We start from the raw sequence: 72089 nt of genomic DNA on the forward strand, positions 1-72089 counted from the left end.
GGGGTAGCTGCTAATTTAACTCATGATGGAATATTAGAGGGTTTCCTCTGAGTGCTCCGGTTTCCTCCCCTGTTACAAAGGCATGCGTCTGGAGTGTTTCTCCCCAAGCCTGCACTGAAAATTAGCTCTGTTCCAAGTCAGACTTTCCCAGTTAACAAATGTTAAATAAATAAAAAAAAAAATAGAGAAAGATTACACCATTTTAAAGAGGGAGAATCCATAGACATAGTGAAGCAAAGTGATAAAACCATTTAGTATAAGAATGGATTTGGAAAAGCAAGACTGTGGTACTCGTACAAAAACTCATAATCAAAACCTTTAGAAGAGCAATTGCATAGAAACTACAAGGCATGCATCATGTGGTTGTGGTCAGAGACTGAAAAGGATACTGTCTTCTGTTTGAAGCATGACCCACAGCTGAGAAACAAAAATTCAAACTTATAAGGGATATCTGTAAATAAATTGAATATGGTCAGATAGGAAACTGAAGCAAGCATTAATATGCAATTGAAGTCAGCAGACACACTTATAAGAAACATTAGCATAGAAAATGATGCAAAAATAGGAAAGCATTCGAATAAGGACCCTCATGTCAGTGTCAGCACAGAAAGTGAGATAAGCAGCAGAAAGTAAGATACGCATCAGAATGCAGGGTTCTGACCCAATTTCTGCTAGTGAAAATCAAAGAATGTTAATAGATGTGGACTGCAGCAGAAATATGCAAACCAAGAAAATAGTAAAGGTATTCATAATTTTTTCTGGTCTTTCACTTGTAGTTGGGGAGAAGCACAAAAGGAAGTAAAAGAATGTGATATGGAATAATCCACCTCCATGAAGGTAGGAGAAGAGTAGCGTATAAGAAAATAAAACTCAAGCTGGTTCTGATACCTCAAAAAATAAAGCAAAGCCAGTTTTAATAGATTCAGACAACTGATCAAGGTTATGGCATTAATAGGAGGAAGCACCTACTACCAGCATGCCAGTTCTGGGAAGGAGTGCATTTCTAGATCACCATGTGCATGATTCTTAGTGACAGCAGTAAGAATTGCACACATGGAACAGAACCTTATGATCATAAGCTTCCATCAAGCATAGGAACATCGATGAGTGACCATTCAGAGGCATATTCCCTTAGTCATTCAGCATTAGATGGAGGTCTGAGAACCACTGTGACGAAGGGGCTCGCACAGCCATAACGTGATAGTTCCTAAACCTGATGGAAGTATCAGATTCTGCAATGACTTTAAGAAACTGAACAGCATTTCAGAGTTTTATAACTTTTCCATCCCAAAAATTGATGATTTGATAGAGAATTGAGGCAGGGCCAGATACTTGACAGCAGTTGACTTGATGAAGTAATATTGGTAGTTACCACTTAACAGTCTGGCAAAGAAAAAGCAGCTTTTGAAATCCCTGATAGTCTATTCTGTTAAACTGTATTACTGTTTTGCTTGCATGGAGCTTCAGCTGCCTTTTAGAGACTGATAGATAAAATTCTGTAGCAGATGCAGCTGTGTTAGACCACATATGGTAGACATGCTTAACTGTAAAGGCTATGGTAAGTAAACTGGGTATGTTGGAAGCCAAGTACCCACAGAACATTTTGCAAAGAGGGAGTGAAAAGACCATAACTAGAAAATACAGATGCCATAAAAACTATCCTGTACCCTCTAAAAAGCTGATACAGAAAGTCTGTACCTAATTTTATGATTACTGCTTGTTCTATTATGGGACTTACAAAAGAGAAAGCAGCAGCCAAGGAGAGATCAGGTATTTCAAGAGTATTTATCTTCTCCATCAGTATATGTGGGAAAATGTTGCTTAGTCTGCAATAAGAGATCATACAGTGATTTGACAGGCACTCATTAGTGGTCATAACAACCTTTGTTTATGAGCATACAATGTAAATGTCAATCTTTTTTTAAAAAAACTTTATACATTTTTCTTTATCCTTACAGAAATATTTGATACCGTTATGCTACATTGCTTAACAGTTTAAGGTTTTTCAGTAACTTTTATGTGTCCCATGAGAAGTGGTTTTATACATAACCACTGTAACATAAACATATGTTTTCTCTTATTCTTTTGTTTGCCATGTACATTTGTTATGATATGTTCTGTTTATATTCAGTATAAGTGAATTACTTATCCACTTGGAGCAAGAATAATGTTTGCATCCCCAGTTCCTGTTTGAATATTTTGATAAAAGTATCTGCAGATCTGAATTTAGAGATAAACGGAATCAAGCAGCATTGTATTGAAGATCGGTATGTCATACAGACAGAAAATCCTTTAAACCAATTATCATTAACAGGGTCTATATTATATCGGCAAACGCTTAACTTAGCGAATGCTGTATAATCGACCCAAATATGTCAAAACAACAAAAGGCCAAACACACAGAACAGCAACTTTTTTTCCCAGGGAAATAAATCGCTGTTCCATTAAAAAAATAAATGAATAAATACATAAATTCCCAAACACAAAATAAAGTGGGGGGCTTTGCCCCCCACACCACACCTACTTAAATATACCAACTCCGAGATCGCACCACAGTGGAGGAAGTGGCAAAGTCCAGAAAACGGCCCACTGATTTTTTTTCCCTGGGAAAAAAAAGCTGTTCCATGCTTTCAGGATTTCATGAATTTGAATAAAAAGGGTCGATTAAATAGCATTTGCTAAGTTAAGCATTTGCTGATTTAATAGGAACCCTCATTTGCAATGACACTCAGTCATTTCTAACAAAGAAATAAAAAAAAGATTTCTCCTCCAGGGTCATGTCAACATGCATGTAGAGGTCCATATAAAACTGTGGAAAAGCAAGATAAAGACATTATATTTTCAATTTTCTACATAACAAACAATGCAGAAAACATGTATACCTATACTTTATTGCAATAGACTACGTGTCTTTACTGTACATGATATTAGTGAATGGCTGCTAGACAGATAAAACTTTTTTGACAAGAAGAATACATCAACAAGTAATTTATTCTTTCACTGTTTTTCCTATATTTTTTTAGGCATCCTTCAAAAGCATAGAGATTGCATGCCTTCTTTTGATAGACCAAGTCCTGTAATCCTACTAAACCAATACTTGAGATAATGTTTGTTTATTACGACATGTCTAGTTTGCAGAATTATTTTGTCAAACCTCTCAACTGTCCAGATTTTTGCAAAATGTTCACATTTTTGCTTTGTATTTTGATCTGTTCCTCAAAAAAATTGTGGTTTTCTGGCAAATCACTGAGGATTGAAATTGCTAAATCATGACATTCAGTTGCGTTTCAGACTTCATATCCTTCAGAAAATGCATGCTAATGCAAAACATGTTGTTCTAGCAACAGTTTATTAAGAGCGATATTTAAAATGTGTCCCTATTTTGGGGGCTTTGCCCCATTATTTTAGACTTTATCCAGATTTCCTGGGCTAAGAGGTTGACAGGTATGTACTTAGTATTCTTGGTTTTATGATAGTCACATCAGTCTGTACATTTGTTATTTTCAGTTGGTCCTGAGAAATGGAATCTTCCAGAAGGGAGGCACTGCAGCAGTAAGAACAGAAAACAAGGTGTAAACTACTTTTACACATCTGTGGTGAGCTGCATTTTTTCCTTTTTCTTTTATCGTTCAGTGTAAGGAATTTGGAATAAATCAAGTACACTTAGTATCCATTATTTCCACACCTGGGGTCCCACAAATACCTTTATAGCGATACTGATTGCCTCTAGAAATCTGTATGGATGCATAATGTTCAATGGTCAGTTTTTAAAATTAACTGTAACTTTTACCTAGCAAAGGTAACAAAGATGAGTATCCTTCGTTTATATCATCACCGAAGGGATGGGGTGCAGAGATGGTTATTGCACAGATTTTTTGGAAGGCTGTGTTAGAATTCAGCATTTAGTTTAATAGAAAACTTAGACCAACAGAGATCAGACAAGTGCACAGGAAATAAAGCTATTACACTTTCAGTTCTATACATCATGCAGAAGCAGTACAAGCAGAGTCAACGAATGATCCCTCAACTCAAGAAAAGTGATTGCCTCCAAAAGTGTATAATGAATAAATCAACAAAATAGTAAAGAAAAATGTACCTCTCTGTCTCCCAATAAGACTGCACTCCTGGTGAATGCCTATTTCACTTATCCTTAAAGCAGCTTAAACATTACTGGTCCTGCAAATGAGAATAAATGTCATGGCTATATACATAGATTAATAGATTGTTATTATGGTAATGACCACTAGTTCCCTTACAACAGCGCACCCCAAATCCATTTGAATCCTGAGTATCATGGGTGCCTATAAGGTGTGGCACATTAGCAGGGACATAATTAAAGAAAGTCTTGGGGTGGTTAGCTAGGATAGTACTTTTCTTATTGATGGCCTCTGTCCATAAGAGACATGGGGGGCAGACTGCAGGTAAATTTATGATTTCCCATCCAAATGTCAAAGTTTTCTTTGAAAGGGTCTGGGATGAACTCTGTTTTACATGAATGGGGAGCCAATTCCATAGCATGAGGATCCTTTGGGACATATAGCTGTCGCACCAGCATATACTGTTTACATCACAAGGGAAGTTCAGATCCCTGGATCTAGTGTTTTTGATACTGTTTGTTTTGTGGATGTACAACAGGTCCATCAGGGTTGGGTCTGAAGAAGCCATGCACACCAGCCAAAGATCTCCTCTCAGTAGCCTTAAGAAGACTGAATACAGAGACAGAGCTTTTAGCTGATTAGTGTAGGATGGGGTATTCATGCCATGAACTCTCCTGGTGAGAAACCTTGTAGATGATCCAACAGCTGCAAATGTCTGGTTAGGTGCATGCCAAAAGGAGCATTGTACTCAGTTATGTGTCTGCTAAGGGTTAAATAGAGTGCTTTTGTAACTTTCTTGGACCTGGATGCCGTAACCTTACCAATGAGTCGAGTGATATAGAATGATGTTCCTATTATCTTAGATATGTGCTGGTCAAAGGCCAGATTGCTGCCTGTGTATGATCCCAGATCTCTTACTACTAGGTCAACTCTTACGAGTGTTATCAATGGAGTATTTAACTTGGGTTGAGAGTTTCTCTAAGGGCATTATAATCCATTTTTTGGGATTGAGTTTTAGGCCAAGACTTTGGCACCAGTCATTTGTCTGTGTTAAACCATCTTGCAAGATGTTGATGTCTTGGGGGAAATTTATAACATCTCCCAATTTACAGTCATCTGCAACCTTGGTAAGCCAGAGGCCTTAAATGTTTGACTTGACTTCCAAGAAGTAGATGTCAAACAGGAGTGGTCTCATTGCAGAGCACTGGTGGAACTCCTTTGGTAACTGGTCTCTTGGTAGAGGTGGTTGCACCGATCCTGACTTCTTGGGTTCTGTTTGTTATCCAGACAGTGGTCCAGATTGTTATGTAGAGATTTATACCTAGTGCAGAGAGCGTTTTAACAATGCCTGAGTGATGATAATTCATTCCATGGTTTTGCATGATAGGCTGTTAGACTAATGGGTCTATAGTTCCATGGGTCTGTTGATGTTTCACCTTTGTGGAGAGAAATGATTGTTGCTATCCTCCTTTCACTTGACATGTAACCTGTTTTGAGTGTCTTAAGTGGTCTTAATAGGTCATGCTTTAGACTATTCCCGGCGATGTTGCCGGGGCCATAGAGGTGGTGTTCTTGATTGTAGTGAGTGCTGCCAGCATCTGGTCCCTGCTATTAGTTGGGGAGATTATGTTGGAGGGTATTTCTCCCCGAGGAGCTATGGGGGGGGGGGGGTTGAGCTGAATGAATCACCTGGTAGATTTAGTATGTCAACTTGATCAGTAAAGGCGGTACCATTTACCAGCAGTTCAGCACATTGCTGTGTGTTACCTTTAAGGTTGTGGATATATTAAAGAAGGCCTTGTAATTGTCCTCAGCCTATGAGGCTGTTCTGATGTCATGGTTCTCCTTGTTGGACTTAATTAGGCCTCTTAGATTTCTGTTTATTTATGTAAGAGAACACTTGTCTTTAAGGGACTTGCACTGCCTCATTTTGTCCATGAGTCTTTTTTTTTCTTTTATTACATACCCTGTTTGGTAGAGGATTCCATCAGTCGGGCTTGTTTTTAGTGTTTATTTTGGGTTGACTTCTGGTATGTATGGCAGCCTCTATGCAGCCATTCACATGTTTGTAATGAGACCCTGCAAATAATTTTGCATCAGTATGCATGGCCATGAAGTTAGAGTGAGCTCTGAATTCTGTTTGTCTTAGAATGGTTCCTAAATGTTACTGGTTTAGCTGAGTTTTCTGGGTTGATTTTAACTTCAATGGAGACAGCTTTATGCTCTGACTTCATTAGTGAGGATGAGAAACAGGGGAGGGGGGATGTTCTTCCATGTTGGTGAGTATAAAGATCCTGTACAGTGAGGTACATCTCAGATCATTTACATGCACATGGATTATGACAGAATCATACTGGTACCTAGGATGCAGTGACTTGAGTGTGTGCATGATTCTGAAGATCCTGGCTCCAGACAGGCAACGATATGCCATCTTTGCCTTGTCTAACCTGGTGAGTAGAGCATCTGTGTGTCATGCAATTGAGTCCCTGATGGCAAGAATATTAGGTAAAGTATACGCTTGCATTATTGGCTTTGCTCTTGGGGGACCATTGAGTGTAGGCTTATGTAAGATATTTGCTGTTGCTTTTGGTGTCTATTTTAGCATATGACAATCTATGTGTGTGATGAGCAGCACGTGAGAGGGATGTAGTGTGGATCCTTTTGACAACCTCATTTGTATGCAAGGGTTTTTGCCTCCAAATGAGTTGTGTATTTTCATCTCTTACATGCTGTGCTATTTTCTTTAATGATTAACTGATTGTCTGTGAACATGAGGCAATTGCTACATTGCCTTTGGATCCCCAAATCTACCAAGCTGGCTACAGAGATACTGAGAAACTACCTATCCTTGTTGTTCAATCCTCTAATACAGTGAGCTGTTTAAGATTAAGGATTGGATTTTTAACAGGGGTCTCCTATAGTAGTGTCTTGGTTCAGAGAGCTCAGACACATCCTTCATATTTATTCCATCAGTTATCCTGCACTACTACCCATCTATGATCCACATATTTCAATCACATTTTTCTACCTGGTGTATTATACCCTTTCACTTAGTGATAATTTATAAGCAGAAGCATGGGTTTCATTTGTAATTTTCTGTCTTCATATTAGTTTGAGTCATTTCTTCTTGATACAACTTTCTTGCTATCTGTTCTGCAGTTTGTTGTCATTCTTGAGTTGTCTTGCTTATTTATTTTCCATAATGTGTTTTTGCACAGCTTTTAATTTTTCATGTCTAAATTTAAGAATTCAAGATCTAAACTCTGCTCTTAAATGAAAAAGGTAATTTAGCATAACTAGAAATGTTATTAGCCTTAAGAACATTCGCATTAACTGGCATTATGTATTCCATCTATCACTGAAAGTATTTTATTTTACACTTTTTCTCTCAAAGTTTGAATATTATCAAGGTCAGCTATTAAAAAACAGGTTCAAAACAACACTGAAATTGATGTTACATACCATTCAAGTGATGGTTGGTTTAAAAAATGCTTTTATCTGATTAATTGCAGTGATTTCATGTTATGAGTTATGTTCTGTATCTGTAGCTCTGTTATAAGATACCAGTGTGGGCACAGCAAGCACGTGCTCTTGGTAATACATTGCATGTAGATATAGGGGGTGCATGTCAGCAGCACACCTGTATAAAGGCATGTAAGTGTGTGCATATATGCATCTGTCAGTGAGTGTATGTGCATGTGTGTGTGTGTGTGTGCGTGTGTGTGTGTGCGCATGCATGCATGTGTGCATGTGCATGTGTGTGTGTGTGTGTGTGTGTGTGTGTGTGTGTGTGTGTGTGTGTGTGTGTGTGTGTGTTTATGTGTGTTTATGTGTGTGGGTATGTGGGTATTTGTATAAAATCTAGTGCTGCCACTAGACTGGATGTGTCTCAGTTACAGAGAAGTATATGAAACAACTTAAGTATCCTATAACCTTCATTGAAAGTAATGCTGTTATTCATAGCCAAGCAAAGCAATACTTACATTTACATGCTTGTGAGCTTTCATTTTACCCTGTCAATACTATTTACACTATTCCTTTTTTTGTAGTACATTGAGCATGTTGATTTCTCTCTGGATCTGACAAAGTAATAAACTTAGAGTTGCCACCTTTTCAAATTACCATGGTGGTACATATTTTTACTGAAATATGTGGCTTTGCACTGCAAATTATATATACAACCACAGCAAAAGCCTATGTATTACTTTTTGCCAAAATAAAAGATCAGTCTTGTAGAATTTGAGCTACCTATGCTATTGCAAATTGATATTTTTTTCAAATGTAAACTTATTGTTTAATGCAACTATTAAGTGGATATTGATATAGTTTTTTTAAATGCAAACTATTTGTTTAATACAACTGTTAAATAAAATTTAGAAATTTTTTTGTCCTAAAAATCTTAGAACATTTGTCTTTTTATGGGACGTTTTTAGATTTTTTTTTAATTAATTTAACATATTTACAAGAAAGGAAGAAACAACTTCACATATTGTTATACAATCATAGGAATACATTGAATTATCAAGGTAATCTCATACAGTTAACACATTAAGAATCTTGGTATTTCAATAGCAACATTTCAGAGTAATCCCAACCACTAAAAGTCTTAGTATGATTTATATATCTTATTTTGATCACTTTTTTCAGTTTTAAATAATATTGCTGTTAAATTTAAAATTTCTTTGAATGTATAAACTGAGTTTGATCTCCAGTTTTTTATAATAACTTTTCTAGTGACTGCCAACAGAGCTCAAAATATTTTTTCTCTTTGGGTTTTACAAATACAGGAAGCGGACCATGCATTAGCATTACTGATCGTTAATGAACAATTATCAGACCATAACCCATTATAAACATATTTATCTCTTACCTATATAAATGTAATTTTTCATAGTCTAGAAACATGTGTATACAATCAGCTTTTGCAACTTTACTCTATCTACAACAAACTGAAAAAGTCATTTTGCTAAACTTAGACATTTTGTAAGGAATAATAAACATTCTGTGTATATATTTTCACATAACATATTTCCAGAATAAACATGAAGAAGTTTGACTAACTGATTTAATTAACAAAAGTTTTATTCTTACCATCTATTGAGTCACTCAATCCACTACTATCTAAAAAGTTCCATAATTTTTCATCAAATATTATTTATAATTAACTTATATAGTTTTGCATATCATTCTGCCTTTGATAACAGCATTCATATATAGTCATATAATGGAAAATAGTGTTCTGTTTCCCTTCACTCATATTATCCACAAATGCATTTAATTTCTTACTGATGGATAACATTAACTGATTACCAGTTTCATCTATCTTATATTCCTTCATTAAATTTTGTGGGCCTTAGTGTTTCCTTTTCAAAGCAATCAGACCATAACACTAATCCACTCATTTTTAATAAATTAATTTTAACATTGTTTTGAGCTTCCTTAAATCTAGATGTATGTGCAATGGGAAAGCAGAACATTTTCCATTTTGATATTAATAGAGTGTTAAACCATATTTCTTAACTGTTTTAAGAATTTATATTATATATGCAGAGTCTAAAGACTGAAATGAAATTCCATCTAAGGTAAATTTTGTTAACCAGATGAAAGGATTATTCTATATTTCTAATTTATAATCTTTAATAAACTTATAAGAATTTAGTATAATTTGATCCTTTCCACTAACTAGTGTAATATGAGTCTATCCAGAGTATAATAGAGCGAAACATTGCAGCAACAGAATAAGATTCTACATCTGGGGAAGCTAATGCCACCACATTCCCATAATCTTTTATGATTTCTATAAGCAATTGTAGGCTTTTTAGGATACCATAAGAATGAAGTTAATGGTTTTTTTTTTCCATTTTTGTAAGGTATTAAAGCTATCGAATGCAATATATATATATATATATATATATATATATATATATATATATATATAAAAAATTCTGTGTAATATAATCATTTTAATAAGTACTGACCTATACTCAAAAGTAAAAAAAAATTCCATTTTTAATACGAAGTAACACTTCCTCAATTACTTTTTCAAAACTATTATTAATAATCTTATTCATATCTTTATATATTTTTATTCCTAAATATTTTTGTTCTTTTCCTACCCAATTATATACATATTTATCTTTAAACTTACTCTCTGGTAATTGGATTAACACTAAAGTTTCAATTTTATTATTATTAATTTTCAGCAGTGATACTTCTTGAAACATTTCGATTTTCACATTTTTTTCTTTGATTGAATAATTTAAATCTTCTATAGTTACTAAAATATTGTCTGCAAAAAGCCATATTTTAGATTCACAATGTCTATGATTTGAGAATTCCAAATTTTTTCATTGTTTCTTTTAGTATCAGCTAAGGGCTCAATAACTAATGCAAATGGTAAAGGGGACAAGGCACACACTTATTTTCTGACTGTGTTTAAAGTACATCCCTGAGAAATGTAAGATCCAATTGTAACATATGCTTTGGAGTCTCTATATAGTTTTTTTTTTTTTTGATAATCTAATAAACTGGTCTGGAAATGCAAATGCTTCTAAAGTTTAAATGAGTAGCTGCAATCTACAGATTCAAAAGCTATCTCAATATCCACACTAATTAGGGCCAATGTTTTGTTCATTCCTTTTGCTAAATCTAAGGTAGTTGCTACTCTTTTCATATTATCATACATTAATCCACTGACTATGAATCTTGTTTGATCTTTATTACTATATCTCTTAATCTTGTGACAAAAATGGAAGTAAATATTTTATTGTCTACCTTTAAAATTAAATAGCACTATATTTTATAAAATGTGACTTATTATCCTTTTCGTGTTTAAGTAAACATGGCATTACAAAAATGTCTATGAGGAAATTATTTTGTCACTAGGAATTATTCTGAAAACATCACTCAGTAATTCTAAAATATTTAAGGTAAACATATTATGTATTTCCATACTTAAATCATCTAAACCTAAAACTTTGCCATTTTTACCTTTTTAAAGCTTCTTTAACTTCTATCAGAGTAATAGGCTTATTCAACAAAGTTATTTGTTGGTCATTAAGTTTATTAGTAATTTTTTTTCTTTAAATCATTGTCAATTTTGTAATCATCAGGATTATTATTTTTATCTTTATTAAGATGCCCATTTTTTAATATTAAACATTTCCTCTATATCTGAAATAAACTTATTAGTGTGATGATTTCAGATATTACTGATTTGTAATAGTCCAAAACCAGTTAGTGGTGCAGGTAAATGGGTCATTCAGCAAAATGAAGTATAAAATAAGCAAAAATAGAAGAAGGCTCCAGACTACGGCATTTAAAAACATAAACTCTTTAATAACAAAGTAATGGGTGAGCGCTTTCGCAGCAACAAGCTGCTTCATCAGACAACAAATGCACAAAATCATCCTCTATTTAAATCAAGTGCAACCAATAGGCAGCTCAATTCAATTAAACTCACACAAAATCTTAAAGTGCTGCAACATCATGCTCTCATATCAAGGTCTATATAGATTGCATATAAATATATATATATATATATATATATATATATATATATATATATATATATATATATATATATATATATAAATTGCATATAAAAATATAAAAATACAAAGATAAAACTGTGCAGATAAATAAATAAAAACCATGAATAAATAATAGCACAATAATGCATACAGAATAATAACAACACAAGTTACTTAGGAAGAGGTCTACTAAGAAGTATAAATCTAATGGATACTTTTTCATTAAGCCCTTTACCCATATTTGCACACATACAGACTAATAACAGCACAAGTTACCTAGGAAGAGGTCTATTAAGAAGTATAGGTCTAATGGATACTTTTTCATTATGCCCTTTACACATATTTGCACACATTCTGATAATCCAGTCCAGCTCTTTGGTTTCTACCCTGTTTCTGTTGTCTCCCCCTCTGTGTCCTAATGCTACAATCTCAATAACCATAAATTTTAATTCATGTCCATTCCCATTCTCTATGACATGTCTCACCAGTGCATTATTTCCAACTTGCTTGGAAGTATTGTACATATATTCTCTGATACAATCTCTTAACCTACGTGTAGTCATACCCACATAAAAAGACTGGCATGCAACACAGTAGCTAAGTATACCAAACTAGTGGTATTACAATCAGCTACTAATCTAAAACATAAACATATTTTTCACATCCGGATGTATAAAGCTACCACTTCTACCTAAACATTTACAGAAATTACATCTATTACAGAGAAAGGTGTCATAGTTATGATGGGAGAATTCAGTAATGTTCTCGTGCATACTTAGGGCTACATGATAATCTCTTTAAAAATGTTTTATTTTTGAAAGCATATAGAGGGATATCCACCACTAGCCCCTTGACCTGTTTGCCAGCACAAAGAATGTTCCAGTTCCTTTGATAAACATCTAGTAATAACTTGACATTGCTAGCATAAGTAACTAGTATTCTTATAAACTTGTTGGTGGGTGCTATTCATCACTCATCTTCCCTAAAATTAGAGAAGCAAGGCCGCCCCTTCCCTTTTCTGCCACTAAATACATCCGTCATTACTTTCTGTACTTCCTTCTGGGCATACCCTCTCTCCCCAAAATTACTTTCTAAACTAAGCAGTTCATCTCTGAATCTATGTTCATTAGCTGTTAATTGTGATACCCTTAAGGCTGTCCCCTCATAACATTTCTAAAAACATGTGATGGGTGCATACTATTTCTTTGAACAAAAGTATTTCTATAACATTACCTTCCTAGGTAACTTGTGCTGTTATTATTCTATATGCATTCTTATGCTATTATTTATTCATGGTTTTTATTTATTTATCTGCACAGTTTTATCTTTGTATTTTTATATGCACTTTATATATCAATTTATATGCACTCTATATAGACCTTGATATGAGAGCATGATGTTGCAGCACTTTAAGATTTTGTGTGAGTTTAATTGAATTGAGCTGCCTTTTGGTTGAACGTGATTTAAATAGAGGATGATTTTATGCATTTGTTGTCTGATGAAGCAGCTTGTTGCTGCAAAAGCGCTCACCCATTACTTTGTTATTAAAGAGTTTATGTTTTTAAGTGCCATGGTTTGGAGCATTCTTCTATTTTTGCTTATTTTATACTTCGTTTTGCTCTAGGACCCGTTTACCTGCACCACTAACTGGTTTAGGACTATTAGCATTTTTGTTTGTTTGTGGTGCAGTGACATGGCTGAATGTACTACCTTGATTTCTGAACTGGATTATGTGCCTGAAGTGAACAATTCCAAGAGGCTGGAACAGAGGGACATTATTTCTTGTATTGTGTGTAAAGAAAATTCTCTACTAGACTTTGTATCTGTTAATTCTACTGCATCTACAGAGACAGTACATGAGTATGATGCAGCAGCTCTCAGAAACGATTTTTTAAACTGGAGGATGATGGATGTAAATTAAAACTTCTCCAGATACAAAGATTTTACTTTGAAGCCTGTATTAGCTTGAATATTGTCCCTCGTGGGTTAAGGGTGCTCAATATGCCCACCTATGGCACTACTTACAAAGAACTGCTGACTAGGTGACAATATCATGCCACCCAACCTTAGTTCTCAGTGCCTCTGTTGAGTAGAGCCACTGGAGTTATCCTGAGGTGCAAAGGCAGGCTTACCATTCTTGGGGAGTCTGTTTGGTTATCCACTGCACATTACTTCTGTGAACAACTCACAACTGGTTGTTATAACTGACAACTGACTACTGAAAACTCTAACTGACAACTGATGTCAATTGTCTTCAGCAGGGTCTTTTATAGATTAGCCTAACTATCAACTGTTCCAGTTCTAATTTTCATTTTATATTTTGAAAATCAAGCTACAGCTGTTTACTAAAGTTCCATCATGTCTTTCAGCTTCTGATAGTAATGTTTTTAAAACATTCTTTACAAACAGATCATAAATCAACATGCAAGAACGTATTTACAATATCATAGCTAGTCATGTTGGCATATAATACACAAGTTAAACTGAAATTATGTACAAAAACGTCATCTATACATGCCAGCACAAATGATAGCATCCAATTTCTTCACAATCAGAAACATGATCATAATCTTCCATGCTCTACACATTTGGTAGCTGTTATGACTCAGTCTTAATGTATGGCACACACAGCAGTCATAATTCAACAGTTTTGAACAGTTTTGATAGCTTTAGAATCTGTTAGATATTTTAAGCTGATCCTATTTTTTTTACTTTTTTGGGGGGAAGGGGTAATGTGAACTATCTTACAGATTTAAAAGCTACTCAATGATCAGAGGTATATTTCTGCCCACTGTCTGTTTGGCAGCATTAACTGTGTTGCTGTCAGATTTTTGAACCTGTAAAGCACTTCATGCTTCTAAACATTTCCCTCCTCTCTGTGTTAGTTTGTAGTATATCAAGACAGTCATGTATTTCAAAGAATTATGATTAGGACTCTGATCAAAGCTATTTATTAAGGTGTTCTTGAAATGAATTCAAATGATTCACCTCTTCACTGTCAAACTTCTTGAATCCATTTGTTGAGCACAGCAACAAATTGGTTACGATCACCAACCTGATCACAGTTCTTTGTTATATTATAATGTCTGCTTACTATTAATAGTAAATCTTCAAAATGAGATGTTCTGCATCTTAGAATTGTTCTGCATCATAGGATTGTGCAAAACCTTACCAAGTGACACTGCATCCTTACATAGAGAAGTGCAATTAATATCTGCATATAAAATACATAGTATTACAAATGAATATTGTTTCCTCCAGACATTCAAATATATGTGATGTCTAAGTGAATGCAGATGTACAAATGATCAATATTTTGTCTGTCCTGATCACATACAGATTTATACATAAGTTGTATATGTTTGCCATCTAAGGCAATATCATTCACTGGTGGACCATTACAGTTAAAGCCACAGGTAATTTTTTTCTTTCATTTCTTTCCAAACTACCAACCATCCATAAACTCAAAGCAACAAATACATTTCAGTGGCTTCTAATGAAAATCACTTCAATAAAAAAAGCACTTATTTTCTGACAGCATGGTGCTGAGCATGGAATATGGGGTTGGGAAGATGGCTTAATGGCTAAGGTGTTTGCCTTACAAACACAAGGTGCAAGGTTTGAGTCTCACAAGGGATAATTGGCTAGGCTTAAAATGGCTCACAAGGGCAGTTAGCTTAGTCCTAAACTATGAAATTATGAACATTTGTTAGCATAGTAATAACAGTCATAACAAAAATGCTTATTATAAATCCTGCTGTAGCATACTATACCAGTGGTGTAAGCTGCAGAAACATTTGCTATATACCATGACATGCTTATTTTTCTATTACTTCAAAATGCTAAAAAAGGGTAATGCATGTTATATATGAGGCCTTTTCATAATGTCAATTTAGAAAAAAGAAAATACAGAGGAAAATGAGATAGCATTTTTTGTATGCTGCAAATTATCACAATGAAAATCTTTGTATTCAAATGCAAAGTGAGATGAACGCATGTTCCAGGGCTAAAAACGTTGGTCTCACGTTTTGCATTTTTGTTAATTTTGAACTGTTGAGTGGACTATTTACCTTTGGAGTCGTATTTTTTTTTTTTTTTTTTTTTTTATATTTAAATTTTAGTTTACCTCACAGCTAAATGAGTTGTAAAATTTAGTCCGATAGGCAACTGATTTCAGTCTTCCAATGTAAAATAAAATATGCATAGTATGCACATTATTCAGAATTAGTGTGCCTATGGAGTAACTGATTTTTACTTTGAGCAGTAAAAAGAAAGCATAAGTGCATACTTAAAAGTAACATCCTTGAGCTATTTTTATGCATTCTGTGTGTTTGAATGTAACACTGAGTAAGGAATACAATGACACATTCCTGTATGTATGCATTTTTGTATTTACAGAGTTTGCAAAGAAAACAAATATGCAAGAAAAAATGTATATGCTCTTGCAGACTTCATTAATGTATCTGAGCTGTAGGCCTGCATTTGCCAGATTAATGAAGTTACTGAACTTTATGTCTCAGATTAGTATACAGTTAGGTAGTAAAGGCTGCACAAGACTTTTTTTCAACAGTAGTAGTAGTAGTATTAGTTTATTACTTGTTTCTATTTTGTAGATGGAGATTCTCATGCTCTATATGGCCTGATACAACACATTGGGTTTGTGTCAGCCTCTTCTGTTGCCAATCACAGGGTAGAATTACAATGGCTCCCTATAGGAAGATTGAGATAAAACAATGAGAGTCCCAACACTTCAAATGTTATAGTGCAAGTCTGATATAATAACAATGAACTGTGATTCTCTGTTATACTCTTTTAGTATTTCTGCACACCCTGACTGTAGGATCTGGACCCCCAAAATTTTTCTACATGCATCTTCTAACTCGGAGTTATGTATAATGACTATTATTATTATTTATTTATTTATTTACATATATTTCTTCACAGGGGGAGTGGGCAGATCTCAATGGACGATATGCAGGGCAGCTTGGTGAATAAGAATCACATGAGAAATGAACAAAATATATGAATATAAAATATACAAGGATATGCTAAAAACAAATCTATATTCATATTCACAGATGCAAGAATATGCTACAACATTTAGTTCAAGAAGCAGTTAACAATGCCAAAACATAGATGGAAAATGGAATTATGGTTAGTGTTTACTATACATCAGAGATGGAGGAATAATCTGAGATACAAGAATCATGCAATTATTTAAGTCTGTATTTTAGATCTGTCTATCTAAATATCTATCTATTCATTTATTAATGTATTTAAATATGTAAGTACCAAGCCATGCATGTGTATTTTGTTGACCATAATAGTCACACTATGGGAATGTAATTAGTGTGTATTCTTATGGTTTGCACTTAAACATTCACTATTCCAAAGATTACAATCATAACACTGATAAGTTCAGTGGAAAACAAACATTATTTGGCAGTAAATATTGCAATTTATCATGCAAGCTATGCTGCACTAATTTACATCTGCACAAAGCCACAGGCAAAATCCAAGGTATCCTAGTTGATAGCAGGCCTTGCTATTCTGCTGGTTATAACTTCAAATAACCCCAGGCTAAGGGATATTTTAATATTCATGGTAAAAAAATGCATATTACATAGAAATGTAAAATGCATCATGACCTGTAGTGCAAAACACAAAGGGGTAATTTGGTAACAAATAGCACACAATGTTACATGAAATATCATTTTGAGTGGCAACATTCAAGAAAGGAGTGATATAGCGACACACAAAGCACATTCATATTTTTGGATAAATAGTACAGTATGTAAAATATGCAAATGACTACACAGTGGCATGTAAATGTCTATCAGCATTTTAATGCGAGCTATAGAAAGTGCAAGTGATACAACTGAACATGCCAGTTTCCAGAACATATAAAATTAACATGATTAGCTGAGACAATTGTGTATTCTGAATGATAGCCTTTTCTGTTGTACTGAAGCTTTACTCATTACTATGTCAGAATCAGCATTGGCATTCGCTAAGCAGCAGATGTTTGTGGCCACCTTTGGAGCCAGTATCCATTAAGTTGTACATTTTTATATTCAGAGACTTAGATGGATTCACTAGCAGCTAATCTGCCATCACACTCATGGCCAGGACATTGTTGACAGTAAGAAATTTGCTGTCTCAGCATTGTTACACAGCATGATGCTATAAAAGCAATCAGAATGTGAGGATAATATTATCTTGGCTGGCAGTCCTGTGGCAGCACAGGAGGAAGAGTCAAATGAGGAGCCACTATAGGAACCAAGACTAGTGGGAGCAATGTCTAGTGGTACTGGTAAATATACAGCATCTGGTAGATAACTGTGGGCCATGATATAGACAACAAAGAATACAATTAATGCATGCATTAATACACCCAGGTTATGCATTATAGTGTATTGACTGGCCACCCTGTGCTTCAAGCATTACCATAACTATGTAGACTAGAAGGGTGTGCAAGCCCAGTCATCATAATTTGCACAAGTGGAGTGGAATACAGTCAGAGCAAGGTTACCAGAGTTGTAAGATTATGGGAGGTGAATGTTATAGCTATGCAAGTGTTAAGTTACACATTACCTTGAGAATGAAGACAAATACAATTCTTTCTCTCTTTCAGTGGTATTTATTAACTACAGTACACACGTGTGGGAGCCTCATAGAAAAGCACCAGAGATACTCCCAGAACAAAGGAATGCACTAGCTTATATACTATGAATATTGCTGACAGTACAAAAATATAAAATGAACCAATTGGATCATTATACAAAACAATTAACCAATCAATGATTTACCCATAAGCATAAAGCAGTTCACATCATTATATCTCTGGGCAGAGAAAGAAAATCGGATATACTTCTATATAAGGAACATTTCCTGCTTTCTTGTTTTTCAGTAATTTTCCACTAATCACAGTTCATTCAAAGTTCATAGTACACAGTACATCTTAATACATGCAGACTGTCACATACTCAATTCCTTCAAACACATGCTTTGGCTGTTTATATTCTAAACAAGTGAATAGGAGGTAGCGAGAATCAGGGATCACATCACCAGGGTTATAGTAGAAACTCAATGTTGTGAACACTGGCAGTATGCACAAATGGATCCAGCATTATCAGGACTGGAGACTGATGAAGTACCTTGTCAGCATGTACAGGAACCATGCTGTTCCCCCGTGTTAGGAGTAGTAGAAGAGTATCATCCACAGTACCCAGAACATTTCAGTCATTAGGCCATCAACAGAGTGTGATGAAGTGCAACTGCAGGACTCAGAATGACCTAGTCAATTGTTCCTGTGATAGAGACAGAAGAGTATTAGGTATGACCATAGGAGTGTCCTCACCTACGTTTGGAGGCAGACATGAACAAAGGTGACAATTATGCAGTCCACAGATCTACTAGCTTACTACTGAGCACTGTTCCTGTCGTTCCCAGCAAGGCTGTAGTGGGCATTTGTTAGTATACTCATAGCTGTACCAATGGATGGCAAATGATCACCACTGGTCTTAGCATCCATATCAGCACCAGGTCCTTTTGGAATGCTCCACACTCAGATTAGTGGTTGTATTTCCTCAGCAGGCCACACAGTGCTCTCTTTATCTCTGAAATGGTGTCATCTGGCCTCATGTGTATGAATAATTAACCTGGGCATGAACTGATTGATGCTAAGAGTGACACCCTGGATGTAGAATTCCTGGAGCCTGGGAAGCAATGGCCACCTGGATATCTCTGGGGCTCATGCATGGTGTCTTGCAGGGAAAACTCCTATGTAGCTAGACTGGAGTTAATGCATCCAGAACATCAAGTGCTGAACATAAGGGTGGCTGCAAGTGCTATTTGCCCCTCCACCATTATCTCATTGACGGGGGATGTATACATGCCCTCGCATATTAGTGTTGCCAACAATGATACTGTGTTTTTGAACTATACCATGTATATTGTGCCATTATTGTCAGCCAAAGGAGACCCACCAACCTGTTGTGCTGAACCCTCTACAAAAAGAACCTGTGAAAGCATCAATATAACATAGCTGTGTCAATGATGATACATACCTGTCACATCTGTTACTTCTACCATGAGTGACACATACTTCTACATTAATTGTTTGCCTTCACTGTCAAGGATTATATACCTTGTAGTAGCACTTGTCACACCACTGTTTTATACAACTTACTTTTCTGCTTCTTTGTCATTTTCCTGTGATAATCTGCCTCTGATAGTCTTTGCTAGTTGACCCCTTTGATTCTATATTTGACTTGCTTATTCAGACTTACCTAGTTCTCAGCCTCCCCTCCCAGGTACTTGAAATTGTTAATCTGTTCCACTATCTCAATTCCCAGCTTCTTCTGATATCTCACATTTGCTGCAATTACAACTGTCTTATCTGTACTCAGTTTTACCCCATGTGCCTTCATCTTTGTATTCCATTCCCCTATAATTCTACCATTTCTGGGACTTTGAACCATTACAGGTCAGCTCAAATCAGCATTTTTCCGACCTTGTCATATGCTTTCTCCAAGTCAAGGAATGCAAAGTTGGATTCTTTCCTGATCTCTAGCTTCTTCTCAAACATGTGTCTGATCGCAAACATCAGGTTGCTTGTGCTATATCTTAATCTGAAGTCAAACTGCTCATCTCCAATCTTACTTACTATTACTGTGTGTATCCGTTTATCTATCACCCTCTTTCATGCAGTGTGACAGGACTTTGATACCTCTATACTGCCCAACGTTGTGAAGATCCTCTCTGTTCTTGGACACTGTCACTGGTATGCTCATTCTCCAGTCATCTGGAATACACCTTTAACTCATATCATATGATTGCCCTCAGGAGCTATTTCTCCCCTAACTCACCCAACATCTAGATCATATCTGGCATGACCTGGTCAGAGCCTGCTGCTTTCCCAGCCTTAATTTTTTTAGCACTGTTCTTACTTCCTCTTAGATGGGCTCTTCTTCTTCTATCATAGTAGGTTGTGTCTGTGGCAGTATAGCTTCTGCTGGGATTTCTTTTTTCAAACACATCTGTAAGTACTCCTTCCATCCATTAGCATTGCCAGGACAGGATGAGAGGGGCAACTACCCTGGGAGCAAAGTGTTAGCGGGGAAGATCAGTCATCCTTCATCCCGATTGCTCTTTAGTGTAATACCAGCTTTGGTATTGCATTTGCAGTCAAACGTGATGACTGTAACACACCATGCATGGTCTAAGTTTGTTACAGTTTAAAAGAAGAAATGTATGTATTTATTTATTTATTTTCAACTCAACATGAGTGCCATAGCACTCTGTGAAGGCAGGGCATAAACTCTAGCAAGCAGTTTTGTGCAGTTTAAAAGAAGAATTTTTTTTTATTGCTCATGTAAATGTCAGGAAGGAAGAGCAGGACACAGAAACAGGACCGGAGTGGCTGTAGCCAGGGTGGTGGGGGATGATTCATGCATCTGGCCACCTGGTTGCTGTGCCAGTAGCCGGAACAGACATTTTTTTTTGCTCTTCACTTGAAGGACTGGAAAGACATGTGGATCAAGTACAGCTTGCTCTTTACAGAGCTGAGAGTAAAAAGCACTGCTTTGTGGGACCTGTTTAAGCTGGTTAAGTAGGTATGCTTCAGCTTCCATCTCCATCTGACCTCCTCCTGTGGACTGGCGAGCAGCTTGTTGTCAGCATTTCTTATGAACGATGTCTGATGATTATCTTCTTCATCTTCCTATTGTTGCCTTGCAACCTGCTAGAGTTTTTTTTTTTTATATGCCAGCTACTGACTCATTGGTAGAGTGCCTCTGATGTTTTGTCCTTCACTATTACACTTGGTCTCTTAGCCTCTTTGTTAGCCAGTGAGTATTCCTTCTTAGCCTGGTCCATCATGTCTATCTCCCATTTTTTCCTGCACTCCTTTTTTCTTTGGATGATTTCCTGAACTTCTACATTCTACTACCATCTTTCCTTTTGCACCTTATTTCCATACCTGGCTTGGCCACATAACTGTTATATAGTCCTAAAATCTGCTGTACTCAGGTATTGCCATTCTTCTTCAACTTTGCTTATTTTTTTTCTATCTGAGGTGCCAGAGCCCTGAATATTTCCTTGAACTCTTGCACTTTCTCTCCAGTCAGCTTCCTGGCCTTCAGCCTAATTTCTGTTGACCTTATAGCCTTCTCAGACTACTGCTTGCAGCTGATTGTGACAATCAGTAGTTTATGCTGTGGACCACCTGCTTAGCTGGGATGACTTTACAATCATTGATTCTGCCCTAATACCCTTTTCTTGCTGGAAAAAGTCTACCTGATTAGCATGTTGGTCACATTTGTATGTGACTTTCTGACTGCCTCTCTTGCTGAACATTGTGTTGACCATTTCCAGTTTAAAATCCCCATCTGGCATCTCCTTATTGGTGGACTTATCACTAGCAATATTTTCTGCCTTGGTCTTGGCATGCAAAATCATACTGGTGACTCTGCGATGCTCCTGTCATAATGTACTAGTATGACTAACCACTGCATAGATGTCCTACCCTTCCACATCTAGTCCTGGAAAATCATGTTGTCTTAACATCCTCACTGTTACCCATGCTATGTGTGTATAGGGTGTGTAGCTATAGATCTGTCTCTGCTGTGGTGACCATCTGAAGTCTTTGCTAGTGTTTCAGTTCCAAAAAATGACATGTAAACCTTTGAGTTACACATGCAGATCACTGTGTGAGCTTGGCAGATGTGCATGCATGTGTGTATGTGCATGTATGTATGTGTCTCTATGCATGCCCATCCTTACCAGTTATTTCTGTCTAGGTAGTCACCTTGCTGCCATTTGTTGGACACAGACCTGCCCCCTAATATGCTACCACCATTCAAACTCTGTTCCACACTGACAGCAGCAATGACCTCCTATCACTCTATCACCGCTGTGTGATGACCTATGCACATGAAACCTCATATGCCTTGTAGCATGTGTTGCAGACTGTGTGCATATGGTACACTGTTCTCCACCTACACATCAAACCAGTAGACTGTCCAGGCTCTGCGTCTTCTTCCCTGTCAGGTTGAGCCTCTCATTAGGACTGAAACCTGTCATAACCTTCTCTGCTATTTTTCAGGATAATCCTACCTCCACAGCAGGAATGTAATCTATCTAGATCCTTTATTTTGTTTCCTCTCATAGCAAGACTGTAAGCTATTCTGCCAATTTTCTGTGTTCCTTGTCAGGGTGAGCCTCCATAGCATAACAATCTCTTCTTGTGTCTTGTGGTATGTTACCACACACATTTTTCTTCTCAATATCTGTTTCTCCTGTTAACTTCATTTTTGTTTTGCATGCACACAGAAGTCCAGTGGTCAATTACCACTTGTCCAGTCTGCTGTCATTATGCCTGTACGTACTATGCTCACACCACTACGTTGCTCATCATACTGTAACCTTCTGCAATATGGAAACAGCTCTTTTCTGTCATGGTAAAATAGTGTACACAGAACAGTAATTATACCAAATAGGATTTACTATGACCAGTTCTTAAATGTAGTGATAACATGATGCATTACCGACCATAATCAGTGTTACCATGCTCATCCCTCTCCATGCCCAGGCTAGGAGGACATGTGCACAGTGTGTGCATATACAGACATAAGGGAACTCATAGACAACCTGGCCATGCTGCTGGTACTTTATATTGTGCAGCCATGCTGCCTACCAATAAATATCATGTGGTGTCCTGTAAGTGTACTGGTGAACACTAACCTATCACTTTTTTCTCTTGCAGCTAACCCGCTGAGCAATATGAACTTTTCGTGTACTGAATCCAGCAGGAATCCCATCTGGTGCAGACGAAAATCTAAAATTTTCATCTGTCTGCTCCACAAAGACTATATGGATCAACTGACAAGTATAATGGCACCTTCTATAAGATTCATGCTTGCCACCAGCTTGCCAAGGCACTGAAGGATTCCACTGGCATCGCATACAGTGGCAAGCATGGCAAGCACAAGTAACGTGACCTGCAGCGGTGCCACCTAGACCTAGTCTTCCACTGAAGGTTAGGAAAGAGTCAACTTTCTGTTGTAAGCATTTCATACTTTATGTGGCTCTGTTCTGTGACTTTCTCCTATAGTTGCACATGCCTTATATTGTCAAGCAGAACTAGCAAAGATTACTGTCCATTTTATGCTTTATAGTGGACTTGGAAATAGAAGTCAGTTGGGTTACCTGTGTACATAGACATGGCAGGCTGCATCAGGGTTCTTGAAGTTGATAACTGTATGTACTGCAATATTTGAATAAACTGTCATAAAGCTGTACTAATCTGTTCCATTTGCCTCTGGTATTATTATTCTTTTCTCTTTTGTTGGGGTCAACTGTGATGCAAGCTGAGTTAGGCCCACTTCCACAGCAGTCCCCACATCTGCCTCTCTGAAGGTCGATGAAAGGTAAGTTCTGTGGCCACCTCCCATAAGATGTAGATTATACCTGTTATCTAACAACAAATGTGTTAGCCAGTAATAAACAAGGTGGACCAGAAGCTGGTCATGTACATTGACACACACAATAGTTTCCTTGTGTAGCTGATTGAGTAACTTTGCCAGCTATTCCCATCAGTAGGGTCACCAGAGGTGGAACCTTCCCATGATTCATGCCATTTTTATAATTCATTCATCCACAACATCATTTGTCCACCTTCTATCTCTTCTGTCAGTTTGCATGCCTGCATTGCTACCCTCTCTTGTGTCAGAACCCCCATCAGTCCCTGTCTGCATTTTATGTTGGTTTGTCCAACCCTGATTATTTCCCTTAAATCACTATATCCTTCTTTCTTCCCACACTTGCTGATTTCTACCTTTCCATTCAACCCTTCATAAAAAGATTAAACACAGGTACACGCCCTACCAAAAACGCTGCCATTCTTCATCATATCACATATCTTCACCTCATGACAACCATCTGTATGTTCCTTTGCTATTTCCCAATCATTTATTTATTTGTTATTTTGTAACCTATATTAACTGAGTAAGTAAATTGGTGGGAATCATTTTCAGCCACGACCTGAACCATCAGATAATAGTCAAAAATATAGAAATGTTTGATTTGAACATTATTCCAATGAGTTGCAATTCAGTCAATAATAACCCAATAGTTTGAGTAGCATTGCATATCTCTCAAATTTCTGACATAAACAGAAAGTACCTTTACAAAGATTGCAGTTAAAGTTGTCATTTTCACAAGAACTGTGGCAGTAATCCAAAAAAGTAACCTGCTGGAAGCATCAGAAGCAAACCCCAATTCAAAGGACAGGAACATATACAGCAAGTACAGTTTTTGCTACCAAGCAGTTGTGTGCATAATGAACAGCATTTTAAGAAAAGTTTTCACGAGTATCAATAATTATGGATATGCCTTACCTGTAGAATTAACCTATATCTCTGAAATGTTTGCATTTATTTTCTTCGGTAAGGAAGTTTTTCAGCTTTTTCCTAAACTTCTGTCAAACAGTTTTAAGCTGTCTGGTAATTTGAACCTACAAGCCAGGGTAATTTTCATGATTTTTTTTAGCTATAGATTATTTAAATAGTGATCTAATACTTTGCAGCACACTGCTGTTTCAAAGTGAGTGAGCTTTTTCCTAATACATGCCATATTTGTTAACAGAGTGCAATACCCTTAATGAAGCAAATTGTACATTAAGGAGCTCAACAAGATGACACACTGTTATTCCTTGTTTTATTTATTTAATAACTCACTCACTTATTTTTATTATTTATCCTTTTTGACCAAGTTAGTCCCATTAAACTAGAGAGACCTCTTTTCAAGAGAAACCTGAGGTGTCATTTATACAATGAGTTGAAATTTGGCCAGTGCATCAGGAAACTGCCCCTTCTTTTTTCTGGTTAGAATTGCCATAGAGCTGTTTCTAGAAGAGAAGAGAATGGTGGAAGAAATAAGGATTGAAACTGAATAAGATACGAAAGATATTGCGACATGTTTGAATCAGGATGGAATTCAGAATACATAAAATGGATACAGGTACTGAAGGTTGCAGAGCATTGCAATTTTATGTTACAGAGATACAGCATGGAGGGCTAGATATCAATGGTGTATGGAGAATTATTAATGAAGGGGAATCTAGGAAGGATACAACAGTTTTGTGGTTGGACATTCTGCCACAGTGTTTTCCTAATAATTCAATGATCTAGGCAGATGTAGATAGGGAACAAAATGGATGCAGTACACATTCACAGATAAGTGAAATAAGAGACAAGCCGACTTGGAGAAAACATTCATACAATATTGATAACAGTAATTCAAACAAAATTGAGGAATCTAATGAAATATTCTATGCTTCCATGGTAGCTAAAGGGAAAAAAAAGATAGTGTTAAAATAAACAGCACAGCTAGCGTAGAAAGGAAGAAGCCTGTGGTTAAAACTGAAACTAAAGAAGGTGAAGCAATTGACAGATATGGGACAATGTGATTGGAGTATTAGGTTTTATGCTGGAAGATGTTAGAGCTTTCATACATATTAGAAAGAAAAGTTTTTGTAAAATTACTTTTGAATCATTTGAAAAAGCAGAACGATTTTTGGCTTTATTGGATACAAAATCTTTTTTTTACATTGGAACTGTATTTTGAAAGGCTGTAACAGAATGCTCAGAAGAAAGGTACAGTTGCAGTTTAGAACGGCTGACATGACTAAAAATTATGTAAGAATGTTTCTTGGTGGAAAGTGTAAATATGTTTATGGCATTAAATGTATTAATAAAAGTAAGTTTTGGAACAGAGAAGGAGATGCAATAAGTTTGTTCAGAAAGCAATGAAAAAATGTCAAATGGTCTAAAAATTATGGGAAAAAAAGGAATGATTGAATATTAGGGTCAACCCAAATTTTGTTTTCATTGTAAGTCAGGGGAACACTTAGTGAATGAATGTTCTAAATGTAAATGTGTTCACTAGGGGCTGGGCACGGTGAAAATAATTATAAAATGTTATACAAAAAATGTTGTAGTAATGAACGTTATTGGTTTTACTATAATGGATGATACTGAAGAGAGCAGAAGAAATAATCAAGTTGAAAATGCAGATTTGTTGGATAGTGAAAAGGAAGAAAGTATGGAAATATCTAATGATGACCAAGAAATAGTTGCTGGGGAAGTTGTGGAAAAACAAACAGAAGGGTATTATACCAAGGTGCAAAATCTCTAGAAAATTTTAAGGCATGATGAGGACAATAAAGATGAGGGAGGGAAGGAGGGTGAAGAGTGATCTATTGAAGAGTGTATGGAAAAGGAAAATAAAGTTATTACAAAAAATATGTAAATAAGGGGGAAGGCTATTCTGAGGGTTATTTCAGTAACTGTTGACAGTATAATTAATGAGAAAAGAATATTAAATCTTACTACATGATGCAACAAACAGCAATGTGACATGATAATATTATTGAATACAAGGCTGTTAAATAATTTACAAAAGAAGCAAACTGAAGTAGAATGTGATGGAAAATTAAATGGAGTTTTGCAGAAGGTATATTTCCTGGATTTGCTGTCTTGGTAAAGAAAAATTGTATACATGTTTTAGATTTTATTATTGTGAAATCAGGAAGATACATAATGGGTCTTACATGAAATATTAAAGTAGTATGGGAAATTATTGCACTCTTTGCTCCTGCTGCATGCAAAAAAAAGAGACTGGTTATTTAATGAACTAAAAATACTGTGCCTAATACTGACATTATTGTAATATGGATGTTTAATGGCAAATTATGAAAAGTTCTTACAAAGATAAGTAAAGATGTACAGTATTGTAGGCAGATGATAACACTAGAAAATTAGCATGCTGGGAAAAAGTAATTTTACTTAGAGGAAAAAATAAGGACAGATATACATTAGATTTGGAGAAGAAAAAAAAGAAGAAACATATAAGGTATCTTTTATGGATACCTGTGTTATTAAATCCGAGATTACAAACATAGCGAATTACATTTCTCATACAAAAAACAATAAAGGCTTAGAGGACAGATAAGTAAATGTGATTTTTTAAAAAAAGGAAATGGATCAGTTATGACAGGATCATGTTACAAATGTGCCCTTTTTATGCATCAGTTGAACATTGCTAGATCTCTTTTAAAGAAAAATACAAAAAGAAAAAAAGAAAGGCGTAAGATTTTTGGAATAAAGCAAAAAGGTAAGTATTCTGAACTATTCAAAGAACATAAAGAATGTATTGGAGAGAGTGAAAATGAAAGAATAAATAAGAGAATCTAAGTAAAAATGAAAAAAATGAAGAAGGTAAGCTTTTTGTTATATCAGCAAAAGCATTTGCAACTTGAAAAAAGGTGAAAAGATTAAAAAAGATGAAGGGAGCAAGGACTCACACTAAAGATCATAGTATCATAGCAGGATATTAGGCTGTCAGCCCAAAGGGTGTTTTTAATCCTAGCCATTTTTTCCAATAAAATGTGATAGGTGTTGGTTCCTACAGGTTTTTTTGGTTTCTATATATACACTTGGGCATGGATGATAAAACATTTACAAGCTTCCTCTCTCTCTAATAGAGACATAGGTAACAGACCAGGGATATGTTTATGGTTCTGCATGCACTGATTCAAGTGCTGGGATGATCTCTGCTTCATGTGTATGAGAAGCTTGTTCCAGAGAAGGAAGGAGCCTCAGAAACATACACCTGTCCTCCAGCCTGTCTTGTTTATGTTGCAGGCAAGGTTTAGGTCCCTGGATCATGTGTTTCTGATGCTTTTTATTTTATAGGTGTGCAACAGGTCCATTAGAGCTGGAAGATATCATGCTTTGTAAGTCAGACATAGGTCATCTCTCACTAGTGAGTAGGAGACCAAAGACAGGAGCAAAGATTTGGGCAGTCTGTATTTGACTTGTTTTCCACACCTGTATTATTTTTGTGGGAAATTGCAGAGAATGCTCCCATCATTACATATGCCTGGCCAGAAACACTCTGCAGGGGGTTTTGTACTCGATGATTAGTCTTATGAGAGCAGAGTATAATAGAACAGTGACATGTTAGATCTGGATGTCAACCTCTGCTTGTAAGTTGTGCAATAGAAAAGGATTTCCTCCCTGCAGAAGACACATAATAGTCAAATACCAAATCAATGTCTACGTGTGTGCCCTAATCCCTGACTACAGAGACTACTGCTAGGGGTGTATTGTCAAGGCAGTAGTTTGCTGGGGTGACTGTCTTTCAAAAAGATACTATGATGCACTTTTGGATATTGAGTTTTAGATCATGACTCTGGCACCAGTTATTAGTCTGCGTCAGGCATTCTTGGAGGATATTTGTGTCTTGGGAGGTTTCGGTGACCAAAGCAAATTTTCTATCATATGTAAGCATGGTCAGCCAGAGGCCCTTGATGTTAGTTTTGACCTTACAGGCATAGATGTCAAACAGGAGGAGCTCCAGCATCGAACCCTGAGGCACCCCAACAGTAAATGGCCTTTTTGTGAAGGAAAACACTATTTTAACTTCTTCTGTCCTGTCTGTATATCTACTGGCTAGCCATTGGGTGATACTGGGGTTTATACATAGTTTAGCAAGCTTTTCTACAATGCCTGCATGGGGTATTATGTGAAATATCTTGGACAGGCCGAGGTAGGCAGTATACACCATTTTGCCCTTAACAGTTGCTTTGATGGCCTTTTCAAAAAAGCCCTCCAAGTTTAGTAGGCAAGAATTGCCCTTGACAAACCCAAACTAATTTGTGTCCAATGTTTGTAGGTCACCTATGTCACCATTTAGGATATCCATGATTATTTTCTCCATAACTTTGAATATAAGGCTAGTCAGGCTTATTGGTTGATAAATCCAGGTCTGTGAATGTCCCACCTTTAAGCAGTAGGGTAACTGTTGCAGTCTTCCTTTTGTTTGGTATGAAGCCTGTTTGATGGATGTGGTTAAACAGTGTTTCAAGTGGTGTCAGTAGTTCATAGGTTCATAGGTAGGTACTAGGCTATCAGCCCTAGGGCCTATACAAGCCTAGCCAAAAAGGTACCCTGGCTTTCCCTACCCAAGAAAATTATTTTCCTGTACCCTGTTAAGCAGAGCCACAGAGGTGATCCCCAGGGTGAATTTCCTATTTCTCATCCAATCATCAAGATTTTTCTTGAAGAGTGCTAATGAGGAGCTTTGTTTGATATAGATAGATAGGTAGTTTGTTCAAGAGTATGGGAAGTCTCTGGGACAAGAACCTATCCCTCCAAAATGTTCTGTTTATTGTGGTGACAAGGTTTAGGTCCCTAGAGCATGTAGCTCAGAGGGATTGGGATTTCTTTAAGTGGAGCATGTCCAATAGCTCTGGGTTTGACATAGCTTTATGTTAGGCAGAGATCACCTCTGAGTAGGTGATATGTGACGGAGTAAAGCTGGAGTTTTCTGCGTAGGTCATCTGTCTGAGGCCAGTAATCCTCTTTGCAAGGTATTCCTAAGGCCTTTTCAGTTATTGTAGATGTCTTGTGAGGCACATACCAAAAGGGGCATTGTACTCTATAATGGGTCTAATGAGTGACGAGTAGAGGGGAACAATGACCTCTTTTTTTCCTGGATGAGAAACCTTTTGTAATGAGGTGTGCCACAAAGAAGGATTTCCTGACTACTGTGGCGATGTGATTATCAAAGGAGAGACTACTGTCCACCTGTGTCCCAAGGTCGCTTATCACACTTTCAGTGTTAAGTAGACTACTACCTATGTGGTAGCTCATGGATGCAGAGTTTTTACCAAAGGGGATGACAATGCACTTTTCGGCATTGAGATTGAGGCCATGGCTTTGACACCAGGCATCTGTCTCAGTGAGGCCCTTTTGTAGGATGTCCACATCATTAAGGAGTTTCAATTATGGCTCCTAGTTTGCAGTCATCTGTGAATTTCATTAGCTAAAAACCTTCTGTGTTAGCCTGTACTTCAGAAAAGTAGATACCAAACAAGAGAGGACCCAGGACTGAACCCTATGGTACTCCACTTGTCACTGGTATGAAGTCAGATTTGGAGTCTGCTACTTTCACACTGTGGGTTCTGTCAGTGAGCCAGCTGTCAACCCATCTTGTGACGTAGGGATTTATACCTAGTTTAGTGAGTTTATCTATAATTCCAGATTGGGGGATGGTGTCAAAAGCCTTGGCGAGATCTAGATAGGTTGTGTGAACCATCCTACCCTCATCTACGGCTTTGGTGACTGCTTCAAAGAAGTCTGTCAGGTCTAGGAGACATGATCTGCCTTTTACAAACCCGAACTGTATGGAGTCCAGAGTTTGGAGATTGCCAATGTCTTTGCTTATAAGTTCCATGATGATACTTTCCATGGACTTGCAGACCAGGCTCATTAGGCTAATGGGGGTGATAATTCCCAGGATCCGTGGTGGCTTCCCCTTTGTGGAGTGGGATAACTGTAACTATGTGCCATTCAGTGGACACAAAGCCTGAGCTGAAGCTATGATTGAACACGGTGCTTAAGAGTGGTGCCAGGTCATTCTGTAGTTCATGTAGAATTAGCCTGGGATGTTGTCAGCTCTCATGGATGCTGTGTTCTTGGCTTTGGAGAGTGTGTGGTTTTTACCCATGCAGCCGTGATTGCAGGAACTTTGCATTCTTACAGTATAGAGATGGCCCCTTTAGGAGTTGAGGGGGAGATAAAATTAGCACTGAACCTATCTGCCAGGATGTTGGCAATATCAGTTGGTTCTGTATATTTAGTGCCATTGTGCTGCAACTCAGAGAGGATCTGAGTGTTGCCATTGAGATTCTTGACATAGCTATAGAATGCTTTGTGGTTGTCTTAGAATCAGTGGCGATTTTGTTTTCATATCTAGCTTTGGAGGATTTTATGAGGGATCTCAGCTTCTTACTGAGGCTGACCAGGGAGTTCTTCCAGTCATGGGATTTTACTCTTGCAACAGTTTCTTTCTTCTGTTGCAGAGTTTGATTATGGCAGGGACAACCAGATTGGCTTAATTTTTTTGGGAGGATAGCATCTTGGTTCTGTTAGGGATAGCAAGATCCATGCACTCATGTAAGTGCTTATAAAGTGCATTTGCTTAGGATTCAGCAGTCATACTTCTATTGTCAATCTCCATGGGTGTCATAAAGTTTGCCACTTCTGTCTGTGAAGTTGGCTTTGGAGAATTTTTTTACGGTGGTTTCCCTAATGGGGAGGTGGGAGCAGGATGTGGATATTTAGGCTGATTAGCTTGTGGTCGGATCTGACCAATGAGGAATTGACCTCTGGTATGGAACACTGGTTGCCCATGTTGGTGATGACCGGGGTCTAGGATATTGCTGCCACTGGTAGGGGTGTGGATAAGCTGATCCAAGGCATTGGAATTTATGAATTCCAGAAAATGTTGAGCAAAATAGTTGGTACATGAGTAGTTTTCCCAGTTACTGGTGGGGTAATTGAAATCGCCCATTATTAGGGTGTTGGGTTGTACCCTAATATTTTCCAGTGTATCAAGAAATGAAGAGTGGGAATCCTGGGGCATGGTGGGGGATCTGTAGCAAGTTACAATTTGGATTGCGGTCTTGTCCAGAGTTAGTTTCTCTTGGATAATCTCGGATGCATTATGCTGAGCAACTAGCCTGGAGATGTGGATATCCTTAACGAATGATTTTGCTGATTTTTCTGCATTCTTCAGGATTTTTAATTTTGGTCCCTAAAATATGATCCACACAAAACACTGCCATTTCTAGAATGTGTGACTCCTAGACTAGAAACAAACATCTGAATTTATCAAGTTTACTTCAAGATAATGTCAGTGGACGATATCAAGCTTCCAGGCTGCCAAACTACTGAAACATTTCCCTAGTGGAAGCTGAAGATACTGTAAAGTAGAATATATTTGCAAGGAAAAAGAAGGAAGTCTCGGGCTGCATTTGACTTTCTTCCTTCTGCATACTTGAAATAGATATATTTTTCAAATAAAACTGCTAGCACAGAAAAAGAAGGGGGGAACAGTTAAGTGGAGGGATAAATATAAGTCTGAAATAGTACACCACTTTTATCTGAAAATGTGAAATACAACAGGTGGCCAAAGAAGAAACTCACTTTTTACCCATATGTGGATGTACATGTTTCATACTATTAAGGAGGCACCCTTGAATATTATTTAGACACATCAGTGCAGAGCTCTTGGTTTTGGAGAGTGACTTGAGCACCTGATGTCTAGTGCTAGTTGGGGGAGTTATGGATGTGGATCATTTCAGGAGGGGCATCTGGAGGGGAGGGGGGAATTGGAGTTAGATTTGTTGACCAGTGGGTTAGCTATATCTTTACAAATAATTTGGTGCATTGCTGTATATTGCTTTTGAGGTTATGGTCATTGCAGAATAAATCCTTGTCATTTTTCTTGACTTAGAAGGCTAACAAAACTGCAAATTTGTCTTTGTAGGACTTCATTATCCCTATCAGTTGCTTATTTACATTGATGAGGGATTTTTATACCTTACTCAGCATTGCACCTCCTAAGTTTTGCTTTAAATTTTCCCCTTTTCTTACACAACCTATGAAGGCTGGGATTCCACATGGATGATTTGTTCTTTAAGTTGGGCCTGTGCTTATTCTCGGCAGGTACAACTGTCTGTACATGGCTGTTAATATGATTTCTATGAATGATTCAGCATAGGGTGTAATGTTCTCAGGGTTTGGGGAGGGTTGACATTTTGTCTGGTGTCACAGATTAGTAGGACAATCTCCACAGAATAATTCCTAAAAATTCCAGGGTTAGCTTGTGCCCTTGGTTTTACCCTTACTTGAAAGGAGACGGCTTTATGGTTTGACCTAACTACTGAGGACATTATAGTATGGATGGTAGAATATTCCTTCTTGTTTGTGAGAATCAGGTCATGGATATTTGCACCCCTAGTGGATATACAGACTGACTGGTTCAATGTGTTTTTATTTACAAAGTCCAATATTCTTTGGTATTGCATGTTCAGAATTGTGTATGATCTCCAGTTTAAATTGGGATAGTTAATGTCACCCATGATTATGGTGTCAGGTTGAATAGAAAGGGTCTCTAATACATTCAAGTATACATTATGGTTTTCTTGGGCCATCGAAGGGGACCTGTAGCTTTCAAGTATAAGGCACAGGACTTTGTTTAAGGTAATCGACACATGGAGAAGCTCAAGTACATTGTACTGACAGAACAGTCTTAAGGTGTGTTTGTTTTTAATGTAAATAGAGACACTGCCACTTTTTGTCACTTCCCCTGCAGTATTTGTTCTAAATGTGTGAAAGAAATTGTAACCCTGTACTGCAGTGGTGTTCTCTGTGGCTTTAAACCATGTCTCAGGAAATGCATAGACATCTACATGCTACAGGGTGAGGAGAGCTTGCAAGTTGGGGAGTTTCTTGTTTAGAATCCAGACATTGAGCAGTAATGCCTTAAGAATTTCCTGGGCTAGTTTATCTAAGTTTATCATGCTACCAATGCCTAAAACAAAAAAAAAATGGCAGAAGGGGGGTGGACAAGGATTTAGCCAATATTCGAAATCCCAGAGATGACAGATGTAGACCATCCCTGGAATAGCAACATGGTCTGTGAACCATATTCTCTATGACTGATGACTGTTGTGCTCCCTTCTAATCATACCATTGTCTAAAACAATTTTTAAAATCAATTATTTTCTGTTCATGTTGTGGTATCATCATTCTAGGAAAAGGTAGAACGCTGCTCAATGCTAAGCTCATACCAGCCTGGGACACATTGCCTGAGAGCTCCATAGGATCATAAGATCATATGAAGTTACTAGGCTATTGGCCTTGATACCCATATAAGTCTAGGTAAGAATTTAGCCCATGTTTAGACAAATCAGCACCTGATGCCCCTGCCCAGCAGGGACAGGGGTGGAATCCCAGGGATGTATTTTCTGTTTCCCATCCAGTTATACAGGTTGTACTTAAAAAGGGGTAAAGTGGTACTCTGCTTGATGTGGAGAGGGAGTTTATTCCACAGATGGGGGAGTCTCTGGGACACAAATGTGTCCCACCAAGTCCTGTTGATGTCATAGACCAGGTTGAGGCTGTGCATGTGAGTTACTCGAGTGGAGTTTGACTTGCGAATGTGCAGCAGTCCCATCAAGTCGGGGTCCAAGATCGCCTTGTATGGTAGACAGAAGTCACTTCTGAGAAGTCTGTATGAAACTGAGTAGAGGTATAGGGCTTTTAGTCTATCTGTGCATGGTGGATTTTTCAGGCCCTGGATTCTCCTGGTGAGGAATCTCTGTAGGCTGTCAGGCTGCTGTATATGCTTTGTGAGGTATATGCAGAATGGGGTACTATACTCAATAATCGGCAATATAAGGGAAAAATACAGAGGTGTTATGACCTCCTTGTCCCTGGAAGAGATACCCTTACTTATGAGGTAGGCCATGTAGAAAGCTTTCCATAAAACGGAAGCGACATGGTGATCAAAAGTCTGGTTGGTATCAGCTTGAGTGCCCAAATCCCTCATGACTGATTGCATGCTTAGGACATTGTTATTAATGTGATAATTTGTGGGGACATCATCATGTATCTTTTTATTATAATCCAGGGAGATACGTCTCAGGTTAGTTACTCCCACACGGACTATGACTAAGTCATACCTGTACTTGCGGTTCAGTGAAGTATGTGTGTAATCTGATGGATCCTAGCCCTTGACAGACAGCTGACTGTGACTCTTTCTACTTACTTAGCCTGGTTACTGGGATATCTGTGTGTCTCGCAATGGAGTCTGCTATAAACAAAATGTTGGCGGTGTGCAAAGAGAGAAAACTTGCTAAACAAAGATAAAAGCTCTCTGACCACTCAGTCTCATTTAAAGCCTGCAGGTATTATCCCCAGCTCAGACAGACCAAGCTATCTTTTACTCCCAGTAGATAAACCGTCTTAGGCCTTCTTAATGTAAAACCACACTACACTTAGTCCAAAGTGAACTCAAACAGGACAATCAAACAAACTAGCTAGAAACAATCATTTAAACAGACTACAATGCAGACAATCCAGTAGCAAGGCCAGTGAAAAGCAATACCCTTTCCAGTGATAAAGGGTATAAAAAACAAATAATTTAGAAATACAATAGCAGTACTCCTAAATATCTCATAAAAATTCAAAGAATCAATTTAAAGTACTTATCTTTGTTAGGAGTGCACTGGATACGTGTCAAATGTTTATAACGTCTGGTGAAATGGAAAAGAAGGAAAAGTGCTATATGATTTAAAAGATATAGCAGAAAGTGAGAATTCTATTAGTCAGTTTTAGGAAAGGAAGGAAAACTGGAATGTGAAAGAAGGCTAGGTTAGAATTATTGGACAGAAGAATTAATTTGGAGGAATTTAATGAAAAATTAAAATGTATAAAAAGGATGAGTTCTTCTGGGCCAGCTGGAATAAGAAGCAAATTTTATAAAGAAACTGATGATTATAAAACAGGTTGTTATTAATGTAATAAATAATGGGCCTGACAATGGAATCAGTGATAACATGGTTTGTGATTAGATTACGAAGTATGCATTTAAAAAGAAAGGGTGAAACAAATATTAAAGGAGGCATTGACTCTCGATAATAGAGACTGTAAAATTGTTATGACTGTACTATAGAAAAGATTAGGTAGGAATGGATGCTAACAAAGATAATATATATATATATATATATATATATATATATATAGAGAGAGAGAGAGAGAGAGATATGGGATAGGAAGGAGATCTACTAACAATGTATTAAGTGAGAAAAATGATCATATTATTAATAGAGATGGAAATAGTAGATGAGTAACTTCTTCATAGGCTAGTACTTGGCTAATTGCTCTTGCAAGCCATTTTAAGGCTACACAATTTCCCTGTGTAAGATTCAAATGCTGCATTTTGCATCTGTAAGGTAAACACCATAACTATTATGCCAACCTCTCATCCTTTATGTCAACCTCGCAAACTTGATGCTGCAAAAGCTTGAGTGTTTAAAACTTGAAAAAAAAAATGCTTGAAATTTACAACAGAATGAGTTTCATAAAATACTTCAAAGAATCAGAAGAACTGTGTGTAACAACTCTTATGTTAATGAAGTAATTAATGGGTATGTTCATAAAGAAAGTAAAGTTAAAATAGGAGTGAAACAGGGTTAACCCTTAAGTGAGCCATTATTTCTTTAGTTATGAATGCAATTATTTCAAATGCTAAGTAGACAGTAAAAGAAGCAAGATCTCATTTTCAAAACATAGTTGATGTTCCACTGTATATGACGTATGCTGGCAATTTGATTATACTGTCTAATAAGAAAGTTTGGATAAAGAAGTCATAGTGTATCCAGAGAAAAGTAAGGCATATGTACAAAGTGCAAGATAAGGTATGCATAACATACAGTGCAGTCATAGATATTAGCAAATAAACTCCTAATTACATGTGAAATATATGCATATAAAATGCCACATTAAGAGGCTGAGAAATGTTTTTTAAATGTATTCGAATTTTCTCAATATGGGGGTAACCGTTGCATGTAGATCCAGGAAAGAGATGCTCTTCAAGTGCATATTTGAAGCATTTTAATGGTTTCCTGATTTTTAAGTCAGTAGGTAGGTGGTTACAGGTAGCAGATCCCAGTATAAATTCTTGCTTTCATTTATGAAATGCTTCCAGGATCAAGTATACACTTGGCTAAGGCAACAGACGCCATTATTTCTTCCACTAAACTACTGCAGCTCTCTGCACTTTAAACATCATGACTATGGAATTGACCACCACTGGTTAGAGCACAACTCTGCTGCCAGTTACTAATTGGAACTCCACACTTCTCATCGTATTGTATGCTAACAATATTTAATAGCATCTTTAAGGTTATAGTCCTTGTTTGTTTAGCCCTAGAGATATGAAACCATCCTGTCTGAAAAGGCAGCTTTTTCCATGTTGTCTTTATCTGTATCCCTGCTCTACAACCCAGCTGCTGTTGGTTGTTCCAAAAGATCTATTCAAGTCCTCCTGGACTCTCTTTCTAGAGTTGTAACAGCATTTCTTTAGCTTTTTATGGAGTATTAAGAGTACTTCATTTGTAGTTTAGCTCCCAGGGAAGAGCAGCAGTGTTCATGTAAGGTTTTAAAGGTCAGACATAACAGGAGTTGTGTGGCTCTATCTGGGATGGGGAGAATGTTAGCTTTCTGTAGGGAGACACAATGATGCTTGTGGAATAGATTAATCACTATGCAGATAGCATTAATAGTGATTTGGATGAGGTGAGTGTTTTGAGTAGAATATAGTATAAGTGTCTAGAATGAGAAACAGAGTATAAAAAATTAGTCCTGAAAAATTAACTTTATCTAGAAGATCTGGGAGACTATTTCTGATGCCCTCCCTGTGGGAGAAACAATGACATCTTGTTGAAGTTTGAATATGAAGTTTTATTGTATAAAATGGAAAAAGCCAAGCGACTTTTGTCCCACCCTGAGTGAGTATGAGAGCAAATTTGAGGCTGATTTCCACAGGGCCCTCAGTAAACCACCTGGTAGGGCATTTTGCAAGATTAGAAAAGAGGAACTGGCTGCTCTAAAAATCTGAGCAGAGATTTGCAGAATCATGAAGGCAGATGGGGAGGACATCCTAGTCACAAATGCAGCAGCTTTTATCTGTAAGACTGCAACAATGCAAATATTGCTTATAATAATTTGAGAAAGAAACTATACTGCTTAAAGATTACTTACTAGATTCCAAGGTTTTTGACTTTTTTGGCCATCCTTACCCAAAAATACAGAGATTCTTTAGAATCCCAAAACCCTATCAGAACATCGCTGATCCTCCCTACAGATCAATAGTGGCAAGTGGTGGTTCCATAACTGAGAAATATCCAATTAACTTGATGCCCAGATAAAACCAATGACAGAGGCCAACAAATCTTTTATTTTAAACTCTCTTGATTTTCTGGGTAAAATTAAAGATATTATAGCCAGCAATTCCACAATCCCAGTCATGAAAAATGTGATAGCACTTTATACAGTGCTTCCACACATCTACTGTATTGAAGCTGGAACAGAGACATAGAAAAAGGACAGGAACATATTACCAGGAGGGTGAGAAGTTCTAAGAAGGTTATTGGATCTAACACTTTAGAATGACTATTTTATGTTAAACAACAGATTTTATAAGCAGACTACTGGAATAGCTATGTGGGGGGTGGGCATGTCCCTGAGTCAGGCCATTGTGGTTCTTGGAAAATGAGAGAAGGAGACAGCAGTATACCAAAACCACCATTTTGCATCAATGAAATACTATCAACATTTCACTGAGGACATTTGTATCATCTGCGGGGGGGGGGGGGGTGAAGCAGCACTGAATGAGTTTTACAACAATATCAACAATATCAGTAATTCCTCGGGCTTCCTGAAATTAACATCCTCACACAGCAAGTCCTTGATGAGCTTTTTTAGACTTAACCATGTCTAAGGACTCTGAAACCCAATGCCTGTCCAATAACCAGTTCTGAGAAACAGCTAGAATTAATACACTTCTGCACATTAAAAGCATGCACCCCAGAGCACTAAAAGAAATATTACAAATTATCAGTGGATAAAAATCGCATGTGTCACCAAAGAACTTAGAAATTTCACTACAAATCCAGTCAAGTCAACAACAAATTATCGGTGGATAAAAATCCTGAACCTGATTGACTTCTTTGAATCAGTCTCCAGAGCCATGGACAAGGGTAAGGTGGTCCACACAGCCTATCTAGACCTTGCCAAGGCCTTTGACACCACCCCACTCTGGAATCATAGATAAACTTACTAAGTTGGGCATTAATCCCTATGTCACCCAATGGGTTGCTAAATGGCTTACTGATAGAACCCACACTGTAAAAGTAGCCGACTCCAAATCCAGCTCCAGACAAGTGGCAAGTGGAGTACATCAGGGTTCAGTCCTGGGGCCGCTCTTGTTTGGCATCTACTTCTCTGAAGTACAGGTCAACACTAAGGGACTCTGGCTAACAAAGTTTGCAGATGACTGCAAACTGGGAGCCATTATTGAATCCCAAATGATGTGGATACTCTACAAAAGGGCCTTACAGAAACAGATGCTTGGTGCCAGAGCCATGGGCTCAAGCTCAATGCCAAGAAATGTATAGTTATCCCCTTTGGGAAAAAACATGTATCCATAAATTACCATATAGGTGGCAGTACACTAAACACAGAAAGTGTGATAAGAGACTTAGGGACACAGGTGGACAGTGGTCTCACCTTCGATAACCACATCGCCACAACAGTCAGGAAATCCTTCTATGTAGCACACCTCATCACGAAGGGCTTTTCATCCAGAAAAAAGGAGGTCATTGTCCCACTGTACTCATCCCTCATTAGACCCATTATAGAATAAAATGCCCCATTTGGTATGTACCTCTCAAGACATCTGCAACAACTGGAAAGGCCTCAGAAATACCTCACTAAAAGAATCACAGGCCTAAAGCAGATGCCCTACGCTGACCGCCTTAAAAACTCCAGCTATACTCTGTCGCATATCGTCTACTCAGAGGCGATCTCTGCTTAACATACAAGGCCATGTCAAACCCAGAGCTGTTGGACATGCTACACTTAAAGAAATCCCAATCCCTCAGAGCTACATGCTCCAGGGATCTAAACCTTGTCATCACAATAAACAAAACATGCTGGAGGGATAGGTTTCTGACCCAGAGACTCCCCAGACTCTGGAATAGATTGCCCATACATGTCAAGCAGAGTGCCTCTTTGGACCTCTTCAAGAGGAACCTTGAAAATTGGATGGGAGAAAGGAAATTCACCCCAGGATCACTTCAGTCGCCCTGCTAGATAGGGATCCAGGAAAGTAAATAATGTGGGAAGAAATAGCCAGGGAATTGTTATGGCTATGCTTATATAGGCCCTAGGGCTGATAGCCTAGTACCAACCTATGAACCTATGAACCTATGAACAAGACTTCTGGGCTAGGGGGTAAAGCAATAGGTTACTGAATTTCATCCTTAACCTCATCAGAACTTTATAGGAGACAAGGGACCCCATCTTGTGCTTCCCCCTGGAAGACTCATGGGATAAACATAAACCAATAGCAGGACCCACAGGAGGACAAAAGAAGAAAAAATAAGTATGGCTCTCACTTTTACAGTAGATTACAAAATAATCAAAAAGATCATGACTGACATCTGGATGATGATTACAGACAAACAGCTGAAAAAACTCTGGGTCTATATCATCTAATCGAACATCCTATTTAGCAAACACTTATTAGTTGAACACTAATAAGTGAAAACACTAAATAGCAAACGTTCCTTTCAGCAAAATATTTCACTGGGTTAAAAAACATTCGGCCATCTCAGCAAACCACAGAAAAATATCATCAAACAAAATCCACCACAATGTGGTGGGCTGCAACCCCACACCCCCCTAACTAAATATACCAACTCTGAGGTCACACTATAGTGTGGAAGAAGGCAAATCCTCGATGATGGCTTACTGGCTGTTTTGCCAGGGAAAGATTTCACTGAAATGAACGTTCGCTATTTAGTGTTTTCACTTATTAGTGTTCGACTAATAAACATTTACTAAATAGGACTTTGACTATAGGATATAGACCCAAAAACCCCTAGGACCCCATCCCTGTTTTGCTTTCAAGAGAGCCAGGATTGCCAGTGACTGAGTAGAGTACAAATGCAGACCAGTGGAGGACAAGACACAAACTTACCCGTGTGCCCCCCTCCCCCATTACTGCACTTACTGCAACTACATAAGCAACAAGTACTACTTCGTTTGGCAAGTACTCAGGAGAAAAATCAACAGCACTTGCACTGGTAATTGCAACACAGAGTTTGTAGCATGCTGTGCACAGTGTAATGGCAGTTGTTGTTTTTTTTTTTTATGTAAGGAAAACTGTGAACATGTTCAAAATCAGGGTGGCAGACCAACTGTTTGACATCAGACTCCAGATCCTCAAAAACTAACTATCAAAACAGTGTAAGAAACTTCTTTGCGTGGAAGATTTTCAGTCCATATATCTCTAGTTAATCACTGTATATTAATCAGATCAGACAATAGTAGTAGAAGTAGCGAACTTAAACTCTTCTTAAGTCAAAACAAAACAAAACAAAAAATAATCATAAAAAATATATAATTGTACAGCATTACTAAGTATTCAAAAGTAATCCAAGCAAGACAGGCAGGCAGTCTGTTTCCAGTCAAAAATCCTTTATTAAGTACACAGTCTGAAATGGGGTTGCAGAAGGCTGTACACTGTATTTTGACAACACTGAACTGTGAAGGTACATTCTTGGTTGTCCATTATTTATTCAATAATTTGATTACAGTCAAAGTTCTAAGGATCACAGTGAAACAACTGACTGTAACTGTTGGTTTTGTGTGTGTGTGTGTGTGTGTGTGTGTGTGTGTGTGTGTGTGTGTGTGTGTGTGTGTGTGTGTGTGTGTATAATATATGTATCAATATATGTGATGGGGGCATGGGTGACCTCAGCTGTCCCTGATTTTACTGAATGTCGTTCAATTTCTGGCTCATATTGTGGTCTGTTCCTTGTAATGCTTGTACATATTTCTTGGAAAATCAGTAAGGATTACAGTCAATAAATAATGACAGACTCGTGAGTTTCAGACATAATAACCTTCAGAAAAAGCATGATAATGCAAAGCCTAATGCTCTAGCAACTTTATGACATAAGGGTAACATCTTCATGATTTTGATTCTTTGCCCGTCATTATTTTTTAACATTCTCCTTGATTCACAAGCTAAGAGGTTGAGAGGCAAGTTGGGAGTTGCAATATTTGCACACTGTATCTGACAGAAGGGACATGAAAAGACACATTCCTCTATGGCAGTTATTTACTTATTTATTCATTAGTCTGATCACAATTAAGCATTTGAGGTTATAGTCACAGTCAAATAAGTGATTAGAATTGACTGTCGTGTACTTATGTTAAATTACTAGAACAGCTATTATATTTTATTTTATTACAGCCTGAAATCTAAGGTTCGCACAGTCAATAAATGTGGCTTTAACTGCTGGACATGGGAAACTCAGACACCACTTTATGCATAAAAGAAGGAATAGTTTTCAAAGAAGCCCTGTCCCTGTGGAAAATGAGAGTGGGTTGACTCACCATAAGAGCTTTGCAACTCAGATAACCTTCTTGCAGTGGTCAGAGGAATCAGTAAAACTGTTTTCCATGTTAAGAACCTCAAATCAGCCAAATAAGCTGGTTCAAATGGAACAATTGTTAGCTGCTCTAACACAAAATTAAGATCCCAAGGACGGCCACTGGTTTTCTTGGAGGCCTTTTATGCAAAACCCCTTTCAAGAGCATTTTAACATTAGACTGCATTGAAAGAGGAGAATATATGAGCATACATGCTCAAATGGCCAATAAATTAACCCTGATAGAGGAATAAGAAAGGCCACAGGATAGTAACTTACACAAATATTGTAGTGCCAGAGAATAACTAGCTCTGAATGGGTGCTGGTTATGTTGCTGGCACCAACTATAAAACCTTTTCCATTTGCCAATATATGATTTTCTAATATCAGGCTTTCTTGCCGCCATTAGCTCCTGCTGCATGTCCTCAGTAAACCGGTGCCCAAAAGGAATTAAGACCTTGTCATCCACGTAGTCAACAGAAGTTGATTGATGTTGGGGTGTGAGTAGATCCTATCTGTGAGGAATCTTGTGGTAATTGTCCTTGGCCATTTCCAAAAGAAGGGAGAACCCTAGTTGCCTGGGCCAGAAGAGAGTCACCACAATGATCTTTGGGGATTCCTTCTGAATCTTCAGTAGTATCCTAGATAATAGTTTCAAAGGGTAGAAAAGCGTACAGGAGCACTACTGTCCAAAGAAAGGAAAAGAAAAACAAGGCATCTGTCTTCCAGGACTTACTGTGTGGTGTCCTGGAACAGAATCTTGCCAGTTTATTGTAAAGAGTGGAAGGAAAGAGGTCTACCCATGGAACCCCCTCAGATGGATCAAATCTTCCATTTGTGAGGGTCTGTCTTGTCCTGCTCAGCTTGTCTGCAGTTTTGCTCTGAAGGAACGTAGGATGCCTGTAGAATGAGATTATGTTGAGAAGCTATATCCCAAGCTAACATGGCTAGTCTACAAAGTGAGTACGACCTGGTTCCTCATTGCTTGTTGATATACCACATGACTGTAGTATTGTCTGTAAGCACTTGAAGAGGTCCTGGAGATCAACGATGGTTCAGTGTGTTGATTGCTTTGATCAGACAAGCATCTCCTTGATGTTTATATGCCTGTTTCTGTCCTTGCTGTCCCATGCTGCCCTGTACTTTTATCCCTCCTGAAACTGTTCCTCAAGCAAAGACCAAAGAGTCTGTGGAGACTGTCTGCTTTGAAGCAAGTAACAAAAAGTGGAGACCTGGATTTAAGGATATCTGATGTCTCCACAAAAATATTTCTCTCCTGACAAACCCCAGTACTAGGATCTGAAAAGATAAATTGTATTTATGTCAAGACCAAAGATATTTCAGATACCACTATATCTTTCTCAAATGGAGTCTTGCCATGGATATTATGAAAATCATAGATGCCATGAGCCCCAAAATCCTATGGTATTTTCTTGCAGTGACCAGAGTCTAAGTGGAAAGCCTTAGAAATAGATCTAGATAAAGATCTATTTTTTCTGTGTAATAAAAGCTCTTTGAACTAAGATGTCAAGATGACTACCCAGGAACACAGTCCTGTGTGAAGGATTCAAGAAGACTTTTGAATGTTCTCTTGGAAAACAGCTTGTGTAAGAGATCATTCACCCAAGAGAGTGATTCCTAACATTTTGAAAAAAAAACTCTGAAAAGATAAGATCTAAATATAGAAAAATGTGGATACACTGTAGCCTTAAATTATCTATAACTGGAGCTAGACATTTTGTGAACACTCTTGGTGCAGTGGATTGCCCAAAGGGTAAGGCAGAGAACTGCTGATATGATCCAGACACACAAAACCTTAAGAAATGTCTTAAGTATGGATGAATAGGGACTGAATGATAAACATCTTTTACGTCTAGTATAAGGAAACTTGAAAAAGGAAAAAGGTAACAGATTGTAAAGTGACATAATTTTGCATCTCAGCATTACTACAAACAGGTTTAAGAAAGAAAACTCCAGAAATGGTCTCCAAGCACTTTCTTTCTTTGGCAGTAACATCCTTGAATAAAAACCCTTTCCCATCTGGGAAGAAGGAACTGGTTCTATCATTCCTTGGGATATCATGTGATGAAGAACTGGTGCAAAAAGAAGAGCTGATCTATAAGGTAGGGAATGTCCCACTGGAAAGGAAGAATTTTCTCCAGCTGCCATTTGCAACCATGACAAATGATTTTCAGAAGCCATTTGTCTGATGTTATCTGTTACCAAAGAGAAAAATGGAGATTCAGGCTTTCTGGAAGAAAAAAGTGCACAGTTTTGGAGAGGATCACAAGGTCTCTTTAACAGTCACTCAGACTTCTTGGACTGTCCTTGGTTTTGTGGGATTCGAGACTTCTTTTTGGAACACCATAGGCATTTCTTCTTAAAGGATTGTTTACTTGTATTTTGTTAAGATTGTTTATTCTGTTGTTTGCCAAAACTGGATGAGAAATAAAAATTCCTTTTGAAAATCTGAAAAATGAGGGCTGAAAATTCATAGGGATTCCTAGCTCAGTTTGCCACTTTCATTAAAGTTTTTGATCAGCACTGTAGCATAGAAGACAACCACTAAATCTCTATCCAAGCGAAAATTTAAAATCTTTTTTTGATGCCATCTGGGAAGTTCTGAAAATGCAGCCATATGAACCTCCTCAAAGCCGTACCAGTGCCCATAGCCCTGGAAGAAGAATCAATGGAGTCATAGACACACTGTAAACAATGATATTGACCTGTGCAATAGAAGAAACTATGTTCTACTTCAGCTAATGATCTTCCAAGTGAGTACCGTAAAATAACAGCCAACAGCATTGCCTATCCCGTCTCATTCCTTATAAATAATACAGGTATCCCGCATTCTCTCTCTCTCTCTCTCTCTTCCTTGAAAATTTCACACATTACCCCTCTGCATAGAGGGGGAAATTCTACAGACATTATAGTAATCTTACCCAGCTCTCCAAAATGTTTGAAAAATGTATTCAAAAACAACTGCTAAACTATCTCCTGCAGGAAGAACTCCTTTCCCTTAGGCAACATGGTCTCCATCCTTCCCATAGTACTAATACTACAGTTATAACATATATGGATATTGTCACTAAAACTAGGCATGACAGCAAACCAGTTTCCAGATTTATTTCTAGGCTTGCCTAAAGGCTTTGACACAGTTTGCCACAGCAAGTTTCTACTTCAAATGTCCTCATTAGGTCTCTCTCAGCCCACCATTCTATGGTTCAAGAACATTAATCCAATAGTTATTAGTAAAATGGCATTCCACCCTCTCTCCATATCAACCAGCCACCACCAATGTACCACAAGGATCTGTCCTTGGTCCTCTCCTATTTAACATTCTCACCATCACCCTCCAGACATACATACATAAGGCTCCCTAATACAGTACACAGATAACTCTATACTCATTTGAAATCTGGCAACATAGCACACCTATACAAAATCACACAGGAAGCTTTAGCAACCACTGAAACGTGGCTTTTTTAACTCACAACTCATGCTCAACCATAAAAAATGCTACTTTTCCCCAGTGGCGGCTGGTGACTTCAAATCAAAGGGGGGCTGCAGGAGACAGCTGAATGGGTGGGGTCAAGGGGAATGGGTGTGGTCAACCAGAAAGGGGAGGAGCTATGCTCAAAACCACAAAATTAACTTTAATTAAATACGCTGCCCTGGGTGGCAAACCATCATTGTGAGAGTCCAATCAAAACAAAAATAAATGTAGAAGAATAAAAATATTTCAATGCATTGGCTGCATGACAGCTTACTTAATATCTAGATGGAAACAAAAGGTTGTGAGGCATGTAAAAATAAATTATTTTTTAAATACATTACTGGAATGCCAGTCAAAATCAAGTACAAGCAAAACCAGAAACACTCAACTCAAACCACTTCTTGCACTGCAATTCTAATTATAATTTATATTCAGCTTTATTAAAGTGCCAAGTAACATGCTGAAAGTAGAAATCTCTGTGATGCCCCCACTTGTAAAAATGTTTCTTATCCAAAAAAGACCTGCTGCCTGACAACTATCTACTTGTTTCATGGGGAAAACATGCAAGTAAAAAATGAAAAGCAAACAAGAAACAAGCTCAAGATACATTGCTTAAAGGATTATTGTACAGGTTATGGACCACATATGATTGGCATTCTGTTTAGTTTACGGGTAAAGTCTGTAGAGATGACTGGAAGTCTCCAACAAGTGTAATGAGCTTTTTAAAATAATGGAATCCTGTCCTTTAATACCCAAGGCTTATAAATTATCTAGTCAAGTATTCTCTGCATGGCAACAACAGAAAGGCTTTCAATGTTGGCAATTCTTTAACAGTATACTTATTAAAGCTTACTTGCATCTTACGATCTCAGACAAGCTTACATTATGGTCATTAAAGCATTGCTACTTAAACACAGAGCAACAGGCACTTTGAGTAATAAGCATAAATCAACAGTGCAAAAATATGACAGAAACCAGACCTTTCTGCAAAATCAAGGACAGATGAAAAGCCACTGTAGTACTTGTGTCTACCTTGGAAGGGGGGGGGGGGGGCACTGCACATTTACACTGCATAACTACTCCTTGCCTTGCTTGGACACATCCAGAGTCAGTACATGGTGGGGTGCAACAAGTATGTCACAATTTGAAATGTCTCTGGCTGACTGTGATGGCCCTGACAAATGTGTCATACCTCTCAACCTCAGAGCAAGAAATCTGGACAAAGCCATACACAGAAGTGGGACAAATACCCACAAATAAGGACAATTTTTAAATATTGCTCTAATAAACTTAGAAAGATAATAGAATAGGTCTTGCATTAGTATGAATTTTCTGAAGGGTATAAAATCTGAAACTCAAATGTCTGGCATTGTTTTCTAACTTCAGTCTTTAATTATTTGTCACTAATTTGCCAAACAAACACAATTTTATGAAAAATGGACCAAAAAATGTGATGTAAAAATATAAAATAGCAACACAATACAGCTGGGAACCTGTCAAAGAAGGGACACTTTAATATTAGTACTGCTAATTTGAGCAGCTGACAAAATAAAATAATCTACATGCATTTCTGAAATAAAAGTAATCTGATTATTACAGTTATTTCTTAATTATAAAACCTCCATGTTTTCTTCCAAAATTGCTATTTTGCGGAGGGATCATTAGGGGAAGAGCAACATTTTGAGTCAAAAATCAGGGACAGTTCAAAGGTTTGGCTATGCCTAATTCTATAAAGCAATTTATTTGCATGTACCTCTCAACCTGTTAATGCAATAAATCTGGACAAGGCCAGATATATTGGGGGAACATATAAACAGCACTAAAAATTGCTCTTGTATAAACTGGGACATAAATCTGGACAAGGCCAAATATATTGGGGGGAACATATAAACAGTACTAAAAAATGCTCTTCTATAAACTGGGACAGTTGATAGAACAGGTCTTACTTTAGCATGCATTTTTCTGAAGGTTATGAAGTCTGAAACTAGGTGTGTCATTATTTAGTGACTTAATTCCTAAATGATTTGAAAGAAAACCACAAATTTTTATGAGGAACAAATCAAAAATAAGAAGCAAAACATCTATTCATTCTTTGAAAATCTGGACAGTTGGGAGGTATGGTTCAGCTGGGGCTGTCTAAGTTTGCCGCCCTTCCCCCTCACAAAACCCTGGTCGAATGGAGCCTCCCTGCAGCCATTCCAATGATCCATTACTTTGCTATTTCACTCCATTTACCATAAACACTAATGTGCATACTGATTTCCTTCTATGATGATTTGAACTTCATTTGAAAGTTGTATTTTTGCATTTTACAGCACAAACACTAAGACATAACAAACTTGGCATTAAACCTTCTCTGCCCTTGAAACTCACATTCACTGAAACAACATTAAAATCCACATTCAAAGAAAATACATTTTACTCGTGGCAGATAAAAATTAATTCTGGGCTGTTTTCAAATCATAGGCCCCTTGCATATGAAACATACATGTGCTCTTTGATACACCTTCCTATTGCTTTGAACATTTTTCCAGTAAACAATGAAACAAAACTGTCCAATTCAGAACATTTCCATCATAAGTCTACTCAAACTTCTACAGTCCACTATTATCAGTAAATATGCACAATTCTACAGTCCACCATTATCAGTAAATATGCACAATCTCTGAAGTAGTAAAAAAGTCATCTAAATAATTCCACGTTAAATAAATCTGTAATGAAGAGGTTGGTGCTAGCAATCACCTTTATATTTCATGGTTTCATCGAACAATAAAGTGTCTGATGCCCCTGTGGAATAAATTGCCTAAATTACATTAAAAATAAGCTAGTAATATTGCAATAGGAAATGGATGGCAAACTGATAACAGGCTCATAATTAGTATCTTAACTTTCAGCATTTACCCTTTATGGGAGTAGAACCAACAACCTTCTGCATCAAAAGCAAGCACACAGCCTGTTGTGCTATTAGCACTAAACTTCTCTTCCCCTGCAGCTCTCAGCTCCTTGTAAAATCTGCTCAATACTCAAATGCATCTCAACTTCGCAGCACAAGAAGTCTGGAAAAAGCCAAATTTATTGGGGTGGGTCAAAAGGGCAAAAACCAGGGACACATTAAACATTGCTTGTATAATCTTGGAAAGCTGCTAGAATAAAATGCTGTGTTACCACCATACATTTTACTGCCAAAGTCCCTGTGCAAAAAAGAGTCAGAACATACCACTATGCCAAATCACCTGCTTTCTGAAAGAAAAATGCTGTGTTACCACCGTACATTTTACAGACAAGGTCCCTGTGCAAAACAGTCAAGAGCAACATACCACTACGCCAAATCAGCTGTTTTGTGAACGAGAGGAAGACTGAAACTTAAATGGCTATCATTTAATTAATTCAGTTCTCACCATAGCTGTCAACCTCTTAGCACAAAACACCTGGACAAACCCAGTAATGAGGGAATACAGCCCTCAGACATATTCAGTGAATTCAGTTCTTGCCATAGCTGTCAACCTTAGCACAAATAACCTGGACAAAGCCACTAACAGGGTATTACAGTCCCAAAAATAAGGAAAAATTTCAAATAGTCATCTTATAAACTTAAAGAATTGCTATAATAAAAGGTTGTGTTACTATATATTTATTGCTAGAATAAAAAGTTGTTTTACTATGTATTTTCTGAAGACTATGAAGTCTGAAATTCAAATGCCTGTCAATTTTACTTCTGATGGAACAAAAACAATTTTCAGCAGAGGCCCAGGGAGAAATACTGTAGACACGTCTTTGTAAAATGGCAGGATACCAGAGCAAATCCACACAAACACAGAGACTCCACAAAGAAGGCACCACAGCCAAGAATCAAACCACAAGTCCTGTAGCTATGAGGCAACAATACTGCCACTGCACCATCAAATATGCAAGAAATTAAACATTCAGAAACCTGAAGTCTGAAATTCAAATGCCTGTCAATTTTATTTAACATTTGTTAATCAGGACAGTCTGACTTGGAACAAAAAAACAATTTTCAGCAGAGGCCCAGGAAGAAATAATGCAGACATGTCTTTGTAACATGGGAGGACACAAAAGCAAACCCACACAAACACAGGGAGAAGATACAGACCCCACAAAAAGGAACCCCAGCCAAGAATCAAACCTGAGAACCTGCAGCTGAGGCAACAATGCTACTACTACACCATCAAATATCAAGCAAACAGACCCCACAAAGAAGGAACCCCCAACACTGCTACTACTACACCATCAAATATCAAGCAAACGACCCAACAAAGAAGGAACCCCAGCCAAGAATCAAACCTGAGAACATGCAGCTGTGAGGCAACAATGCTACTACTACACCATCAAATATCAAGCATTGCAACATTTACAAACCACAGATATTATGAGGAACAGACCAGATCAAATATGAGGCAAAAATCTGCAATTTTTTTACAAATGGTGGTGGGTAGGGAACTCAAGTCTTTAACACCTGCATACAGGGTTCAAGCCTGAGGTATTCCCTACCACACCACCATGAGCACCTGGGGCATTTACACACACACACACACACACACACACACACACACACACACACACACACACAGAGTCAGCAACTCACTCACTCACTCACTCACTCACTCTCATATGGTGTACAACTTATGGCCAGTTTGGGACAAGAGTTCAAGCTTGCCTACTGCTGGTCTTTGGGATGTAAAAAGATATCAAATTACCCTGCAAAAAATCATACAGACACAGGAAGGGCATTCCTATTCTGCACTGAAGAAATCTTGGCTGAGAATTAACCTGAAAGACCAAGAGATATAAAGAAGCCATGCTAACTACTGGGTCATTGTGCTACCCCTGCTAAATCTGTAACACTTTAATAGAATTTAATTCTGCTGATTTTTGCTTGATGGTAGATTGTATGCATGAGTTTTAAAAATGATGGTGTGGCTATAAAGGTTAACAAAATCTAGTTCTTGTTTAATGACTAAAGCATGTTTGTATCAAAATGGTCAGGGTTGCCAAGTACTGGCCCTGATTAGACTGTTCTATACACATGTGTAGTAACTACTGGGGACTCTACATCCAGTCTTATACTATGCATCATGACAGTAACAGTTCTCAAACTTGTCTAAATGTGATAAAAAAAATAATAATAAAACCTTGTCATTGACCCGCTTTCAAGATGTTATTTTATCATATAAACAAACCGAAGCCCGGATAGATGATATACTACTTGAATATAAGTTCACAATACTACAAACTAAGCACTTGATTTATCCACACAAAGGACTTCACCAGAACTCCTTCATCATAATAGAACTAAACACAACTTTATTTTTTTCTGTCATTTATTGCTGCCATTTTATTCTGGTTGTAGCTAAAAAGAGCCCTTGGACTAAAACGTGTACCTGGTTTACAAATGCAAACAAACAAAAAATAAGTTCAGAAATAAATGTGCAGCAGTCAAATGTAACAGTGTTTATGCTTCTTTCAACTACACTTCCCTAATTCTAGCTCATATATAGTGAATCTATAAAGGTTAAGTGAACTACTGCATTTACATTTTCTGCCAGGTATTAAAGATCTGCAATTCTGATCAGTGGTATTTAACATAACAGCAACACATGCGACACACACACACACACACACACACACACACACACACACACACACACACACACACACACACACACCAGTCCATTCAAATAGGCTTCCCTACTAAGCAATAAACACACCAGTCCATTCAAATAGACATTCACACACTTCCCTACCATTCTAGACTAAAATAATTAACACACTTACCTGTCCTTGCTGCCCATTCCCCATAACGTTAATCCAAATGCCCGCGCAATACTCCATAGTCCCTTGATTCCAGATCAAACCCTAATCCACAGTCCCGACGCTGACTGCTGCTGTTGCAGTCCGGTCCCGACGCGTTTTCCCAGCAAGTCTGTGCACTTTAAAAGTGCACAAACGTCTCCTATGTTCCCCTACCTGGATTGACGGACTGCCGCGAGCATGCGCAGTAGACTCGCAGTAGTCTGGACTACTGCGCATGCGCGGAGTCCGCGAATTTTAAAAAATTTTTTTTTCTTTTTTTTTTTGGTTGAGGGAGCTGCAGTCCGGCAGCCCGATAGCACGGGCCGCCCCTGCTTTTCCCTCCAAATCCTACTCTCATGGAAAAAAAAACAACATTTATAGTCCTCTCTTTTGATAATGCAACCATTAAAGTCAGTTTTCATAACAAATTATTAGGGATGATAGTGGATGATAATCTTAAATTCTACTTGCATTAAAAAATTGCATAAGAAAAACTCATCAAAAACTAGGGTTGCTTTATAGAGTCAAAACCTTTCTTAACAACGCAACTAAAGCTACACTTGCCACCACTTATCTCCTCCCACACTTCTTTATGGCACCCCAAGACTTATTAACCATCAGGAATCACAAAAAGCAAAGCTTGAACAATGCTATTATAAAGTTGCTAAATTTTCAGCAAATCCCCCTTTCAGAACCCACCACTGTATAGCACTAAAAAGCCTAAATCGGTTAGAACTACCACCATCAACTAACATATACACAGCTTATTGGCACAGATAAAATTATCCAGAATCCATCTTCTTGTCCTGCACAAAATACCATTCTATACAACTAATTTCCGAATTGGTCATAATGATCCAATGAGAAGGTAACAGTCAGCTGTCTATCAAGTGCCAGAATCCGACACATAACACATGCACTCAGGTCACTGAACAACAAGTACAAGTATGACTGTCACTGTCCATGTGGATGTGAATGACTTGAGATGCACCTCCCTGGACTACATGAAAAGAGACATGGATGAGCTCTCAGATTATGTGGCTGAGGCAGGTATGACCCTAGCCCTGAACAGCATCCTGCCATTACCCAGAATGATACCGCAGTACAAGAAGAAAATTATTGACTTCAATAATTGGCTAAGTTTCTGGTTTCATTCTAAGCGGATCCAGTATCTGTCTGCTTGGGATGACATTATTGACAGACCTCAATGCGTTGCCAGAGATCACCTGGGTTTCTGGATACTGGCTAAGGCTCTTGCTACCCCTATAGTGCCTTTTTTAGGCAATGTTCCAAAGACCAAATTACCACCATAACAGCTATAAATAAATGCAATCTGAGGGTCATGCTGCTCAATGCTAGAAGTCTACAGATCCTGGGAATTATCACCCCATTAGCCTGATGAGTCTGATATGTAAGGCTATGGAGCACATCATCATGGCCCTAATAAACAAGGATATAGGGAGTCTCCAAACTCTAGATCCCATGCAATTTGGTTTTGTGAAAGGTAGATCATGCCTGCTCAACCTGGTTGACTTTTTTGAGTCCGTCATCAGAGCTGTAGATAAGGGCAAGGCAGTTCATACAGCCTACCTCTAACTGGCCAAGGCCTTTGATACCATTCCCCACTAAGAAATTATTGTTAAACTCTCCAAACTAGGCATCAACCCCTATATCACTAGGTGGGTTGCAAATTGGCTCACAGATAAAACCCACAGTGTGAAAGTAGGGGACTCCAAGTCAGACTGCCGACCAGTCATGAGGTGAGTCCCACAGAGAAAGGTCCTGGGTCCTTTCCTGTTTGGCATCTACTTCTCAGAAGTCCACGCCAACATGGAGGGACTCTGGCTGACTAAGTTCACAGATGAATGCAAGCTGGGAGCCATTATTAACTCCACAAGTGATGTAGACATCCTACAGAAATGCCTTACTGAGACCAATAACTGGTGTCAGAATCACGGCCTTAAACTTAATGCGAAAAAATGTGTTGTCATCCCCTTTGGGAAAAACTCAGTTCCCATTAATTACCACATCGATGGGAGCCCACTGAACACTAAAGGTGTATAAGAGATCTGGGGACACAGATTGACAGCAACCTCTCCTTCGACCACCACATTGTCACTGGTCAGAAAGACCTTCTATGTGGCACATCTCATTACCAAGGGTTTTACATCCAGGAAGAAAGAAGTCATCATCTCTCTCTACTCTTCCCTCATTAGGCCAGTCATTGAGTATAATGCCCCATTTGGCATGTACCTCACTAGACACATGCAACAGGTAGAAAGGCCACAAAAGTATGTTACGAAGAGCATCCTAGGCCTTAAACACATGTCCTACAAGGACAGACATAGAAAACTCCAGCTATTCTCTGTCTCATATCGTCTACTAAGAGGTGATCTCTGCTTGACTTGCAAAGCCATGTCTGATCCAGATCTGCTAGAAATGCTACATCTAAAGAAATCCCAATCCCTCCGCACTACATGCACCAGAGACCTCAACCTCATTCCCACAATCAAAAGAACATGCCGGAGGGACACATTCATAACCCAGAGACTGCCTATGCTTTGGAATATACTTCCCATACATGTCAAGCAGAGCACCTCACTGGCCCTCTTATAGAGAAATCTTGATGAGTGGATGGGAAATAGAAAGTTCACCATACAGAGCCTTTTTACGGTTATACACAATGATTATGGCATAATGGCTATTGATACACTGTTGAGAGAAAATGGAGCATTGGATCATTATATCAAACAGGTTACAACTGTACTTAGGTTAGTTTTGGAAAACAATGTATTTTTAGGTCTAGAACAGACTTATAGGCAAGCACGGGGTGTAGCCATGGGCACACCCTGTGTGAATACCTATGCTAACCTGGTAATAGCATATTGGGAGAATTTGTACATTTTTAACAATAGAGAGTGGAAGCCCTATATCGGATTTTATAAACGCTTTGTGGATGATGTTTTTATTTTATGGAAGGGTGATACTATCTCCCTTAAATTATTCATTGATTTTCTACACTCCACCACAGATTTCTTTAAGTTTACAGAAGTAACATCCTACACCGAGATAGATTTCCTAGATGTTACAATAGCACAGACTCTACAAGGTTTTTCTACTAGCCTATATAGGAAGGGGTGCAAGAAAAATACATTTTTAACTTTTGATAGTATGCACCCACGATACACTTTTCCCAACATAGTACAAGGACAGCTAGCCAGGTTATCTAGGAACTGCACGGATGATATTTGCTTCAACAATGAATTGGAGAGTCTGAAGGGTCTTTTTGTAGAGAGGGGGTATAATGAAACCATGGTCAAAGATGTTATAGAGAAGCATAGAGATAAAAGGGCTCATAAATATAAGCCCTGGCTATCTAGGCCTACTAGTGACTTAGCTATACCTTCAAGAGAAATGAAACAGGATGCTAGATTTAAGGTTATGTTCACTTATAGTAGTGATATAAAAGATATCACTGGTATTATAAGGGACAACTGGAACATCCTTACTAGTGATGATAGAATCAATACCATAGTAGGTCCGACTCCAGTTTTTGGATATAGAAAGAACAAAAGTCTAAAAGACATTTTATGTGGGGAACATGTTAGTCTACCTTATACCCCTGCCTTATCTGTAGGTAGTAAGCCTTGTGGTAGATGCAAGGCCTGCTCTTTCATTTCTCTAGATGTTTCCTTTACACATCCTGTTACTAATAGGACCTTTATGCTGAAAGCTAAAGCCACTTGCAGGACTAAGGATATAGTGTATCTGGCAAGTCTTGCCCATGTTTTTACGTGGGCAAGACGAATAATATGTTTAAAGTCAGAATATTGCAACACCTCTCTAGTATTAGAAATAAAGACACACATAATGCCTTGTTTAGACATATTAGTGAACATCCTACACATTGTTTCACTTTTAGGGCCATAGCCAATGTAAGGCTTAACAAGAGGGGAGGTGATATAAAACACTATACAGAACAGATAGAGTCAAGGAAGATCTTAGAATTTATGGCACATAGGTATCCAGGGCTCAATGATGTTGCTCCTATTAAACCCACCTTAAAAAATAGGCGTTTTTTTTATTGAATTGCTTTCATTAATTGTTCATTGGTTGAGTTCTTATTTAAATTGTGTTCTGTACCATTTTATCTTTGTTTGAAGAAGGGTTAACACCCGAAAGCGCATACCTCTCAGAAGTTTGTATGTTTTTTATGGCAGTGTTTTATTAAATTTTTGGATACATAACAGCACCGTTCCAGAGTTCTTTTATTTTTGTGGCTTCTCAATCGTTGTTCTCTGGTTGGGGTATCAGCACCAAGCATTCGTTTTTTGGATTTACCAGGATAAATACATCACTAAATGTGAACAAGTACCTATTTGTACCTTATACCTGCTTACTCTCCCTTCTTTACTCACTCCTAACTTCTATCACGTTCTGTCACTGTCTTTCTCTGTAAGTATACCATAAGCCTGATTTTCTCTCACTTCATATTGCAGTTCCAGTTTGCATTATACTAACTTTCCTTTAATTTCTCCATAAACTAGTTAAATATCTCTAAGTACTAAATAATGGTCACATAACTTTTATCTATTTCTAACTGATGTTTTCACATTATGTCTAATTGGTTATAATTATTTAAACTGTAGCGGTTTGTTATTTTATTATTTTTAAAGATGATAAAATTATTGCTGTTAAAATGTTTGTTAATACTTTGGAGTTTTTCTCCTTGGGCTTCTGCTGAAAATGGGCTCCTACCCAGTCGGACTTTCCCAGTAATCAACTGTAAATTCCTGCCTAGGAAAGAGTAGCATAGCCCAGGAAAGTGACATAATGATTTGTCTTCACTTTATATACTCAAGGTACACAGTCTCAATCTTACCTTGGGTTATTGGCTTTTCCATCCATATGAACCTGAGTTCTTCTACTACCCAATTTAAGCACAACCTAGATTAATAGGAAATTTACACCCATGTCCCTTATGGACAGAGGTAGCTCATAAATGCCCAGCCTTCAATGTCCTGTTTGCATGCAGGACATCATTATTCTTTCATGAAAACTTGGCTAGGCTTTGACAGGCCTCCTGGATCATTAGCATATTAATTTCTTCTTTTGGCTTTTCCTGGTTAGGGGTCGCCACGGTGGATCACCTCTCCGCTCATGATTGGCAGTGGAGTTTTACAGTGTTGAGTTGCCAGCTCGGCATCCAACCTTCCATGGAAGGCACACACATGCACACACTCACACCTAGGGCCAATTTAGAGTATCCAATCCACCTAGAGCATGTCTTTGGGATGTGGGAGGAAACCGGAGCACCCAGAGGAAACCCACGCGACCACAGGGAGGACATGCAGACTCCGCACAGAAGGCACCCCAGCCAAGATCGAACTGGAAAACCTCTTGCTGTGAGGCAGCAATGCTAACCGCTGCACCACCACAGCTGCCATCATTAGCATATTAACAATCTATGAAAAAATAAATAAAAGATTTAAAGCAGATTTTTCTCACAAGAAACTGCAGATAAAACATTTATCATACTTTGTTTCTATTTGTTGGAACAAGCTTTAACATATGATCCTGACAATTCAAAATTTAAAAATCAATGTTGCAGAAGTATGCACTTTTTCTCATACCTATCAATAATTTTCCCATCATTATCAGAAATAGTAGAATTGGAATTAACTAAGTGCTTAGCAGTAGTGGAATAAACTAAAGCTATAGTTACTGGATCTGGTTTGGGAGTAGTGTATACAAATTTAATAGACTGAGGGAAGTTTTTACATCCTATCTAACTTTTTAGAAAAACTGGTTGACTATCAGGAAAATTGAAGGCATTAACACATACATCATCTAAAGTGACACAACAGGAGGAATAGATGTAGGTTCTGGAAACTCCTTCTGTAACAACTCACAGTATTTTCTGAAGTACTGAGAAACCTCAGTGTTCTCCCACTGAAAACAATGTCATATTCTAGCAATAGTGTTACAGAAAGAGAAACCCCCACAGGGAGGATAACAAACTGAGCACTCTCCTGACTCTGAATCAGAAATCTGAGGAAAACGCTCTGTATCATTTCCTGCATCTTCCTTTTCAGATTCAGAATCTTGAATCACTTTAGGAAAAAGAGGAGTTCCTCTTTCTTTTACCAGAAACTACCTTACAAGAAGGATCAATAGCCTGAATTAAACCCTGGGCCAAACCCAGAAAACTACTCCTACCTAAAAAAATGAGGAATAGATATGTGTTTGGTTTTCTGTTTCATTTTTACAGGAACCATGAAGTCAACCATGTTACTAATGGCAGCAGCAGCTTCCCCACGGATGGGCAAGGCCTTTTGACATAACAGAGAAACCTTCCCTTTTCAATCTCCCAAGACTGTTAGGAGGAGCTCTCCCTTGCCCACTGAGGGGACCCTCCAACAGCCACAGAGGATGTGGCTATCACCCAGTCCATAGTGGCTGCAGGTGCTATACCAAAGGGTTCCAGGTAAACAATGAGTGGTTTGAGTTACAACAAATGACCACAGAAGAGTCACCTACCTGCGGCTGAGGCAAATTTCCAGTCAGCTGTTGTGATAAAGGCTGTTTGCTTAATTTTTATCTTTTTGTGGCTGGAAGAAGGACTGACTGTGGGACCATTAGTCTGTTCCATGGTCAAGCCAAATTTGTATGTATTTCATAGGTTCATAGGTAGGTACTAGGCTATCTGCCCAAAGGCATTTATAAGCCTAGCCAGAATGTGTTGGCTTTCACCGCCCCTTAGATTAGTTCCCTGTGCCTCTGTCCAGCAGAACCATTGAAGTGATCCCTGGGGTAAACTTTCTGTTTCCCATCCACTTGTCAAGGTTTCTCTTGAAGAGGGTTAGTGAGGAGCTCTGCCGAATGTATATTGGAATCTTGTTCCAGAGCATGGAAAGTCTCTGGGACAGGAATCTATCCCTCCAGCATGTCCTATTTATTGTTGTGGTGAGGTTTAGATCCCTGGAGCATGTGGCTTGAGGGGATATGGTTTTCTTTAGGTGGAACATGTCCATCAATTCTGGGTTGGACATGGCCTTGTATGATAGGCAGAGATCACCTCTAAGTAGGTGGTATGCAACCAAGTACAGCTGCAGTTTCTTCAGTCGAGCTGCATAGGGCATCTGCTTGAGGCCAGTGATCCTCTTGGTGAGGTACTTCAGTGGTCTTTCCAGTTGTTGCAGGTGTCTTGTAAGGTACATCCCAAATGGGGCATTGTACTCTATGATGGGTCTGATGAGGGATGCATAGAGGGGCCCAATGACCTCTTTCGATCTGGATGCAAACCCTTTTGTGATTAGGTGGGCCACATAGAAGGTTTTTCTAACCCCTTTGGCAATGTGATTATCAAAGGAGAGGTTACTATCTACTTGGGTCCCCAGATCCCTTATTATGTTTTCTGTATTTAGGGGGCTACCACCTATGTGGTAGTTTGTGGGTACTTTGTTTTTTTCCAAAGGGGATGAGTATGCACTTTTTGGCATTTAGCTTGAGTCCATGGTTTTGACACCAGGTATGTGTCTCAGTGAGACCCTTTTGGAGGATGTCTGTGTCAGCCCTAGAGTCAATTATAGCCCTTAGTTTGCAGTCATCTGTGAACTTGGTCAGCCATAGTCCTCCTGTGCTTGTCTGCACCTCTGAGAAGTATACACCAAACAGGAGGGGTCCTAGGACTGAGCCCTGGGGAATGCCACTTGTAACCGGTTTAGAGTCAGACCTAGCTCCCACAAATCTTACCATGTGGGTTCTGTCTGTGAGCCTGTTGGCAACCCATCTCGTGATGTAGGGGTTTATGCTCAGGCTGGTGAGCTTGTCTATAATACCTGAGTGGGGAATGGTGTTGAAGGCCTTTGCGAGGTCTAGGTAAGCTGTGTGGACCACCTTTCCCTCGTCTATAGCCTTGGTAACTGTCTCAAAGAAGTCCACCAGGTTTAGTAGGCATAATCTGCCCTTAACAAACCGAACTGGGTAGGGTCCAGTGTTTGGAGGTTCCCAATGTCTCTGTTAATGAGATCCATAATGATGCACTCCATAACTTTGCAGACCAAGCTAGTCAGGTTTATAGGGTGATGGGTGATAGTTCCCAGGGTCCATTGTGGCTCCACCTTTGTGGAGTGGAATAACCATTGCTGTGCACCACTCTGTGGGCTCATAGCTTGTGGAGAGGCTGAGTTTAAACTGTGTGTTTAGGTGAGGGGTTAATTCATCTTTGAGCTCATGTAGGATGCAGCCTGGGACACCGTCCGGTCCCATTGATGAAGTGTTTTTGGCTTTGGAGAGGGCTGATTTAACCTAAGTGTCTGTGATTTCAAGGGCACTACATTCCTCTGGTATAGCTATGGGCCCTTTTGGGGTTGAGAGGAGGGTGAAGTTTGCACTGAACCTGTCTGCCAGGATGTTGGCTATATCGGTCGGTTCAGTGTATTTTGTGCCATTCTGCACTAACTCCAAGCAGATCTGAGAATTGCCACTTACATTCTTGACATAGCAAAAGAATGCCTTGTGGTTATCTTTAGAGTCGATGGCAATTTTTCTTTCAAACTAGTCTTGGATGATTTTATGAGGGAATGTAGTTTCTTGCTGATACTGATCAGAGATGTCTTCCCTTCTTGAGATTTTACTCTTTTCTGTACTAGTTTCCTCCTTCTATTGTATAGCTTGTTTATGACAGGGGTTCACCAGACAGGTTTCCTTTTCTTGGAGGAGTGAGTCTTGGTTTTGCTTGGTATAGCACGACCCATTCATTCTTGTAGGTGCCCCTAGAGTGCATTTGTAAAGGATTTTTCAGCTTGGACAGCATTATCCTTTAGCATGGGTGCTATGAAACTTTCCACCTTGTTCTTAAGTAACGTGAAGTTTGCTTTTGAAACATTTTTCATGGTGGTTTCTTTGACCGGGGATGGTGGCGGAATGTGGATATCCAAAGTGATTAGTTTATGGTCAGATCTAACCAGCGAAGGGTTATCTCCAGTATGGAACATCGGTCGCCCATGTTGGTGATGACCAGGTCCAATATATTGTCACCTCTGGTGGGGGTGTTGACCAGTTGATCCAGGGCATTTGAGTTTATAAATTCTAGGAAATGTTGGGTAAGGGAGTTTGTACTTGAGGAGTTCTCCCAGTTAATGTTTGGGTAATTGAAATCACCCAATATCAGGGTGTTTGGTAGGACCTTTATGTTTCCCAGTGTTTCCAGGAATGTGGAGTGGGGGTCCTGGGACATGGTGGGTGATCTGTAGCAAGCTATAATTTGAATAGCAGTTTTGCCCATTGTTAGTTGCACGTGGATGATCTCTGAAGCATCGTGCTGTGCCACTAACCTGGAGGTGTGGGTATCCTTGATGAATATGGATACTTCCCCACCTTTTGTATTTCGGTCCAGGTTTTGTGGCCGAAATGTATGGTATGAGTTGTAGCCTGGTAGTGCTGGGGTGCTTTCTGGGGCCTTAAACCAGGTTTCTGTTACTGTTTCCCAGAGAATAAAAGTGGCAATTGCTGGTCAACACTCCCAGTCCACAAAAGTTACATTTTGGACAGAAAACAAAACAGTAAAAAGCATATTAGAATACTATTAGCCTCACAAAAGTAAAATAAACACAATTAGTCTACAGAAAAAAATGTTTTCAGTTATTTTACATCACTTTTAACCTGACAAAAAACTGAGAGCTCTTTTTAAAATTGGGTTAGAGTCTCGAGACTGCCCGTTAAAGTACAACACTCCTTGCTTTAAAATAACTTTCCTGAAGAGGAAAGTAATAGAATATCAAAAAAAATAAGAAAATACAATTTTCCCCCCAAAGGGAACTTATCTGCCCAGCAAAGGAAAACAAAAGCTGATGTTGATCCTCAAAAGCTTCAGAGGAGCATATTGCTCAGTGGCAGTAATGATCTGAATGGCTTTGTCACACTTGCCTTTTAATAAGCTCAGGTTGAATTGCCTGACAGTTTAGGTGAGTAAAAAGTACAGTACCCTAAAGCTTTGGATGCTAACCAACTGTTATATCCTTGGCAGGATATAATCCATGTAACTAAGGTTACTGCAGCAGTGATCAATATGAACAACATAGAGTAATCTCTATTAACAGAAGTCATTGTATATACATATTCTTAATTCCCTGATAGGTTTCCTTCCATGGTACATTTTTGTAACTTTTTTTTCACCTAGTCTGATGTATTCAGTTCCCTGAATGAAGATTATATCCATGCTAAAAAACAGTAAACTTTATTGTCATTCAGACCGTACACAAAGAATTGCACAGCTGAACAAAATTTTATTTCTCTAAGCTCACATATGCATAAATAAGCTCATATACAACATAAACACAAAAACAAGAAAATGCAAAACATAACAGCAGCAGAGTCTGAGCCAAATTAAGGCAAAAATGTTTCCTTATCCATGCACAATTTATCTCAATAGTGACTGCATCTATCCACTCCCTCCACACAGTGGCCAGCTCCATCTCCAACACTGTCACATCCAAAATCCCAGTCAGACTCCCTCCGATCAACAAAGCCTCAATTCCAGACACAATCAGACTGATACACAAAAAGCTGGGTGTCCACTACCTGTATCCAGCACAACCCCTTCCACCTAAAGGTCTGAACAGACATACCAGGTTCAACGATCCCCCCATGATCTCCACCATCCATGCTGTCACCCCCTCATCTCCAACACCAGCAATGACCCCAAATACCAGTCCTGTCCTTCCGCCCAACAAAAAAATTCCATATCCGATCCAAGCACTCAGCAGACAAAAGTAGGGCCTCATCCAACTGCATCCAGTGCAACTCGCCAGCAGAAGGCTTGAGAGGCCACAATCAGCCCAAGATCTTCAAAAATGCAACAGATCAAATGATCCAACAAGAACCATAGCCACAGACAAACTGCACACCTGACGAAGTCAGAACAGACTACACAGACAGATGGCAACTCAACAACTCACACAAATTCAGAACAAAAACACACAAAACACATTGGGAGCCAGAGATGCAGCTGCCACACAAGGCGTTGCCATCTAGGCAGTTTGTCTTCACCTGATTCTTGTAAGAATGCTGAAATACTTTTATTGTCTGCTTTGAATTCTGTATATAGGTTTCTCAGTCTACCTATTACCTTCCTATCTGTCTTTCTATTTAGCTATCTATTTATCTATTCAGTTTTAGATTCCATATCATACTAATGCTGCATAAAACAGTTTATAGTACTGTTTCCAAACCAATGTAGCAGCCTTTCCTTAGTTTAACCAGCCAGGCACATTTTACTTGGAACTATGACAGGAAATTGTTCATCAGTTAATTCACAACTTGCTAACAATTCACTTCAGGGGGAATTCCACTACTTCTGTCAAGGATTTAATTGAGAATATTCTCAGGTGGCTTGTGCAAACTTGACTTAAAATAAGTTGCTGTATATGGGCATGAATAATAAAAGAAGAATTTTTATGGCTACTACCTACATAAAACCACAATTTCAGTTACTGTATATTAATTACAACTCAGATTTCACTTTAACTTTTAGCTGTAATGTAATGATTTACATGTGAAGAGGATCCTAATCCAGCGTTTAGTAGCTGACATTTGAAGTTCCAAACATTTATGAGTAAATTATTTTTTATTATATAGAATAGCAGAGGAATACCTAAACTGATACCATACCGAAAACAGGTGTAAGACTCAGTCTGAGATATAATGGAAAATAATAATATCCAGATTGTACACTTAAGTGCAATTATAGTCAAATGATAATCTATTATCCAGAAATTACTGAAGCCTAAAATTAGTGAATATCTTGCAGTGCTTTGTCACTTTAGGTCCCTGCAAAATATAATATAGTATTACAAAGTGCTAATTTTAAATAATAGCACTACATATACATATATTGCAGTTATGAGTTATACTGCATTCAACTGAACAGCAATGAGGAAACATGCATTCTACATAATCTTATTGGCATAAATGATTTAATATGATTCAGCACAGCTGGCTTAACACAGACCCGACCTGTTATTGAATTAATGGGCTTGAAGAAAGGCATTTTATAAATGTTAACACATTCAGCAGTACTTCCATTACTCTAATGTATGATACTCACTGATAGCTTTACACAATAATGCTAACTCCTTGAAAAAAGATAAAAAATGTCAAAACAAATTATATAGAGGTTAATAAAGAAATCAGCACTGGGTCCTGTTGTGTAAGAAATAAAATAATCTGCATAAAATGACAATGAATATAATAGTATAACTGAGACACTTTGTGTATTACTAATTACTAATTAAAAGGACATGGATTCAAGTACTGACTCCAAAGATACCCATCAGATTGTGATAATTGGTGTGAAAAGATCCAGTTGTATGCTCATAAAATAAGTGCATTCAGATAAATAACACGTTAAAACAGTTTAAAAGTCATCCTTCCCTAGTTAATTTCAATACAAGCAATACCTTTTTTGTTAACCATGTAAGCCCACTTGGCACAAACCATTTTTTAGGGGCCAGCCAGGAGCACCTGCTGGTTAACTGACTTGTTCACAGTTACAGACTAGGCAAATGGAGGCTTAAGAAATAACACTCTGTTCTACAGGAAACAGGTCATGGTATTAATCCTCTGTGTTAACTGTTTATACCATCGTTTACTAATGATGTCAAAGGCATCTTTTTCTTCCAGTAATGAGCTAACATAGCACATGAGGAGCTTCAGAACAATGCAACTATTTCTGAATAAGCTGTTTATTACACAGCATTGCCCACTATTTAACATTTTAAAATGGCTGCTTGTGATTCCAAGATATAATGTTCTCTGATTTACAATGTCATATCTCCAAACCTCACAGTGTTTTGCAAATAACAGGGTATCAATGGATGCACAAATAGGAAGAAAGAAAGAAAACGAAAGAGAAAGAAAGAAAGAAAGAAAGAAAAAGAAAGAAAGAAAGAGAAAGAAAGAAAAAGAAAGAAAGAAAGAAAGAAAGAAAGAAAGAAAGAAAGAAAGAAAGAAAGAAAGAAAGAAAAATGTATGCATGCTTTGCATCTGGCTTCTTCATCCTGTATAAATTCAGACAAATGGTAGGGTAGTTTTACACACAAGGCAGAGGAAGAAGAAGAAGGTGAGAAGGCAGAGACTGGGGTGTCACAGAAGGCATGCCATCACCTCTGTCATCCACTGCTGTTCTTTCAGCTTTACCAGCATCCCTATATGATGAGAACTGTGATGCATTATACCACCTTTGCATAACGTACCATCTTTCTGCAGCTTTTACAACACAGATTCCTGATGGAAATCACATTAGTTTCTTCAACTTGTATTTTGTACTGCGTACACATGAAGCAAAATTTCTTTACAACAGCTCTTTGGTATATGAGAACATAGCATCTTATTTCTAAATAAAGCAAGACTGAGGACAGAAAATGAATGATAGGATTGATATGATAATTAATATATATATATATATATATATATATATATATATATATATATATATATATTTTTTTTTTTTTTTTAATGGAACACCTTTGGGGATATGAATGGAGTAATACGTGATACAGGGATTTATTAATTAATGAAATACAGCTGAGAACATTACAACAAGGGAGAAATTAAAGGAATTTATTTCTAGATTGCCCAGGATCACAGACATCAGTCTGTTTTTAGGTGCTGCTTCTTTTGCATTGCACTGACATTAGGATGCATACTGGAGGGCCTCTACATGTCCATCATTACAAAGATGTTAATTTATGTATCCAAACTAAGCAGAAGGGTTCTCACTGTGCTTCATCTTTGCAGTACTGCCATTCACTGTGTGGACAAAGATTCCTCTTGAATTCAGAGTATTATTTTATTTCATATATTGACAGATTTAGTGCTGATTTCTTAATCAATGTTTTGGCTACTGTCTGGAAGAAAGAGATGCCTCTGACAGAAAAAAGGATGATATAATGAAACCAAACAATTTTACAGCAAAGCAAATAAAAAAGAAGATAATCAATCAGATTTCATTTCTCTTTGAAAAAGATAAAAAAAGAACAGCTAGCTGAAACCTCTTACACTGTATCACAGAATGCTCCTTCCAGTGTGTAACTGTAATAGTTCACTTTCACAGCAGAAATGATCTTCCTTCCATAATAAAAAAAATATGACAGTCATTTTCAATCCATAAGAAATATATTTCTTGTTTAGGAATGTTCCGAAATATGAGTGACAGCCCAATCTTGGATCTACATTTCGAGCTTCAAAAACCTAATTTGTAAACATCTGTTTAAAAAAAATGAGTTTTGACTTACCGCTACAAATTATTTAAAATGTGAAGGAATTACGAGGTCCCAGTTCTCACATAATAAGTAGATCTGGGGATGGGTTTCATATAATGGTTTAGGCCTTGACCTCATAAACACACATTTGTTTCTTGAATCTGTAATTTCAATCCTTAAGAAATACATTTCTTATTGAGGAATGTTCAGAAATATGAGTGACAGCCCAATTTAGGATCCACATTTTGAGCCTGACAAACATCATTTGTAAACACCTCTTTCAAAAAAAAATGGGCTTTGACTTACCACTAGAAATTATTTCAAATGTGAAGGAATTACGAGGACCCAGTTCTTACATAATCAGTAGATCTGGGGATAAGTTTTGCATAGTTTGATTCTGATCTTGGGTTATTGGGTAGGTTTAAAACAGTCCTTCAGGGCAATTAGCCTATAATTTAGCAATTAACCTATAAACTTCTTTAATGCAAACAGTAAAAACACCAGACTACATACATTAAAACACTTTTGACCTCATATGATTGCATGCACAAGTGATTCTGTAATTTTTTTTTAGCTCAAAATGAATCAAAACTGACAGACTTTGTCTCATTTCAATTGTATGTATTGGGATGTATTACCAGAATGTGGCCATTGCCACAAAGCAGTGTTACTTGTTTCTTGTCTTTTGTATCAACTGTAAGCATAAAAATGTAACACCAGAACAGGTGACCACTTCTGCTGTAGATATCTGTCTCCTGAAACAGGTGTCTGTTATTATATCTGTATGTACTCATTTTTATGACTGTAACAACTGCTCATAAAAACAGTTCTATTATTTTAACTGCATGTGCTCCACTGGAACTCATTTCATTGCTGAAAAGGTCTGGGGACCAGTTCACTTATCTGGCTAACAATTTGTTAAAGAAAAAAATAAACAAAATATCTTAATTTCACTGTTATCTAATAAACTGGCAGATTCGTTATACCTAACCCCATTGTAGAATGATTTTCAGATTCACTTAAAAACTTTTAAATAACTAGACATTATATGGTTGCAGTGACAAATCAGCAACAACCACAGTAATAATAGTAATATTAATAATAATAATAATAATAATAATAATAATAATCATCATCATCAAATCAAATGAAGTTTAAATTCCTTGTACTCGCCTTTTCAATCATCTTAGACAAAATGAAAATCAAGCTGCTTCCCTGCAAAAGAATACTTACAGTACTACACAGAATCCTGTTAACTTATCATGTGTACACTTCTAGAAAGCCATGCAGGGACCTGCTGCTGTTTCCCAGCAAAGGTATCTGGAACACAGAAACACTGAAATACACTACAGGTGATATCTGTCAGCAAGTCATATAATTTGCATTTAGAGATAAGCCCTTTAAGGGAAGAATGCCATCAGCAATAATGCCAAGACATAAGGGAATGTTATGCTGTTTCCAGCATCTAAACATGAGCAGAGTGATAATTATGAACAGGAGTATTATGCAGATTACAATGTCTATGGCACAGGAGAGTGTCACACAAATCTTGAACTGTCTGTGGAACTCAAATATGACAAGTCCAGCATATATGTTCAGTACTGCGGTGGTGGTGCTGCGGATGGCGTTAATCCCCTCACAGTTTAGGCGTTGCCGTTCGATTCTCAGTTAAAGCGTCTGTGTGTGTGATGACGCGTGTGAATAAATTTCCTTCATTGGGTGTTGTTTTAGCAGGCCCGGCAGCAGCAAGCTCTACTGCTCTACATTAGCGGACGGAGTGGAGTGAGTTCTGCTGGCGGAAAAGCCGAAAGACACACACACAATATACCATATGTTCAGTCATGCACGCTTTGCTAGGGCACATAATAGAATCAACCCATATTACAGACATTACTATATTCACCACTTCTCATGACCACTACTGTGTCTGCAAAGTTGGCTAGTCAACCCATTTTTAATAGGCATTAACCTATTTGGTGAGGTACCACTATGCCACATAGGATCATAGGACATTACTAGACTAATGGCCTTATTTCCACGATCAGCACCTATTGCCCCTGTGCAAGAAGGACACAGGTGGAACCTCCAGAGTGAATTTACAGTTATCCATCCAATTGTCCAGATTGTGTTTGAAGAGGGCCAATGAGGTACTCTGTTTGACATGAAGTGGGAGTCTGTTCTAAAGGTGTTGTAACCTCTGGGAGACAAATCTGTCCCTCCAGCAGGTTCTATTAATGTCACATACCAGGTTAAGGTCTTTAGAGTGAGTAATGTGTGTACCATTTGACTTGTGGATATGCAGCATTTGCAAGAAAGCTGGGTCAGAGATTGCCTTATGTGCAAGGTAGAGATCACTTCTGAGTAGTCTGCACAAAACAGAATAATGTGACAGTGATTTCAGATGATCCACATAGGATATATGCTGAAGACCTTGAATTTTCCTTGTGTGGAAACTTTGTGGTCTCTCCAATTGATGCAAGTGCTTGGAAAGGAATACACCAAAGGGGACATTGTACTCAGTTAGTGGCCTGATGAGGGAAGGATACAGGGAGGTTATAACTTCTTTTTTTCCTGGAGGCAATGCTTTCCCTTATGAGATGAGCAGTATAGAAGCCCTTCTTACAACTGGGGAGACATGGTGATCAAAGGTCATGTTGCTGTCATGTTGCTGTTAACCTGTGTGCCCAGGTTTCTCACCACTGAGTGCATACTTAGGGTTTTGCTGCTGATTAAGGTAGTTAGCAGGAACATCACTATTACCTAAGAGGAAGATAATACATTTTTTGCATTGGGTTTAAGGCCATGATTTTGACATCAATCATTTGTTTCTATAAGACTCTCTTGTAGGATGTTGACATCATTTCAAGATTCTATGACTGCTCCCAGTTTGCAGTAATCAGCAAACATTGTCAACCACACACCTTCAGCTTTTGCTTGTACTTTGGAGAAATAGATTCCAAATAGCAGAGGTCCCAGGAATGATCCTTGTGGAACACCACTGGTTACAGGTCTGCTGTTGGAGGTGGATTCCCCTATTCTGGTATATGAGTTCTATCAGTGAACCAGTTAGTGACCCATCTATTGATATAAGGGTTGATACCTAGCTGGGTGAGTTTGTCAATAATGCCTGAGTGAGAGATAGTGTCAAAAGTCTAGGTAGCTGTATGCACAGATTTCCCTTTATCCAGGGCCATCGTAACTGTCTCTAAGAAGTCCACCAGGTTTAACAGGCATGATCTCCCTTTGTCAAATCTAAACTGAGTAGGGTCAAGTGTTTGGAGATTACCTATATCTTTGTTGATAAGGTCCATGATGCTTTGCTCCATGGCCTTGCAGATAAGGCTAGTCAGGCTAATTGGTCTATACATCACAGAGTCAGTGGAAGCCCCACCTTTGTGCAAAGGCATAACAGTGGCCATTTTCCCTTCAGCTGGGAGGAAGCCAGTGCTTAGACTATGATTGAAAAGAGTACCCAATGGTGTTGATAATTCTTGTTGGAGCAGATGTAGGATACAGACTAGGATGTTATCAGGTCACATAGATGCTGTGTTTTGGCCTTAGAGATGGCATTTATGACCTGCTCGTTAGAGATACAATGTAGGGGACAGTTGGTAGGGATGTGATGGGGTATGTGTGGCGGGGACAGGGCAGTGAAGTCTTCACAGAATCTGTCAGTTAACAGGTCAGCTATTTCCACAGGCTCAGTATATGTGGTGCCATTAACTACCAGTTCAGCACAGATCTGTGCATTTCCTTTTAGGTTATGAATGTAACTAAAGAACATCTTGTGGTTGTCATTAGTTGAGGAAGCTAATTTGGATTCATAGTTTGCTTTCGAGGACTTCACAAGAACTCTTATTTGCTTGTGTAATCTGAGGAAGGAGTGTTTCTAGTTTAGGGCTCACTCCCACTTACTCATAGACAACAATTTCTTCTACCTATGACAACACTGGTATGATCTCAATGGGTTTGGCCACTGTTGTTAGTTACACTGAAAGCAGCTATGCCAGAGATAACTTGATAAAATGTTTTTCATTACACATATTTTAACTGCACCAACTAGAGAAACTCTATGCAAAGGAATTTTAACACCCACTACTGGTTATACCCCCTCCATCATTAGAACGCAGTACGTGTATACTCTAATTACAAGAGAACAAAGTGTGCAGTCTCATCTTATGATTTCATTAAAGACAACTTCAGTGCCATATGGTAACCAAATGGTAACCAAGGCAGCCATTGACATCCTATTACCAGCCCACAGAATTTGCTCTAGAATATTCCACTTATTTCTAAAATACTTATATCTGGCTTTTTCCACAGAAACCTTGCTAACCCCATGTAGGCATTCAGAGCCTTTCTGTTGCTTTCCTCTGCCTGTGCATCCTCTGAACTGACTGCAGTAAGGAACCAAGGTCTTCACTACATAGGTTCATAGGTTCATAGGTAGATACTAGGCTATCGGCCCAAGGGCCTAGCCAACAACTCTAAATGCCACAATACCTCACCTCATCACATTCTGTGAACACCAGTGCTCAGAATCACTGCAATACATTCAGTGTCATTTCATTACTGAATCAGAATGCAAATTTGCCGTGATATAGTTAGAAGATTTCTTAATAATATGTTTTGCATTAACATGCATTTTGTAGAGGATATTAAGTCTAACACTGAAATGTCTGTTATTATTTAATGTCTGTAAGTGTTAACAATTTTCCAGAATGACACAAGTTTTACTGGAACATACTAAAAATATGAAGAAAAATCAGGAACAGTGTGCAGAATCAGAGACTGTTGAGAACTATAGTCTGATGTTATTTTTGTATGTGTTTACAGTGTTGTGTTAATGATTGTTCTTCTGTACTTTGTAACTTTAACCATGCCTGAAAATTGACTGTGTTAGACCAATACCATCAGGGCAGTAATCAACAGATAAGTACAATATCAAGAGGACAAACCATATGTGCCCAGATTTTTGATCACATACCCACATATATCACTCCCCAAATCTCCCAAGAACAATTCCTTAGGGTGCTATCTAAGGCCAAGAATGCTGCTACTATGGGGATAGACCATACTTCTCAACCTCTTAGTGCAAGAAATCTGGACAAAGCCTTACAAAATGGTGGGGGGGCAATGGCCCAAAAATAGGGACAGATTATCAGCCCAGTGATTTGCCAGAAAAACACAAATTTTATGAGGAACTTTTCAGAAATATGAGGCAAAAATCTGGACATTCTGTGAAAATCAGGACAGTTGAGAGGTATGGACAACATACCAGGATGTCTACTGGTTAGTCAGTAACATGACTTGTCAGACCCCCTACATGGGCTTTTTAATATCAGCCTTAAAATTGGTTTCATGTTGAATGAATAGGAGACATCAACAGTCATTCCCCTGCACAAAGGTAAGGCTGCAATAACCCTGGTAACTAGGGCTGCAACAACCCCATGAGCCTGACTGGCCTCATCTGCAAGGCTATCAAAAGAATCATTGTGGAATTAATAAACAAGCATATAGGTAACCTACAGACATTTGAGCCAAGCCAGTTCAGATTCATCAAGGGAAAATCCTGCCTACTTAAACTGGTTGACTTCAGCAAAAAATTACTTTAGCAATGGATATGGCCAAATTAGTACACACCAAATAGCTAGTCCTTACAAAGGCATTCAACACCATTCACATTCAGATTTCATATCTAAACTGTCCAAGCTAAATGTAATTACATATGTAATGTAACTTATTGGA

The sequence above is a fragment of the Protopterus annectens genome, chromosome 2.part1, assembly GCF_019279795.1.
Source record: "Protopterus annectens isolate FY-2018-M chromosome 2.part1, PAN1.0, whole genome shotgun sequence".
In the NCBI taxonomy this organism is placed as follows: Eukaryota; Metazoa; Chordata; order Ceratodontiformes; family Protopteridae; genus Protopterus; species Protopterus annectens.